Genomic DNA, 70,418 nt, shown 5'->3' with positions numbered 1-70,418 from the left:
CACTCTAATTAATTTAGTTGTTCAGGGAGAGGGGTGGAAATAAGGAAGATGGCACTGAAATAGTAAGAACAACATTAGTATGGGACACAGCCAGCCCTAACTTGCTGTTGGCTCTGCTCCTCACGCCGCTGGCATACGCAGAGCTGGTAATGAGGGAGGCCGATGGGCCCCGCGGCGCTGGGGTGCAGCCCCTCCTCACAGCAGCATAGGGAGCACAGCCCAGCTCCGGCCAGACCGGTCCCCCAAAAATATCTGTAGCATGGGGGAGAGCTGCACAAGGCCACCCCAAGGGATTATACCAGTATTTTGGGATTGGGGCCTGACCCACGTCGCGGTGCCGTCCTGCAGCGCCTGAAAGCCGGCGTGTGCCAAACCCGGGGACAGTCACAGTGGCCACATTCAGCCCAGGGTGAAGAAAACCCACAGAGCAAAGCTGGAAACCAGGTGCCTCTCCACAGCATTCAGTTCCTGGGGGGTGCAGCCCCCCACTTCGTGTAATGGCTGCTGGAAGAGAATTTTGGAAATAGGCCACTGCTGGGGAGAGCAATTCTGATGGCCCTGTGCTGGGAGATAAGAGAAGTAAGTGGCCGTGCTCCCACAAGCTTGAAGGCTCAAAGCAACAATCTGATTGTCTACCCCAACCTCCAGTTTAACAGAGGCTCTTGAATTTTAAGCAGCGGGTCTTTCACTACAGACAAGCGTTTTGGGTAGAAATGAAGCATCTCTTAGAAAAAGCTCAGGTCTTCACTGACTCCAAAGAAAGAAACAAAAGAACGCATCTTCAGGGCATGAAAGAATTTATGATAACACATACAAGAGAAAAATCCAAGTGACGACAGGGTAATAATTGAGGTTTTTACCTCCATTCGCAGGTCAAGGTGAACTCTCAGCCCTCTACTGTCTATGTCCTCACTACCAGCTGAAGGGGTTTTCCGTAGCCCTCCGCTTTAATGTGCGGTGGCTTTTTCACAGCCAGAGCCTAACAAATGGAAGTGCACCCAGTTTGTGGTGGGGAAGAGGAAGCAGGATGCTATGCCTCTCCATAACTAGACCCAACTGGGTTATTCCGGCACAAGACAGCGATGAACTTAAGTTAAAACGATACCAACCAGACTCGAATGCGATTAGACGAGTTCCCCTAGGGTTGCACATCCAATTAGTAGAGTACCTTTAATTACACTAGTGCAGTTTCAAATACATACGTGCTGAGAGGACCATCAGCACAGACCTGAAGTCTGTCTGGTGATCCATATCCATGAGGACTCCAGAGGTGTTACACAGGGGTTTGCATCACTAAGTGGTGGTCTGCTCCTCCACTGGGGGAGGAGCTCCTGGTGTGGCCCAGCCTGGCCTAGGAGCAGGGTCTCCAGTGCTCCTCAGGGTGTCAGCCCAGCTGCGAGCACCTCTGCGCGACGGCTTTTTCCCATCTTGCCCCTGCAGCCTCAGCACACAAGGGCTGGCAGCGGAAAGCCTTTGTGGGGAGATCTGCTTTGGGATGGATCACAAGGGATGGAGCTCAATAGCGAGAGCCCTTAATAACCTTCTCAAGGATCCCCTCTTTGCTGGGTGGCTGCGGTGGGAGCCTGGAGAAGCTTCCAGGCTGAGTCGGGGCCCTTACCTGAGCTGGGTAACCTAACCTCAAAGGGCTGCCTCTTACTTATCTTCAGCCAGCCGTAGGGCCAAGGCAGAGGAAAAACACAGAAACCGTTTTCACCTTTTTACCAGCAATTTTCTCTAATAAATGATTGCTGGAAAGCAATTAAGATCCAGGTGCTTCTGAAAGACAAGAGATTTTTTTCTACCCTTTTTGGCACATAGGGCTTTCCCTCTTGCAGTGACTGAACATACCCTGCTCCCAGGAACTGTGGAAGCTAAAGCATTGGAGTTGGGTTTGATAAGAAAACTCATTAAAATATTAACAGTGCAAACATTAAGAAATGCTAGAAACACCAGAGTATTTCTAGGTGTTCCTCAACCACCTCTGGGGAATTATGTGAGGTATAGGAATTCAAAATACTTTTCTACCTCTACTCTGGAGCATAACAACGCCCTCTAAGCAGCCAGGTGCAGCAGGTGGGAGCCAGAAGCGTGGTCCTTGCCTTCGAGGCTTAGTCGAAGTCCCCGTTGAAGCTTACAGTCAGGCTGCTCTGGATTGCAGCAGGCTGTGGGATCACATCTTGGTCCCCCAAATTTCCTATTTAAAACCCTGTCAAAGAGAGAAAGCAAAGCTGAAGGAGACTCTTCTTTGCCCGCTGAGGGCTGGTGCGTGTTGATAATCCAGGGACCCAATTTCAATGCAAAATCACGTCACCTTGCACCAGATCATGCCCTGAGATCAACGCTGATAGGAGCACAGAAGCATGTGCTTCATACATCTTCATATGCTCCTCCCCAAGTGTTTCTTTAAGTACCTTCAATGTCAGTAAGACGAGCAAAATTTGAGACCACAGGCTTAATGAGATTAACAATTATAATCATGCCCATCCATCACCACAAAGCAGGCTGCGATGCTGCTGAATTCGTTCTGCTTCAGGAACCCGGGAAATCAGAGCTGCACCTGATCAGCCAGACAAGGGCAGCTTGAGGCTTGCTGTGAAAGAGGAAGAGAGCGATTGCTCGGGCTGACTTCTTTATTCATTTTTTTTTATTAGCCTTCAGAGCCTCCCTAGGAATTATTAAAGCTTCTCCAGGGAGCGCAGCGCAGCAAAGGGAGCGTTTACTCATGGGCTGGTGCTTCACGCTGTGATAAACCCTCTCTGCGTGAATGTGCCGCAGCGGCTGTACAGGTTTCCTCCCTCGCATGGGCAGCGAGGCCTCTCCCTTAACCTGCTTTCTACCTCTTCAGCATTTGACCATCCTCATTATAGACTCGGGGAGCAGCCTTTTTTTTAACCCATAAACAGCTCTTTGCCACGCATCGGCGGATGGCAGCAAAGGCACAGCTTGTATGGTTGTTACAAACCACCCTGGTTGTCAGCCTGAGGTTCCCTGGGTTAAACGGAGCCTCCTGCTCCTCGGGGTTGGGTTATAAACTGGGATTTGTGAAATTGGGCAGGATTAGGGAATATCACAGAGCTGTAGCAATGGGGACCTTCACTGGGAGGTTTGGGGCTGAAAACTAGGCAGCGTCTGCGCACCTAAGGTACAAGCGTGTGTTCGGAGAGGCAGCTTGTGAACTGTCAAGCCACGGTTTTAAATTGGGAAAAGGTGTTCTAAAATATAGCAACAGCAAAAACAACAACAAAAACAACAAAAAAACAATCACAAACCAAAAAAAAAGCCCAAACCCTCAAAAAAGGTCCTTTAACATGCCAGAGCTGGGCCCCCAGATGCCTGCAGGGATGGAGATGTTGGAAATGGATACAGATGTTGAGGCCGTTTGGAGGGAGGACGGGACAGTTTGCTCCACCCGGCTGCCCTGCCTTTGCTGATGGCGGAGCCGCAGAGCCAAGAGATGCCGTTTCAGCCAGAGCTCATATTGCAACTGTTACAGAAATCCCATGTGCCAAAACAACATAACTCTGCCGGCGAACAGAAAAATGTAATTACTGGGTGAGCGTTAGCAGGGCTTCAGCTTTGACCCGTGAGAGCGAGAAACCTCCGCAGCTCCCTTGGAGAGTTTTGATATTACAAGGGTTATTTTTCCACTGTGAATAGCCTACACAGGGTAATTTCAGTGCTTGAACTCAGCTCGTAAATGGCACGTTAACATAGTGCCCCTTTGCACAAGATACCCCCACTTCTCACGCCGAGTTAAATGGGAGAGATAGACAGGTGTCATCGCAGGACTGCTAAGTTTCCGTCTTATTCATCAGCCTCATCCTGATAAATCAAAGCTCCCTCCCGCCCCCTTCAGTGTTTTTGAGCTCTGGCTCAAGCAGAAATTACCAGGTGAGATCGCTCGGCCCGTGTAACAGAGCACCCCAGCCCACACGGCTACAGAAGCCCTTGAATCATCTTTTAAAATGTGGGTTTTTTTAATGGGAAGCTGTTTTTCCATCCACCCAGGCTGTGACACTGAGGTGGTCAGCAGTGATCTAATGAAAAAGGTAAGGTTCGTGCCACCGGGCTTTCCCGTCCCCAAGGGTCTGTTTGTGGGGTGGAGCAGGAGAAAGGAGCCCTTTGGGCTTGGATGGCTTAGGGCAGGGGTGTCCCAGTAGCGGGGTGGGTGCAGCGCTGGGGACGGCACAGGCTCTGGGAGGGGAAGTTCTCTGCAGTGGAGCTCACAAACCACCTCGCTTGCCTCAGAAGTGAACTGAGAGGAGGGACTGTCAGACAATCAGAGCACAAAAACAGGGGTTGGTCCTTGGTACATTCAACTGACAGACCCGGTAACTCGGAGAGGAGGGTGTGACGGTGTTGGCTGCCGCCAGGAGTTCGGCACTCTTCCCTGCAGGGGCCAGAGAAGCCAGCTGTGCCCCCCAGGCCAAAGGGAAGCAGCCCCCGTGACCCTCAGGTCAGGCTGGTGTTTCTTCTGGCAGTTTATAGCAGTCCTATTTGTGGATTAAAATGCAACCGTCAAAGCTGCCTGTACAGGATTTACGACATGGCCTCAAAATACAAGAGAAAAGGAAAGCTGGACTCTCCTTTGATGTTTGCGAGTGTAAACTGCAGACCTGAGCTGAACACACTGTAAATAAGGACCATTAATCATCAGCTAAGCGGCATGCGGTTGCTGTTATTTATTATAACAACATAAATCATCAGGAGCTGCTATCGCATTAATTTGGATTTAGTATAGATTAGTATAGGAAAAAAAAAAAGAATATCCTTACCTATTTAAAAAATACGTTCCCTTACTTGCGAACATGTATGGTTGTGCTGGGTGTTTGTTCCTTATTTTCCTCCTGCCAGGAAGCGAGCCGGGAAAATACCGTGCGAGCTCTGGGGATGAGGGTGTGCAATGGGTCAGGCCAAGCTACAGCTGAGCACCATCTGTTCTGCCATCACGCGCTGACTCGGCCCTGAGGGAAAAAGCAAGACCAGGAGGTCTCCGACACGTTCTGAGGGGCAGCTCTTTGTGCCCCCCACACCCCCCCCCCAAGCCTGTCCTCCAGCCCCTGTGCAGGGTGTGGGGCTGGAGTTTCCCCGGTACTGCACTGCATCAACCTATGGCTGTTGTAACCGCTTGGTTTTCCATTTTTTTTAATTTTTTTTTTCATTTGCAGCTCAGCTCTAGCTTTTAAATTTAAAAAGCAGGAGGCATGGGTTTTGTGGAATGCTGAAGCCCTCTGCTCCTGCCTTTGGAAGCAAGGCTTAGCAGGGAAGGAGCATTTTAATTTAAATTAAGGGAGCAGTACCCACGCATCTCATATTCTCCAGAAATGCCAGCCGTACTCCTTGCTGCTGTATTTTTTTTTCCCCCGATTTGACTTTATTCGAGCTAAAAGGTGCAGCTGAGCTGCTCATACCCCAGAGCAAGACCAGCAGAGACACCAGTACCTGGTTTTTTGGGTGTGAAGCTCAAGCCAAGGGCCAGAGAGATGGCCCCATCCTTTCCCACAGAGTATACCTGAATTCAGTGGGGATGGAGCTTAACCCCTCAGAGACCCCCACCTTGGTGCTCAGGCACAGCATGCGTCCCTGAGCACTCGGGTATAGCCAGGGGGTCTACTCAACACCCCCAAAATGACTTGAATTCTGCAAAGTGAGGCTTGTTTGTGGTTAAAAAGTCATGGCAAATTTCAACACAAAAGAAGACCAGCACCCGCAGTCCTGGTAATCTGTTTTATCCTGATGAAACTGGAGGTGCTGAGCCCTGACCAGCCGTGTGGAGAGCCCTCACCGACCTCCTGGAGCACATGGCAGCCAAAAGGTAAATTTAAAAGCGAGGACTTCAAAAGGGCACTTGACTGTATGTCTTCAAAAGGAGACGTAGAAGGGGTAAGGGAATTAAATCCTGACAGAGGGACCTTGATGGAAAGGAAATGTTCTTGCTTTCTCCAAAATAAAACAACCCACAACACCCTAAAAAGCAATGTTTACAGCGGAGCATGTGCTGCCCTTGGCATTTTGCCCTCGGGATCGGGTGGACACAGAGACTCCAAACAGGTGCAGGGTCCCATTGTGGTGCATGTGTCAGCCCCATTGCGACTCTGGGGCTGTGGTCCACTGCCCCATCACCCCCTCGGCACAGCCAGGAAACCTCGTTAATGTCACCAGTGATGTCTTAGCTGGGGGTTCGTCGCGGTTAAGAAATGGGCCTTGGTATCTGGGAAACAAATCAGAAAAATTAGGGTTTGGTTTTTTAAAATTTAACTAAAAGGGGAAATAAAAAGGATTTTATGTTTTGGGGTGGCCCAAAGATTTCTCACAGGCTTGATACTGCAATGATACATTTAACAGCAGGCTAGTAAATCACAGGTAAAGAGAATGAATGTGATGGCTGCACCCACACCTTGGCTCCACCATGTCCAAACGCACAAACAATCGCCTTTAATTGCCTTCGTCGCTTTTAACCTGTGTTTTGTGTGTGCCAGATGAACAGTCATCGAACCAGGGAGAATTTCTCCAAGCCCTGAGCCAGAGCTGAGGCCTGCATTAATTAAAATTGGGTTAATTATAATAACTCTAGTACAACTGGGATAGTACAATAAGACTAATTAGAGCGGGGCTAATAATAAGAGGGTTCAAGCCACAGCAGCCACTGTGCAAAACTGGGACCCAAGTTCTTCAAAGGTTTCCCTGGATTTGTATCCCACTCAACTCAAGGGCAATCCAACATCTAAAAGCAGCTGCAAAGCTTTGACTGCATTTTCCCAAGCATCCAGGCTTGCGTCGCACGGACCATATGTCTGCCTCTGCCTGCTAGCAGATTGCACCAAATATTTTCCTTTTTTATCCTGGCTGAGCAAACAAACACCATCTGCAGGGCTCGTCGAGGGAAATCCTGGCCCCCTCTGCGCCAACGGGAAGGCAGCTACGCGTGTCCGTGGGGCCTGACATTTCTACCATCCATACCCGGAGACGAGAGCTTTTCTCGGCTCCTCATCTCTGCCCATCCGCCTGAGTCAGCACCTGGCATTTTGCAAACAGATTTAAAATTTAGAAATGCTGGGTCCAAAGGAGACTGCCTACCGATGACCCAGGCTTGTGGGGCTGCCTTGGGGTGCTGGTAGGTGGAAAAGGGCGAGGCGGCTTTTTTTTTGTTGTTGGCTCTATCCACACAGGTATTTCTTGGCTGTATCCTCACTGCCAGGGGCTTTGGGCATTTTCCCACCACGCTCAAATCCCTGGCCCAGCTCTGATGGAAATTTTTGGTCCTGCTTGAACTGCTTAGAGCCAGAGGGTGGCTCTGGGGGCTGATGGGTGGGTGGCTGATGGGGGACACAAATTATTCCCTGTTCAAACCTTTATTCCTTTGGAAGGTAAAAATCCTGGGGGGGACGCTGTTTGATATGGAGGGTCTGTGCCATTCATTCATGCACCCCAGAACTGGCGGGGAGCCCCAGGAGCAGGGAAGCATCAGCAGCCGCTGAAGCAAAGGTGTGCGCATGGTCCACAGCTACATCGCTGGGCGCGGGCCTTCCTCCCGCTTTGCTTTTCTCTGTTACTTGCCTTTCTGTTGGAAACTCCTCTTTTCCCTCCTCTGGATTAAACAGAACGGTAATCTCAATTTTGTAAAATCCCCCGCAGTTTTGACCCAGCCGGGGATTCACAGGAAGCTCTCGCCGAGCAAAGAGCCTGGCAGACGCAGGTGTAAATTACCTGTCACCTGGGCTGCTTTTCCGCTCACGCCTCTGCAGCACTGGGTCCAGAGCATGGGCTCTGACCAAATCTTTTGTACAAGTGCCCTTTGGATTTAGCAATTCGCAGGGCGAAAGCGGAACCGATGAACCACAGGCTTCTCCGCTGCTGCCTTTAATTAAAAATGCCATGTCTAACACCAGCAGATGTTCCTGCTATCGAGACTCGACTAATAATTAAATGCCGTGTAACGCAATGCTGACTGTGCTGCTTACTCTGAAAGCATAATACACTTTTTTATATTATTATTATTATTATTATTATTATTATTATTATTATTATTATTATTATTCCTTTTGGGGATCAAATCCCGCAATATTTGAGATCTTAAAACCTGCTAGTCTAATGGCCTTAACCAATTACTGCGACGAATGATCTCAGCAGCCCCATGTCTTTCAAGTCAGCGCCGCAGCCCACGATGCCTCTGAGACCATGGTGGGCTCGCGGGGCTTTGGGCGTGTGGCAAAATTGGCCCCAGAGGGGCTGCCCGAGGAGCAAACTAAGGCTGTTAAAGGCTTCGAATCAGGCGTTTGGGGAAAGAGGGAATTCGAAGCGTGAGGCACCTCCCCCTGCCGTTTTTTTCCACTCTTCTGCTTAAGTGGATCCATCCTGTCACTTGCTGTGGGTGCTTGGCACTTCGGAGCTGAGCACCCTTTTCCTGGCAGGGCGAAGTGGTTTCGGGATACGCCCAGTATTTGATTGGAAGGAGGGAGGAACCCTCTCCTCGAAGGTGCTTTGGCTCTTTTAACCCCTGGGAAAACAACTGACTTGAGAGACATGAGGGAACTGCCCCCCTCTGCACGCTCCTTGCTGTTATATGATGGATCATGTAATAATTGTATATTTTTTGAAAAGCAGCTGGAGAGCTTCACTAATGAATATAATATCAGGTACTGGTGTATTTACATAAAAGGGTCTTTACCAGATGGGTAATGCTTTGAAATGAAGCAGGAGGTAGATGAGGATTTTTTTACCTTCCTGGTCAGCCGGGAAGCCGAGTGCCATCCTTCAGCACAGGTTTTGCTCTGAAGTCCTGCGTTGTTTGAAAATCAAATTATCAGTTGAGAACGGCGAAGATGATCATTGCCTCGGTGGTGTACGGAGCGGCTGATTCATGCTTGTACCAAACGCCACTGTCGCACTCTATCACACCACTGCTGAAACCGTTTTACTGGGTTTCTGTCACGCAACAAATTTATTTTAAAGTGTGTGGGCCTTCCACTGCCTGGAATGGCTTTGCTTGTACTTTAAATACCGCATAAACCAAATTTAGGGATATATTTCTCGCGTCCCCCTGTTCTCTGCATCGTTTTTTTTTGCTTCTGACTGTCCAATTGGTTGCAGTAATTCACTGTAGAGGAAGACGTTTCTTAGATTTCCAAGAGCACCAACTCCTTAACCTTTATAAAATTAGGGAGAATGAATCACTTGTGACTTTTACATCTTTCTCAAACCCAAGTATTTGTTAGATGCGGGCTGCCCAGAGCAGTGCTTTGCCTCAGTTTAACTTAGTTGTAAATGTTTGTAAATTCGCACATAATGGCTCCACACAATGGAGACTCCACGCGGATTTATTGAGAGGGACACTAAACATATTTCAGCTGGAGGAAAGGAAGACGAGGTACTTATCTGTTTTATTGTCCTATACAGTATATATTGGCATCTCATATTTTGTGAACATAAATGCCAGGTTGACTCAAGAGATCTATGGATCAAGTGTTGTTCGTAACCGGCGCTGAATGCCTCAAATTGTGTTAAAGTTGCATCTTGGCAGCAAAGCCTTTTGCCATCTTCCAATAACCCTGACGCACTGGGAGATGCCAGGCGCTGTTTTTTTGGAGCACGGGACAAGCACACAATCGCCAAGTAAGAGATAGTCAGATGTTAAGGTTGCATCTGGCAACTGTTCACGTTTGAGGGACAAATTACTGTTTTAGCTTATTTTGAGAGTTTATCCTGGTTTTGGCAGTGTGATGGAGTAGGTCCCTGACCCAGCTCCATCCCCTGCAGCCCGAGGAAAGGAGCAAGGGTTCCCTGTCCAGCTGTGTCCCTCGCTGTCATCCCTCTCCTGTATCCAGATGTTTTGGCACCTGCACCCAGGACAGGAAGAGACACCATGGGACGGGCCAGTCCTCAACCTCACTGGGCCTGGGGACAAGCTCTCTTTTGGGCAGGACAGGACCCAGGGAACATCTCCCTGCCCCCTTCCTTCCCAAAGTTAGACAATGAGGGTGCTGGGTTCTGAAGCAGCTCACCACAGTCAGCTCCTGCCAGAAACACGCCTGAGCCTGCCTGCCACCCAGGAGCATCCGCCACCTATGCATGTCTCTTAACAAGGTGTGGTTCGCTTTGGGTTTTGTTTTATTTCCAGGCTCACCTCTGAGGCTGTTGTTTCTTTCCCCAGTACTGCTTCCCGCCACGGCAGAGGGCCTGCCAATCCCCACCACTGGGGATGACAGGTTGTTAGCAAAGGGGACACCGCTCCCTGTTATTAACACAGCGGGGGGCTTCCTGAGCACCAGAAAACAACAGGCTATTACAGAGATACAACCGCACTTTTCACAGCTGGATCCAAGCGCACAGATGCAGCTACTGTGCTGTCAATGACAACAAACAGCTCTCCTCCCTGTGCCGGTGAATCCGAGACATGTGTGGATGGGGTGTGTGGATGGGGACGCCTACATCCATCCCGCCCCCTCAGGGCGCAGGCCCCGATTCTGCAAGGACAGTCACCTGCAAAGGACAGGCTGTTGTTTAACCCTTCAGGCCCTCCACAGCTTCCTTTCTCATGGATAAAGATCAAGAGTTATTGTGAAGACAGAGAAAGCCAAGATGGTGTTTGCTGGGGTCAAGCAGGTTAGGAGATACGACAACGTTGGCTTAACCAAGGCTGAATATGCCGCTATTCAAATCACCGTGATGGTGTTTCACCCTGTGACACATCAGCTTGCCCCAGACGACAGCAGCAAATTTTCTTGGACCAATGGGGCTGAGAGATTTCACAATTTGCCATCTGGTGTGGTGCTGACCTCCTTGTACCTCTGGCTAATGTTAGTAGCAAAGATAAAGATTTAACCTTCCATAAATAAAGAAAAAAAATATATATAAAAATCCAAATTTAAAACATTCTCTGTGTCCAGGAGCTACAGAGGGAATGAACTACCGAAGCAGAGAAGTGTGAAACCTGAAAACTGAAGAAACTCCTTCTTGGAAGACAAGGATAACTTTCTTAGAAGTGATTTCAGCCCCAATTTAACACTTACCTGAGTAGAAGTCCTTCTCTCTAGATGAGGTAAGAGCTGTGGAAAACGCCCGTGTTGCCACCAGCACTCAAATTAGTCCCTCTTGTCCGGCTGCCATCGCTCAGCTGAATGGCACAGACATCTCGGTGCTTTTACTTCAGCCGGTGAGCGGGGACGAGGGGAAACCACCCACCTGCAGGAAGCAAACGGAGGGAGACATGGGATGAGAAATGCTGCCAAAATTTCAGACGAGCTGCTGGGACGCGACTCTGACGGCTGTTTTCTACGACTGTCGCCAACCAAATTTTGCGTCTCTGTGCCGCCATGTCCTTTTATGATGAAGTCCCCTCAAAGAAAAACTCGCTCGCTTTAATCATGTTTGCTCTGAGATTTATGGCTTGATGCTTATTCACCAGCGGAGCTTCTCGATGCGAAATGTCAGTAAGCCTGTTATAAATCGCTCCTGGCATTCCTGCTCTATCTTTTATTTGGCCAGGAGTATTTCTACCTGAAAGTGATAAATTCCTGCTATAACTGCTTTATGTGCTTCAGTAATTACACTGTACGGGGAAGGCGGGGGCTACATCTATGGAGGTACCACCTCAAAACCAGCAACCTGCGAAAAGTGGAAGATTGGGCTGAACCCTGAGGTGCTACTGGATGCACAAGCTGAGGAACAAACCACCCTTGAAACTCAATGTAACGGTGACTGGTGAAGTATCTCCGTCAGACTGAAGCTGATGAATGGGTGAAAGAGAGGGAAAAAAATTAGATTTTTAAAGTCGGGGGTGGAAAGGCATTGGCAGGGGGCGGGTGTTCTGCCTGAGCTAAGTGCTGGGCCTGGGGGGAGGAGGCCCTCAGCGCCTTGACACAGCGCCCACCTGCCCACTTCTGGCCTCATTTTGGTGGATGTTTGCACTGCCTTAGACATATTGATTATATATAGATATTGAAAAGATGTATGTAGATGCATAGGGTTTGAGTATTTGATCGATTTCATAGAATAGATTGGTCTGGAATCACCTAAAAGGTCATTGCCCTGCAATGGGCTGGGGTCTTCAAGTAGATCATGTTGCTCAAAGCCCCACCCAACCTCAACATTTCCAGGGATGGGGCATCTACCACCCTCTCTGGGAAACCTGTCCGGTGTTTCACCACCCTCAGTGCAAAAAATTTCTTCCTTAAATCTAGACTAAAACTACCCTCTTTAAAGCCATTACCCCTTGCCCTGTCACAACAGGCCCTGCTAAAAAGTTTGTCCCCATCTCTCCCGTAGGCCCCCTTTAAGTACTGGAAGGCTGCTATAAGGTCTCCCAGAGCCTTCTCTTCTCCAGGCTGAACAATCCCAGCTCTCTCAGCCTGTCTTCATAGGAGAGGTGCTCCAGCCCTCTCATCTTCATGGCCTTCCTCTGGACTCAATCCCTTCATCCCCCAGCCTCTATTAATACCAGGGGTTGCCCCAACCCACGTGTAGGACCTTGCACTTGGCCTTGTTGAACCTCATGAGGTTCATACGGGCCCACTCCTCCAGCCTGTCCAGGTCCCTCTGGATGGCATCCCATCCCTCAGGCACGTCAACCGCACCACTCAGCTTGGTGTTGTGGACAAACTTGCTGAGGGTGCACTCAATCCCACTGTCTATGTCATTGATGAAGATATTGAACTATACGGTCCCAATATGGACCCCTGAGGGACACCACTTGTCACCAATCTCCATCTAGACATTGAGCTGTTGGCCACTACCATCTGGATGCGACCATCCAGCCAGCTCCTCATCCACCAAGCAGTCCACCCATCAAATCCATATCTCTCCAATTTAGAGAGAAGCATGTTGTGGGGGACCGTGCCAGAGGCCTCACAGAAGTCCAGACAGACAACATCAGTAGCTCTTCCCTGTCCACTGATGTAGTCAGTCCATCATAGAAGGCCATGAGATGGTCAGGCAGGATCTGCCCTTGGTGAAGCTGTGATGGCTGACTTGAATCACCTCCCTGTGCCTTAGCATGGCTGCTAGGAGGATCTGTTCCATGATCTTCCCAGGCATAGAGATGAGACTGACAGGTTGGGAGTTCCCAGAGTCCTCCTTTTTAAAAATGGGTGCAACGTTTCCCTTTTTCCAGTCGCCGGGGTCTTCACCTGAGCACCACCCAGGCTTTCAACCTGCTCGTGGCTATTCTTCAGAGACGGCTCTTCACACTCTGTCCATTTCCTGATGTAGACGGCAACGCCTCCGCCCCTCCTTCCTCGCCTGTCCCTTCCTGGCAGCCTGTAGCCATGGATAGCCGATTGGAGAGCTGTTGAGTAACCTCAACCCTGTATTTCAGCCTGGCTGGCAGCCAGCCCGCCATTTCCCTCAGCCCGCCCCTCACGGCTGGCCCCGCCCCGCTCCCGAAGCGCGGGAAGCGCGGCGGCCGGACGGGGGCGAGGGCGGCTCCTGCGGGCGCGCGTGCGCGCTGGCGGGGGCGCAGCCTTCGGCGCCTGCGCAGTGGAGGCGGGCGGGGGATTCGGATCCGTACCGGCGGCGGGGAGCTATGCGGGAAGCGCTGCGCGGCCGCTCGGGCAACCGGCCGGCTCCGGGCGGCGAGTCCCTCGCCACCGCACGCTCCATGGCGCCGCCCGGCCCACCCTGGGCCCACACCCGCGTCGCGCTGGCGCGGCTGGAGAGGGCGCTGAGATGCTCCCGCTGGTAACGGACGCCTCCTCCCTCCCCCCCCCCCCCCCCACCTTCCGCCCCGGCTGCCGGCAGGCGAGCGGAGCCGCCGCTGGCACTCTGCCCGTAAGGCCGCCTGTGTTAAAAACTGCCGCGTTTCTCCTTGCTCTGCCCACAGCGCCGGCGTCCTGCGGGAGCCCGTGTCCCTGGGGCAGTGCGAGCACGTCTTCTGCCTGTAAGTAGCGCGGCGTGCCGGGCCTCCGCCGCCCCGCCACCCTTCCCGGGCCGCCGGCGCTTGTAGAGGCCGCCCCGGGGCCCCCGCCCTCCTCCTTGCTGCCGTGCTTTGGAGAAAGGGCCGGCGCCTCAGGGAGGGGGGCACCGCTGGAAAGCGGGAGCTGCCGTCCCGTCCCGCCCCCCCGCCCCCAGTAGGTCCGCCTCGCTGCTCCCGGGCGGGCGTGTGGCGCGCTAGAGCGAAGGCCCGGCTTTGCGAGTGCTGGGTTGGGCTTCAGGATGCGGGCACGGTATAAAGGGGAGCCCTCAGTCCGGTGTTGGTGTGTGTCCACTCCTGGTGGGGGAGGAGAAGAAAATAGCTTCCAGTTCTTGCTGTCATCCCCCAGCTCCTTCCTCTTCCTCCCTTCAAAACAAACAAAAAGAGCAGCCGGGCAAGATGCTTCGTGTTTCCAAGGGGGCTTTGCTCTGCTTGAGAGGATCAGATGCTGCTTATCATTGCTTTGGCCTTCTGCTGTGCTAATGGCTTTGCTCCTTCAGATCTGCCACTGTAGCTGTTCCTGTGTTTGTGGTCCATCCAAACACCTTGGGGTAGCACGAGTACCTCCATCTATAGTTTGTCAAATACTCTGAGTTAAGTCAGAAACATCCTGCTAACGAGGCAGGATGGTAGGAGGAGGTAGTTACTTGGTCTGTCTTAGGACAAGTCACTGCATCATTGGTACAGGCAGAGTCGGAACTGTTGTTGTCCCAGAGCCTCATTTAGGGAAGGTGGTGGAACCTTCTGGCTGTCCTGTATGTCACTGCTGTTCGTGGAATACAAATGCAGACACAGGGAGTTAAAAAGTCGCTCATTTATCTTAAAGGGTTTATGTGCACAGCACAGATATGAGCTATCTAGTAAAATCTTATGCTTGTTACAGTGGAGAGGATAGACACCTTCTAACCTTTGCTTGTTAGCCAGGCTAGATATTCAGCTTCACCTCTTAATACTGCAGTCACTATGTCAATCAAAGCGGAGGAAAATGCTCCCTCCCTCCCTCCTTCATGGCTGTGTATTTACTCCCTGTCTTCTTCTGCAGCTTTCTAATGGGAGATTAAAGTGTTGAAGGCCTGGAGAATAAAATACTAACAAAAGATTTCCTTGCTTTTTAAGAAGTAACTGTTTATGGGACAGATGCCCTAAGCATCTATGTTACCAGTACGGATGTATTAGAAGATGTACACGTGACTGACTTCTATCCAGATGTGTAGGTTCTTTCCCAGCTTTGACTATGAATAGCTTTATTCTGAATTGCGGAATTCTGCCATCTGAAGCAAATTTTTTATTACTTGTTCCATTTGTATTACCTGTCCGCACAGTACTTGGTAAAATAACCCTCAGAAACTTGTACAAGTTATTTATAAATATCATAGAATCATAGAATGGTTTGAGTTGGAAGGGACCTTAAAGATCATCTGGTTCCAACCCCCCTGCCATGGGCAGGGACACCTCCACTAGAGCAGGTTGCTCAAAGCCCCATCCAGCCTGCCTTGAACACTTCCAGGGATGGGGCATCCACAACTTCCCTGGGCAACCTGTTCCACCATCTCACAACCTCACAGTAAAGAATTTCTTCCTCATATCTAATCTAAATCTCCCCTCTTTCAGTTTAAAACCATTACCCCTCATCCTATGGCTCCCCTTCCTGATAAAGGGTCCCTCCTCATCTTTCCTATGGGCCCCTTTTAGGTACTAGATGGCTGCTATAAGGTCTCCCTGGAGCCTTCTCTTCTCTAGGCTGAATATGTTCATCTGTATCTTACAAAATGTGTTGGTTTTTTTTCTCAGGTGTAGTGTGGATTGCTGAAGGGTAGCATAAGGGTGGCTTAATAAACATAATTGTTTAGTTGTCAGGCATCTAATGCCTTGTGGTTTTATTTTGCATAACCGGAGTGTATTCTAGGTGGTAGATTTCAAACATGCACAGTTTGAAGTATGTTTTTTTTAAGAAAAATTTTCAAGACGTCAGAAGGTGATGCAGTTTGCATTGATGAGACTGGAAAAAATAGCAAATAAGAGTCTTAAGCATTCATTAGCAGCTATTTCTTATTCCAGAAAAAAGAGTTTATTTGCTATTTCTAAAGTTATTGTTGTACCTGATCTTTCTCCTTTGTGTGCCCAGACTTTTAGTCATTAATTTAACGTGTCCTTTGATAACTGAGTCTTGGATAGTGGCTATTTTTTAAAATAAAATTAGGAAATTTAGATTAATTTGTTTACAGGCAAATTTGGAAGGGCATGGATTGAATCTTCAGTATTCTGACACGAAGTGGTTCTGATCCATTGCTAAGACAGACGTTTATTAATATACCTGGGAAGAAGTGGGGTGAATGGCCGGAGCTGGCTTCTGATACATGAAGTGAAATATGTGAAACTAATGAACTGCAGTAATCAGGTCACACATAATGTAACTGGTTCTCTCTCAGCATGGTTTTTATTATGGGCAAGGATATTTATTAAGATCAGTTTCTGCAGTTTTGTCTGAGGAACTACAAAGTTAGTTATAGTTAATGGATAATGACTGTAAAAACCCAACAGCTACAAGTAATTAGGAAATGTCATGGTATAAACGTCGTTCTGCATTTCCTTTGCACTACCTTTTACAGATGCGGGAGACCTGAGGCCAACTTTCCTAGAGAACGAGACCTGGTGGTTCTTATCTTTGCTCCAAGTGATTCGTCAATGTCATCTAGAATATGTCAGAGCCAAGAATTGTACTTCAGTCTCCCGATCATAGCGGTGTCTCAACTGCGAGGTCCTTTACCTGCTCAGAGCAGGCTGTTTAAAGCCCAAAACACACCTAGCAGCAGTTTTTACGTACCAAATTTCCGGTCTTGGAATTAACCGAAGACATGATACTTGTGTGGTGTTTGAGGGAGAGATGCCAGTGCAGAGAGCCGATCTGAAAATAACTCTCCTCTTCAGGAAAGTGGTGGTAGTTATTCTTCTGGTATTGTTAACTGGTATGCTATTAGTTTTGGGGTGTATGACTGTCAGCTTCCAAGCTTACTACATGTTTAGAGTCTAGATGTATAGACTTCCATCTTTCTCTCCAGGTAGCAGTGCCTTGGTACTACTCTCACTGGACTAATCAAATGAATAAAAGATTTTAGGCTCATATGGGGAAAGCAGAAGTACTAAGAAGCTACAAGTGTTAAATGACCTTTCCTAAGTAAATCTGTTTCCCCACCTGCCTCGCCTTGATCATCACCTGACATAAATGCCCTGAAGGAGAAAAGTGATGGAATACTCTGAATACCTGCAGATCCTCATGGGGATTCTGACAGCAAAGCGTTCAGACAGGTGAAACTTTACAATATCAAGAAAATTTTAAGTAGGAAAAAGTGAAAATGATAGTTTACTATGGGCTGGCTTTCTCTCATGTTTAAAAATGGAGGCTGCAGAAGAATAGCCCTGTCTCTAGCTGAGGTATAATAGAATGTGGAGTTTTAACTGTTTGAGCCTAATTGTTATCTGGAGACAAACAGCAGCGGAGCTTTAGCGTACCTTCAAAATTTGGATCAGCTTGTGAGTTCCGTGGGTGTCACACGATACCATGTCTTTCATGTCCTGACAAGGCTCTGGACTTGGCTTGCTTAATTATGCCTTGTCACTTGCCACGATAAATATGTCCGCTCCTGCGTTTGTGACTAACTCATGTGGGCTTTACAATAGCGGTCTGTCAACGCTAAAATAAGAGTTTCTTGCTGAGCATTTGCCTGTGAAAAGGTTGATAGTGAGTACAGTAGGTAACCTATGCTGGATAATGGATTTTTACATTTTACTTTCAGATCTTGCGTGGGTGACTGTGTTGGCACAGAGTGCCCAGTGTGCCACATGCCAGCCTGGGTGCAAGATGCGCAGATAAACCGGCAACTAGATAACATGATTCAGCTTTGCAGCAAACTGCGGCATCTACTGGGTGTGGACACCTCAGGTAAGAGCAGACCTGGGTCTCCGAACTGGTGAATCCAGACCTCTCTGTTTCATTTCACGGGCTTTATAGACAATGAGCAGTGCAGCCCTGTTTAAGATTCTGAGAAGCTATTCTGAATCATGTTTGGAAAATTTGATTTGAAGAGAACTGTCTGCATGGATTGCTCCGTTCTTTGAATCTGTTTTACCAAGAAATCTGCATGAGCGGGTTAGTCCATAATTCATTAGAATCTGTCTTCCAAAATTAGATGAAAGTGTGATATAGTCCCAAGTCATGTGGCAGTTAGTAGCATGAATCAGGGGCACAAGTTGTCATGTTTTGTGCTTTTAGGGGAGCACGAATGTGTAATGTTAGGCAGTGTACACTGTAGAGGGCCCCTGTTAAAGGATGAATGCGTATATTCTCTTGCATCTTGTGTATTTGTGCGTGGAGGTATGTGTGCAGTCCCAGTAATTTTCAGTTTAGGGTTTTTTCCCACCAAAAAAATTACCCGTGTTCCTTGCCTAAAAGGGGAAAGGGGTAAGTCTTAATTAATTTATTTTCTGGTCCCTAACAATCAGAACAAGTTAGCTACAGTGGATTTTTTTCATTGCTGACTGTGGTAGAAGATTGCAAGATAGTACTCAGGGAATTCATCTCTTTATCAAATTTTAGGCTGATTGTCAAAGTAGGAAAAAATGCAGTGAAATGAGCGTAGGCGAGTGTATGTCTTTTCTGCAACCCAGAGAGGAGCATTTTATGTAATACTAAGTTTTAGAAAACATTAATTTAGCTGTCAGATATAGAGAAGGTAATTCTTCCTTCTTTGTTGCTTCCTAATATGTTTGTCTAAATTAAAGATTCTTTTTCTAAGTCTAATCCCAGCGGCATCTTCATGTTCATTAATGGGGTAGCCCTTTATTGACATCAAAAGACATTGAAGTGAGGAGGCTGGAAACTTGTGTCCAACTGTAAAGGAATACATTTTATATAGATCTAAAATCCTACGATGATTAAAACTTCTGGAGCACAGAAAATGTAGATGATGGCTTAAACAGGATTTCAGGGAAACATTTTAAGTGGTGAAGGCTTTTATAAACATGGTTGGAGAAGAATCTCTGAGAGGAGCTGTTTGTAATGCTATAAATAGTCTTTAAAATACAACATGCTAGTATTATTGATACTGTTTAGGCATTTTGGAGGGCTCTTACAGTTGGATTAAAGTTTCATACTGAGGTTAAGGGTAAAACCTCCTGAGTTGGTGAAAGTTCACTTTCAGGAATGGTTTGGATACATAAATGAATGAGCACATCTCTAACAACAGGCTTTACATGTTGTACTATGGCAAATCACAGGATGCTGTACCTTTAGAAATTTTGAGGCAAATCCTTTAGGATGTTTTGTCTGTCCAGTCTGTCACCTTCCATAGATGTATATCTTTAACTTCAGGTATACAAACTGAAATATGCTTGATTTTAGAGAATCGGGACCTCTCTTGTTAAGGAGTTGCTTTCATGGCACTGTACTTCTGCCACTTTCCCATCAACAGTATTTTCTTTTTTGTTAGAAGGTCAGAAATTGTATTTTGTGTTCTAGTAAAGGAAACAGACTGAAAAATCAATCTTTCTGTGGAGAAAAGGAAGAGGAGCAGTTGAAAAAGGAATCCTTCTGTATATTTGTTTTATATCTTTTGCATATTTGTTTTGTATACCTTGTTTTGAGACAGTCATGGCTTGTCTCAAGGCTTCTGTTTGAGATCTTTGTTAACACTGAAGTTTCTAATGCAAAATCACCATAGCACCCATTTTTTAATCTAGGACAGACTTAGTGAACACCGTTAAGTTATGTGTGTTGTCTTTAAAAACACAGAACTACTATGATTGAAGAGGGTAGGGTTAAGCTCACTTGTTGAATAATTCAAGTATAAAAAAATCCCTGTACCCCCAGGTTCTGCGGTGGATATTAGGGGAATATCACTTTGTATTCCACTGGGATAAGGGTCACTTTTTGCCAAACTATGTCTGTGTTCTTAGAAGCAACAGCAAGTAATTCAGGAAAGAATGCACAAAACGGCTGATGTGTTTCTTTAAAATCAAAAGGAAGCACAGCAAATGACACTACAGAATAGTACTGGGGTAACTAAAGGGGAATTGGCACACAACAGACCTGAAACTGGCCAGAAAACGCGACCTGTAGGTAGCAAATGCTGAGTTTCAAAACTAAACCACTTGTTAGAGATGTTGTATCTGCAGTCTGTGGCAAGGTGAGGAGAGCTGCCTGACCTTTTTCACTGCCTAGTGTTGTACCTTTACAAGGGTAATGGGAAGCTATCTGGATGGCAGGCTTCAAAGATGGGATGTCTGCACCTCAAAGTCTTTAGCTCTAATGTTGCAGAGTCCAAGACATCTTGAGAATTGGAATTGGTGGAGTGATAGGCCTCATAGGTGGGTAATTAGTAAGAACTTGTTGAATCATGGACATAGGGTATATAGTACACTAGAGATGAAGAAGGTTGCTTTACAGTAATGACTTTGAAAGTGAATTTCTAAATATTTCAGCAGATTTTTCTGTGTTATGTTCTTTAAAAAGAAGAGATTGTTGTGAATTTTCCCAACAACCACTTACAGATGATTTTACCTTGTTCTTTGGAGCATAATCTGCTTTACTCTAACACAGTGAAACAGAAAGTCGCCTTCCCCCCTTCTCATACAGATCTTGCAGGTGTTGGTCAAAGCTTCCTAAGCTCCTGTTGGTGCTGGTGGACAGTAGGAGAGATTAACTTTTGATTAGCCTTTATAGTGTCATAATTTAGTTTCACATTTACTGATGTGGAGGGAAGGACGTTGAACTCGTGTTGTAATAGATTACATTGCATTTCGTGTATGCTATAACATTTTTCATAATAGCTAAAGATGAGGTTTTGAATAGCTGGAATTTCTCCCTTTTTCCCCCCCTGTGTTGAATACTTAACTTGCAAAATAATCATTCTTCAGCGAAGGCACTAATGTTGCACAGATGGTACCAAAGCACTTCCCTTTGATTTTTAATAAGGGACTAGTTTGTCAAAGAGATTTCTCAACTTCTGTTCTGAAACCCATAATAGAGAATAATTTGAAAGGCACACAATGTGCATCATTATATTCCTTTGATGCAGATTAATGATAGCTAAACCACATTTTCTAATTGCTCTTTTTTTTTTTTTCTTGCTCTAGCCTGTTATTGCACTACAGCAGAACTTGGAGATGTAGCTCTCTAGTTGCAAATCACCGTGTATCTCCTAATATTTTTGTCTACTCTCAACCCTTTTAACGCTTAAGAAATTCAACTCTATTAAATACCAGCATTAAGAAACTTGTGCTTATAATGTGCAAATAAGTCTAATTTAGAAAGAATTCAGTTAATATATAGTGTGTGTGAATGTTACGTTTAATAGGTAATGGAGAGTAAATTTGCTGCATTTATTATAAGCTGATTCTAATACTGTTATTGTGGATAGTCTTTTCAGTATTGCAAATGCTTAAAATCTAGAATTAGTAAGGCATGCTTTATTAAATTTTGGGAGGATACTTCTTATGTATTAAAAAGACAAATCAATCATATCTAGTAATTTTTTCATTCCCCTTGAAACGCAAGCTCTGACTTCCAACTTGGAGACAGCAAAGAATTCGTTTGGATTGATTTTTCCATGAGCAATTTTCTCTGAAGGTAGTTTAACCTGAATGCTCTTAGCTACCAGGTATTGCCGTCTTTATATAAATTAACATTTACGTATTAAACCATAAGATCTTCCTTTCAGTTTCTTAGCGCTGTGTCTCTACTCTCTCCCTCTCACAGCTCTGGGTCCATCAAAGGATTAGAATTTCGGGGAGGGCAGATTGGCCGTTTGTCCTTATTACTTCTACTCCCTACCTTGTATGCTTTGGGAATGAAGAAAAGTAGTGGCAGAGTCTAAGAATAATGTTTTTTTGCAGATGCTATGCAGAACTGTTCAGGTGAAGTTGATGTTAGCTACAGAGTATTCTGAAGAACGGCTGAGATGTGACACACGCACCCTGGCAGAAATTGCAGTTCCTTCCCCAGTAGTCTCTGGAGGTGCCCTGGGTGCGCGTGGCTGGCCTCTCCATGTTGACAGATCTCTTCCGCAGTATGTGTGGCCTGTTAATCATGTCCAGCGAGCGCCTTCCTGTTCTAAAACATGCAACGTACTCTTTTACACCTGAAAGTAGTTGCATGTGAGCAAAAACAATCCTTGAAAAGTATTTACCTGGGATATTTTCAGCAGGTTTTTAATAACCTGACTAGTAAGTCCCTGCTGAGCAACCGGTAATGAACAGATCAGTTTACGAACCCTTGTGGTTGATTTTTTCACAAGCTTTCTTGCTGCCAGAAGTGGTATATACATAGCTTCCAGTGTAAATACTTAATTGTGTTATGCAGCTTTAGATCCTACTTCTGACGGACAGTGCCTTTGATTGAATTTGTCGCTTGGAATTCAGAGCCTTATTGTGCTCTACACATCAAAAAGAATTCTGGACATCGCAAAATTGTTGCACAAATTACTTTTGCAAGCTGATTTTACTCTTGCTTTTTACTTGGAGCTGACTGATAGTTCTAGCAAGGTAAATATTTTAGAAGGAAATCTGCTAGTTTTGTAAACAGTGAAGGCAAGACAAGTAAATAGTAACTGTGTTTTATGTTTTGCATCTGTTTGCAATCAAGCTCTTTTTTTTTTTTTTTTTTTAGATGTTATTTTCAGAATGAAACTGGATGCGGTATCTTTCTGAAGGCTAGCTAGTTATGAGATTTCAGTCTCCATTTCAGTCCTTTTTTTCCTGTTTGCACCCAGCTCAGCCCAACCGGAAAACCAAATAGCTTCAGCTCTGTACTTGATGATTATCTTTAGATACCTAAATGATCGATTAGCTAGCCTCAAGCTGTGTTCTTAAAGACACTTTCGGTATGCTGCTTTACATATCACTCTAGCTAAATCTCCTTAAATCAAGATTGAGGAAACATTTAACCTTGAAATATTGCTTTAAAAGAAAACTACAAATGTCTACTTTGATGTTGAATTACTAGCTATACGGTTCTGTTTTAAGTGAAATTTCAAACTTATTTTTTGTGGCTAAGGGATTGGGGCTAGTCTGCTATCTGTGACTTTATCACAGCTTGCTGTAGAAAACAGGCTATAGTTACTAACACCAAAAATAGCAGAGAAGGTTTGGAGAAGACAAAATATCTGTAGAAAGTTAATGCAGTGAAGTGAAAGTAATATATTGTTGCAGTGAGGTCTGTCTTTCACTTTTAATAATCAAGATTCGTATAGTTTATTTCAAGACTGTTTAAAAAAAAAAAGCCACTAATTTTGGTCTTGATTCTGTTTAAAAGCAGTAATAACAATACCCTACTTGCCTTCCTAGGCAAAATTAATACTGGTTTTGTGATTGATTGCTATAATTGCTACAAATCACCAGGACCTCTGTGAATGTCCCTGAGGTTGGAGGCAACAGAAAAAATGAGTTGTGCATTTACTTTGGAGGACTTGTCGAAGTAACCTAAAATAATTTAGATTTCCAAGAAGGAATCTGTAAAAATTCTGTTATGGATCTTTTGCACTGGAAGAGTTGTTGTCAAATAAAATTAGTGTCTAACTTAGAGGTCACTTTATGCTCCTTAATTTATTCTTAAACCATTGAGGACACCATTTATAGTCCTTGTTCTCAACCGTTATTTCATGCATTAGGAGTACAAGATATTCCTCTGTCATCTTGGTTATTGATTTGTAATATGCTGTATGATGTGACTTACAAAATTGCTCCACTGCATATTTTTAAAGAAATGTTTGAGGTCATCAAAATGTGTAGCTTCCTTGGAGTTATTTACTACCAAGGGGTAAAGGATCAAATGACAGGACACAATTACTTACAGATTTTCTATATATTCCTCTGATTCATCTGCTCTATCTGTGGAATCAGTCAAAATTTGTCAGGAACATTCAGCAGTTTTATAAGGATGTTATTTTTGCTTGCTTACAGTTATTCTTGTTCATCTTCAGATGAACTGTAATATCTTTTTAGGAAATTGTTTCTGTGCTTTTTTTTGTGTATGCACGGACTACTTTGTTAAACCTATTTCCAAGGAGAACTCGGTGAGAGAAGCAGAGAAGCAGCTTCCCTCTTCTCTGTAACCTGGTCAGAAGTCTTCTGTGCACGTGCTGTGCTGTGAACCCAGGTGCATGAGGAAATTTCTCTACCAGGGTGCTGACTTACCTAGTAGATAGCTTTAGCTCCACTGGAATCCCTGAGCTCCAGAGTGATGTGTTACCTTGCCAGTCGTTTTAAAGCCATTACGTGTGTCGCTTCAGAAGAAATGGAGGCACTCATAGGTTGTATTTAGTAACACTTCATCAGTTATTACAGTTGTTATTCTGGTCTTTTCTCTTTGCGATGTTCTACTGAGGAGTACTCTATAAATTATTTTTCCTCTTCCCTGCTGCACTTAGATTCAACAGAAGATATGTCCACACCAACAGACTCAGACTTTGGAAAAAAGAGTAAGAAGGAACAGATAAAAATGTGGTTCAGCCCAAGAAGTAGGAAGATTCGATGCGTCCTGAGCAAGAATCAGCCTGCGACTAAAAGCCAGGACCTTTGTCACGACGCATCTTCAATTTATGATTTCTTTCCTTCCCCTCCTCATGAAAAGCCCTCCAAGCCGACAGAAAAGCCACCACAGAGACAGAGTAAGAAGATGAAGAAGAAACGTCTAGCAGACGTTAACAAAGTGTGGAGCTTGAAGAAGCCTGAGCAGAAAGGAGAAGTTGAGGAGAAGACTCCTAAGGAAAAGTGTGTGACCATCTGCAGTCAACCGGTAGTCCTGTGCACTCCAGAGCCAAATTGCCTTGAAGAGACACTTCAGGAGTCTGTAAAGGAAGCGATCTCCAGCAAAAATACAGAAAATGTGGAAATATCACCACGGGTAAAATCCTCAGAGAAGAAAGGTAACAGTGAGGTTGTGTGTCCTGCGCAAGTCAGCAAGGCAAAACACTGTGCTACAGAGACATCACTGTCAACAGAAAATGAAACTACACCTTTAAAACGTGGAAGAGAGCAATCCCAACTTCCAGATACTTCACAGTCTAAAAGACCAAGAAGATCTGAGAGAGGCATTATTGGGAAGTCAGGCAAGCAAGCAGATTGCTTAGAGGAGTTACCTCAGAGTTGCTCCATCTCCCCAGCAACTGAACAGAAGACACCAGTTCAGACTTCTTCCTCTGTATCGAAACTCACTGACACCGTAATGAAGACAAGCAGCTCTGCAGTCTTTCAAGCAATAAATAGTCCTTCACTTTCAAAATCTCCCTCTACCCCATCTACTTCTAAGACTTGTAATCAAGTAGGAATGCCACACAGTCCTTCTGTGTTGAAGTCCCCCGGTGGTAACACAATTGCCAGAAGAAATTACAAAGGAGAGACTTTGCTCCATGTTGCTTCCATCAAGGTAGGACCATCATCTTCTAGTTCAACTTTAGAGAGGTTTAAAAAGACAATGTTGTATTAAGAATATCCTGGTAACCAGTTACTTCGATACATCCTATTTCTTGGGGCGGGGGGGAAATCTCGTCTCATGGTCTTTTTCTTCTAGTTTTATTTTGGAGTTTCCAACCTGATTCTCTGATTTCATAAAGAAATGACTATTGGAGTGATCAAAGATGGTTATACTTCAGAAATTCGATGTACTACAGTGTCAGTTATACCTATGAGTTCTAGGAAGTGACGAGCATTTCAGCCTTATGTGCCAGAAAGCTGTCTCTGTGATTTTTTTCATAGTGAGTTTAGCTAAGTATTTTGGATCTCACTGGGTGATCTTGATCAGTTTAACTTGATCTGGTAACTCATCCAGGACAAGATCTGAATTATCTACATGAAGATAACTCTATGCAATCTTAATTAAGGTTAACTATTTCGCCATCTTCGAGATTCTCCATCTGATGGAAGTGTTAGGTCAAGAGGAACAAAAATGCTGCACCCTGGGATTCCCATGCTGAGCCCTATGCTCTGAGTATGCTGTCCTCACAGATAGTGGAGAAGGGAGAATTAGGACAGTGTTGGGATGTTCCCAGTAGACTTCACTTTCACGAAAGATCAATGTTATTCTTGGAATGACAGTTGTCACTCATTTTGCTGTTATTATCTTGGCCAGTTCCTGCTGTGGTAGAACTTCATGGCTTTGCTCTTTGCAAGGGCTGTCCTTCCCTATTACTATGTAAAAGCTGCCTGCCGGTAGGGTAAGTTGAATGTTTCCAGTCAAACTCATCAGATGTGCTAATACAGCAACTGTCTTCTTGAGAGGTCATTACAAAGAATTTGTAGTCTGGCAATTTAAATGTACTTTGTGCTAAATCATAATACAGAAATACTGTGTGGTTAATGAACTGCTTATACTGGTAGAATTGATTCACCTGTAAGCATCCTGACATTTATTCAGCGCTCCTATTTGTTGAGACAAAGGCTGTTCTTGATAAATAACTATGTCCTTTTTCAAAGGCATTCGAATAAGCCACTCCTTCTGCATGAGATCTTTTTAAATGGAAGTGGCAGCTGAGCTGAGTTGAGTTCAAATACCTTGCTTGATGCCATTGATATGGAATTAGGGACGAGAAAATGAAACATTGTCCTCACAGGGCTCAAGAGCTTTACAGGGTAGATCTCTTGTTACTTCTTGTCGTAAGTCCTCTATATTCCTCTTTATTAAAGCACTGTTTACAAATTATCCTTCCATGATTTTCTGGGAATTTGTAAGGAATACTGTCATGACTGACTGGTTCTAAAATCTACCTTGACAAGTTTTCACACAGTTACGGTTTCCAGCAATATGTCTGATACTTCCTTGGAACACAACTATTTCATCTAAGAAAACGGGGGATCTCTGCTGCTTTTCATGAGACTTGGAGCAAACAGTGATATGCCAATAAGGTGGTTTTTTTTTTTTTTTTCCATTGCAAAGCATTTTGAAGATAAATGAGTAAAAATCAAACAGTTCGTGCTATAATCAAAACTTGTTTATTCTTTTTGTCTATCCAAGTTCAGTGGTGTAGCTGACGCTGCTTGTTGGCATTGATACAGCCCTCTGAGAAAGGGATAGGGCTGTTTCAGTGGGCTGAAAAGCTGACCTCCAGCTGTAGCGTAGGTGGTGAAGTAGGCATACTCATGAATGCTTTTTTCAGTCTTGTGTGTGAATTCATTTTGATGTTGTCTTTTAATGTTTATAATTATTGAGCTAAAATGGGAAATTGCTTCTGTTCCTCGTTAGTTCTGCTGTGGTTTTAATCCGTCAATTCTATTTGCATTGAGGTGCTCATTAGTAAAGGCTTGTTTAACTAGGTAGGGCTTCAGGGTGATTCCAAAGTTACAACTGTCTTTTAAATGTAATTTAAATAAGGCAGTCTTTTAGTTATGGTCGTAGCTTGCTTGCATGTATCTTTGTTTCCAGCAACTAAACATCCAATGCAACTGTGAGAAAGCTGTTTTGCTGTCTCTGAACCTCAGTTCCTCATCTGTAGAAGGAGGTTATATAGATTATCTCCTTTCATGGGTAGTGTTCTTTAAGCAAGATTTAACAAGAACAATCATGAGTATATTATGGCAATCCCAAGAAGTTACTGCATCCCCTGGTAGCCAGTAAATGTAGGCACACTTCCTAGCCCATGTCAAAGTGGATTATAGAACCATAGAATCATCTAGGTTGGAAGGGACCTTCAAGATCATCTAGTCCAACCATCAACCTAACTCTGACAAAAAAAAAAAACATCGTTAAACCATGTCCCCCAGCACCATGTCAACCCGTCTTTTGAACACCTCCAGGGATGATGGTGCCTCAACCACTTCCCTGGGCAGCTCATTCCAATGCTTGATAACCCTTTCTGTGTAAAAATTCTTCCTAATATCCAACCTGAACCTCCCCTGGCACAACTTGAGGCCATTTCCTCTAGTCCTGTCGCCTGTGACTTGGGAGAAGAGACCGACCCCCCCTTCTCTACACCCTCCTTTCAGGTAGTTGTAGAGAGCAATAAGGTCCCCCCTCAGCCTCCTTTTCTCTAGGCAGAACAACCTCAGCTCCCTCAGCCTCTCCTCACAAGACTTGTTCTCCAGACCCCTCACCAGCTTCGTTGCCCTTCTCTGGTCCCGCTCCAGCACCTCAATGTCTTTTTTGTGGGAAGGAGCCCAAAACTGGACACAGCCCTCGAGGTGGGGCCTCACCAGTGCCGGGTACAGGGGGACGATCGCCTCTCGAGTCCTACTTACCACGCTGTTCCTGATACAGGCCAAGATACTGTTGGCCTCCTTGGCCACCTGGGCACACTGCTGGCTCATGTTCAGCCCACAGTCGACCAACACCCCCAGGTCCTTTTCTGCCAGGCAGCTCTCCAGCCACTCTGCCCCAAGCCTGTAGCACTGCATGGGGTTGTTGTGACCCAAGTGCAGGACCCAGCACTTGGCCTTGTTGAACCTCATCCCGTTGGTCTCAGCCCATTGATCCAGCCTGTCCAGATCCCTCTGCAAAGCCTTTCTACCCTCCAGCAGGTCGATACTCCCACCCAACTTGGTGTCGTCTGCCAACTTACTGAGGGTAACTGAGAGTGGTTAAGAGTTGGAAAGGATCTTAAAGATCATTGAGTTCCAACCCCCCTGCCATGGGCAGGGACACCTCCCACTAGAGCAGGTTGCTCAAAGCCCCGTCCAGCCTGGCCTCAAACACTTCCAGGGAAGGGGAATCCACAACTTCCCTGGGCAACCTGTTCCAGTGTCTCACCACCCTCACAGTAAAGAATTTCTTCCTAATATCTAATCTGAATCTCCCCTCTTTTAGTTTAAAACTGTTACCTCTCGTCCTGTCGCTCCACTCTCTGATAAGAGTCCCTCCCCATCTTTCCTATGGGCCCCTTTAAGTACTGAAAGGCTGCTATAGGTTCTCCCTGGAGTCTTCTCCAGGCTGAACAATCCCAACTCTCTCAGCCTGTCTTCATAGCAGAGGTGCTCCAGTCTTCTCATTATCTTCGTGGCACTCTGCTGGACTCACTCCAACAGGTCCAAGTCCTCCTTTTGTTGGGGGCCCCAGACGTGGATGCAGTACTCCATGGTGGGGGGTGTCTCACCAGAGCAGAGTAGAGGGGCAGAATCGCCTCCCTCCACATGCTGGCCACTGTTCTTTTAATACAACCTAGGATGCAGTTGGCTTTCTGGGCTGTGAGTGCACGTTTGTTGGTTCATCTCCAGTTTTTCATCCACCGGTACCTGCAAATCCTGCTCCTCAGGGCTGTTCTCAATCCATTCTCCGCCCAGCCTGTATTTGTGCTTGGGATTGCTGTGACCCACACGCAGGTTCCTGTGCTTGGACTTGTATTTCATGAGGTTTGCGTAGGCCCACTTCTCCAGCCTGTCCAGGTCCCTCTGGATGGCATCCCTTCCCTCCAGTGTGTCGACTGCACCACGCAGCTTGGTGTCGTCAGCAAATTTGCTGGGGGTGCACTTAATCCCACTGTCCGTGTTGCCAACACTGACACACCTGTAAAAAGATGTTATACAGTACTGGTCCCAGTTACCGACCCCTGAGGAACACCACTCGTCACTGTTTTCCACTTGGACATCAAGTCATTGACCGCACCTTTTTGACTGTGGCCATCCAGCCAATTTCTTATCCATCCATCAAATCCACATCTCTCCAATTTAGAGACAAGGGTGTCATATGCCATTACATGGTTTCCATGAGGATCTACTCCATGGCCTTGCTGGCCACAGAGGTGAGACTGGCCTGTAGTTCCCTGGGTCTTCCTTTTTCCCCTTTTTTAAAATGGGATTTATTTTTCCCCTTTTCCAGTCAGCAGAACTTCAATGGACTACCATGACTCAAATGGGATGGATAATGGCTTGACAACTTCATTCGCCAGTTCCCTTGGGACTTGCGGATGTATGTCATCAGGTCCCATGGGCTTGTGCACCTCAGGTTCCTTAGATGGTCTTGAACCTGGTCGTCTCCTACAGTGGGTGGTTCCTCATTCTCCCAGGCCTTTTCTTTGCCTTCTGTGACTTGTCTGGTGTAGCTAGAGCCCTTGCTGGTGAAGACCAAGGCACAAAGAAGTTGCTGAGTACTTCAGCCTTGTCCATGTCCAGGTGACCAGGTCTCCCATTTCCTTCCAGAGGGCCCATATTTTCACTAGTCTTCCTTTTATTACTGACACACCTGTAAAAAGATTTCTTGTTGCCCTTGACATCCCTGGACAGATTTAATTCTATCTGGGCTTTAGCTTTCCTAACCTGATCCCTGGCTGCTTGGACAATTGCTCTGTATTCTTCCTAGGCTACCTGTCCTTGCTTCCACCCACTGCAAGCTACCTTTTTCTGTTTGAGGTTGTCCAGGATCTCCTTGCTCATCCATGCAGGCCTCCTGGTGTTTTTGCCTGACTTCCTCCTTGTTGGAATGCATCGCTCCTGAGCTTGGAGGAGGTGGTCCTTGAATATTAACCATATTTCTTGGGCCCCTCTTTCCTTCAGGACTTTATCCCATGATACTGTGCCAAGCAGATCCCTGAAGAGGCCGAAGTCTGCTCTCCTGAAGTCCAGGGTAGTGAGCTTACTGTGCTTCCTCCTTGCTCCCCTGAGGATCTTGAACTCCACTGTCTCATTAAGTTGCTCAAGCCAGTATGAAGGGAGGAGTTGGTCTTTCTGAAGAACTATTGGTCACGGGGTTTGCTAACATTCTACTTCGTGAAGTAGTGAGTGAGAAATAGTAGTGATTTAATTGCCGTGAATCTGCTGGGGATGCGTGGCAATTGCAAGAAAACATTTTTTTTTGCATGCAAGTGTCTTTCATATAACTAGATCACTCTCCTAAGTTGTAGGAACCCTGCTATGGAACTGATAAATGTGTTTTCTCAAAGAAACTGGTCTTGAAATACTAGGCATTACACTGTATGTATATTCTCATTGCGTTGTTGGTTTTTTTTGTTTTTTTTTTTTCCAAATAGTCTTGTCATTTTTTCTGTTTCTGGAAGAAGTATTTCTCTTTCAGTTTTGTTTTATAGGTGATTTTTTTTCTTGTTCTTTCCACAGCTAGTTATGTTTTTCCATGTGTGTAATGGGATACAGACTTGTAGCTGCCACCTTCCCCCCAAAGTGAAATAAAGTCTAATTCTCTGGGACTTCATTAATTATAAAAATAAATCTATATTATTTGCATTAGCTGTTAGGGTCCGATACCCTGAATTTAATTAAAGCTAATTGAGTTATCCCTTTTTTCTTACTTAAAAGAGATAATAAACAACATTATCAGGCATTAAAATTAAGTTCATTGTGCTGTTTCAAATGATTCTGAGGGATTGTCTCTATTTGCTACTACTAGTTATTAACTTACTGAAATCAAAATGGTTCCCCAGAAAGGTTCTAGTGCGGATGAACTTAATGTTGAGTTAAACTAATAATTTAAAATAAATTGGACTCTTCCCGTAGCGAACGCCAGTCATGTTTACCTTCCTCCGTAGTCATTAAAGGTAAAACTTCCAATTAGTTAAAATACAAAAAGTGACCTATTGCACTCCTAATATTCTAAACTGGTGGGAAATTGCCCAATCAATGGGACTTCCACATAGGAGGTTTTTTTACAGTAAAACAACTGTACAACAAGTTGTTCACAGGACTAGATCTTATATGGCACTTAAAAATGCAGCACAGTACTACTTAACCAGTTAGTACATAGTCTTAAATCTATTAGGGAGAGTTAAAAAAAAATAACTCATAGTTTCTTGGTAGAGTATTTCAGGTCTCGGTTGTGCCTCTGTTTCTTCTGCATTGAGCAGGGAGATGATGGGGCTGTTCACAGCATGACATCGCTGCCACTGTGGATTCCAGGAAGAGGCACAGCAAACTGCAACGCAACAGGGTGACAGGCGACCGTGGCAACGGCCGCACTGTTACAGAGGTGTGGATGGGAGGTAGCTGGGAGAAGGTTTTTATTTTTATGCTTCAACTTAAAAGCAATTAGAGAGTTGTCCCCGTTCTGAGGAAAGAAGGAATTGCCTTTATGCAGAGCATCTACTTAGTCTGAAGAAGGAGAGAAGGAGCATTGGGACCAGTTTTGGTTACCTCCTGTTCCAGGGACCTTCTAGTTTTGACTGTTGACCAGGAGGACCTTCATAAAGGCTTCCCATGGCTAGCCTGCTGTGCTGGACTCTTCATATTCATTATACTTAACACTGTAATAACTACTAAATAATTCCTTCTGAGCCTGTGAGACTGTTCTTCCTTTTTATTGCTTTGTTAACAGTTATTGACACATTAGAAAGGAGAATGAAGGAAGATTTTTGTGGTTTTTGTGGACGTGTGATGGCCAACATCAGAATGCCTTTTAGATCTTTTTCCAGGTGTCTGACCTAGTCAGCTGTGCAGTTCCTCGCTTTTGGTACCAGATGGGTCTGTATCATGGTTAAGTGTTGGGTGACGCGTGTACATGGAAGGAATATCTCCCCTCCTGCCTTTCCTCTTGAGCCTTTAGGGACAAGCGGGGAGTTGTCCTGCTGCGCAGTCGGACACTCGCAGCTTCCCTTGAGCAAAAGGCAGTGGATGGACAGCATCGTTTCTGCCAGCTGCTTCACACTGAATGAATGCATCTGTTGGTCCAAGGTCTCTTTGTCCAGCCCTCATGATTTTGCATGGCGGTGACTTAGCTGTGTGTATAATATCTGTTTCACTGGAGAAATGAGGTCTGCTGGCAGAAACTGGCGGGATGACTCACCTGCAGGTGTAACACCTGGGACTCCTTTGAAATTGTAGTTTGACGTTGACTCTAATGTTAAAACCAAGTGATACGGGAATGTTAAGCAGCCTCCTGATTGTGAGTAGTATCCAGCAGGTAGCTTAAGACATATATGAAGCAGTGTAATGGTTTCAAATGCAGAACTTAAAAAGTATGAAAATTGGCCATGAGTCAAAGCAATCCGTCTTCCCAAGTGCTGATTTGAAAGCTTGGAAACAAATTGCCATTTCTTTTACAATAATGGTTGGTTGTTACTCCCCTTGTTTCTGAGGTGGGTTAAACTTCTTGAAGGTTTTCTTTTTGTTAAAGGTTAAGCAGAGCTCTTTGCGTGCTTGTTAGTTAATAAATGGTCTGCTGGGTAAGGAATTAATTTGGAGAAATTTGAGGTGAGAAACCCGCTGGTTCCTGGAAAGAATTGGTTGGAGCATTTACAATTACTATAAGCAATCTGTAATTCATATTTTCCCTGGTGTAACTTAAACAAGCAAATGTATTTGGGTTTGAAAATGGGGGTTTTGTGCTTTTATTTGACCTAAAATTGAAGTCACTTAGTTACCTTTGCAAATAAAGGGAAAAACGTTTGGTTGAAGTGGTACAGGTTTTCAGCTTCATCTTCATGTACCGCCTAATTCTTTTGATCTCTTTCTTTTGAACTGGTCGAATACGTTTTCATTAACTTAATAATTTAAATATATCTTTTGAGTGGAAAATATCTGTAGTTAATGGAAATAGGTAGTAAAGGGTAAAATGGAGCTCCCCTCCCTATAAAATAGGGCTGAAAGGAGACTTACAGTTCTCCTTAACCATCTGCCTGCGTTAAAATCGTGATACAATTCACCTGAAAAAAAAAAAACCCCACCAAAAAAAAAAAAGCAAAACCTTGTCTAAGCCAAGTGAGGATAGTTTTTTGGGCTTATGCCATCTGTGTCTGCAGGAACTAAATTCTCATTGGGAGGGAAGTGTTTGTTAGCAGTGTAAATACCCTTCCCTGTGTAAGCTAATGCTGTCTTTTAGATCTGCCGACAGATGGCCCCAATGCCTTTCTTGCTTCCATGGTTTTCAGAGCTCCCTTAAGCTGTAGCAGAGGAAGAGCAAACCCATTGCATTATTGCGTTGTCACTATACATAAGCTTTGTTATGAGCTTAAAATGTCCTTTGCTTTGTTTCTTCCAAACAGATAATTTTAAATTCTGCAATAGTTTCTGCCTCTTCAGAAGCTGGTTGTAATCCTTCATTGGTAATGAGATTTAAAAATAAACACTTCCCTGTGAATTGTTAATGTTAGCTTGTGTTTGTCCTGTTCCCTGCTTCTGAACAAGCAGTATCTCCAAATACGTTTCCACTCTGCTGGTGCTACAGACTGGTAGGACAAGCTGTGAGGGCCCCTCGTCTTATCACCCGGTATGGTTATATCTCCATATTTCAGACTGGTAATTTTATGCTAGCTTTGCTAGATTAAGTAAACTCAAGGGGCTAAATGTACAAAGTCTGTTTCAGTACTAGTCAAAGCACAACTTGATGAAGCATGTTTGAATTAGTAATGTCAAAGCAATAGGTGGGTATAGGTGTAGTCTCTTCTGCTTTCTTTCTTGTGGAGGAAAGACAAGATATAGATATTTGTGGCTGAGGTTTGCCCCTACCAGGTGCTTAGCCTTTCATATTTAGAGTTGAGCAAAACATTCATCAACTTTTAAATGTGTGAGTAATTCCATCAACTCTGATAGAACTGGTCAATATGTTAACTGCACTTTTTTAACTTTTGGATCACTCTCAGATGATGGTGGTGTTCTTGCAAGAGGGACCCTAACGCGTGTCTGCTAAGGCTCTGCTTCTTGAAATTTGGTCGTTCTCTTTTTTTTTTTTTTTTAACTAAATATTTACAATATAGAGTACCCGACTAAAGAGCCTCTGAGGGGACAAAAGGCATGTTCTCCTAGCTATGAACAATTTTGTTAATGCATCTCTTGTCATCCCGACTGACGGCACCCATCCAGTCATTGCACAGTACAACTGGCATGACAGCTTCCCCTCCCTTTCTGTCACTCTCACTGCTAGGTGTTGGTTGTGGGGAGCGGGTTCCATTTACAGCTGAGGTGATGACAATATTTTTCTTCTGCAAACAGCAAAATACCAATTTTCTAATTTTGACTTAAACCTGGATTTCATTCTGTGAATGTTGTCGATATTGGTGTCCATACCAGCAACATTTCCGTTGATAAAACTGCAATAATCTTTTACAAATCAACGGTCATGTAACTCTTCTGAAAAGCTGTGACACTACCTAATGCCTACACAAATTATTAACTGTGCTTACTGCTTTAAAGGAATACTCTTGAAATGTCAAACCCTTGCTGTACATGTTTGCAAACTTAACTTTTAATGATAAGCTCAGATCTCACTCTATAGATAATTGTGTCTTCTCTCTGTAAAAAAAGATCTAGTGCTGAGCGCTGTCTTAGCTGCCTCTGAATAACTCTTCAGATTTGATGCATGTCTGTTACTTTGCAACCGTAAAGTATTCTAACAGCAGCATATTCCTTAATTGCTTTGAAAGGTAATGCTTTGCTGGGACATCTAGGATGTTAATATAACACGTGGAATTTCTCTGATGTGCTAATTTGCTTGACTGTTGTAAAGCCTTTTTTTTTTTTTTTGGTGAATTTTGAGTTTACGTTTGTTGCTTTTGCTGGGTTTGTTTCTGCTGATCAGCCTGTCTTAATTTTTACGAAATTTTTACAAAAGTATAAGGATTAAAGTTATTTTGTTTTTATGAAGGAACACTTTGTAATAATAATAATTAAAAAAAAAGGATCGAGTTTATTTTTGTTGCATTTGCTTAATGTTCTCTCACTTTTTCTAAGGCATGCTGTGGAGTAACAGGAATTCCTTGACGTGTCACTACTTGAGGGCACAGAACTTTCTGTATGCCAGGGATTAAACTTCTCTTCCCCCCCCTCCGCCTCCAGATCCTAGTATCTATATATCGCAAGTTTGGGCAAGGGTTAGAGCTAGATTTGTATATTTGTTTGTATATTAGTCTCTTCGTTGGGTATCACAATACCCTGGTCTAGGGAAAGTGCCAGCGGTGGTTTTGACGTGCTTGGTTGCATGGGGGATATCCTAAGGAAAAAACCAACAAAACAAAACAAACAAAAAAACCAAAACCCCGATGAATAAAATTGGGACATTGATGGTAAGCCATGCAGAAACTCGAGGCCTATTATGCTCGCTTAGCCTTTGAAAAGTATCCATTATTTAGGTAGTTTTGGTCATTAGATGACATTTGGCAGTCTCCTTCCCTGTTACCCTGTCAGTTGAGAAATGGTGCGTAACTGCTCCTGATCTGTAATATTGCAGGTAAATCGTTGCTTTGGCCTGATGCTGAGAGGTGTGGGACAGCCTGGCCACGTGAGTTGTCTACCTGCAGCTGTGGAGGGCTCCTGGTATTGCAGTGAAAATTTTGGAATAGTATTCACAGTGCCTCATCCAGTAGGGCAAACCTTTGCAATTGCAGCTCTGTAGTACAAATGCCAGAAGCAGGAACTGGCTGAAATGGCACAAAGTGAGTTTTACGTGCTGGGGGTCCGTACAGTGCTGTTGAAAAGAGAAATCAAGAGTAGGTTTGGTTTTAGTCTCTTTGGGTTACTTTTTCCACCTGCTTTAGGACGATCTGCACTGCAGAGATTTCCTTGCCTCAGCTTCTGCAGGAGTCCTCTCCTTGTCTATTTATAGCTGCATCTGTATATGTTCCAATCTTATTACCAGCTTGCTCTCTTTTATTTGCCTTTGAAGAGTGTCAAAATCTCTGATTCACAAGTTCTGGCCAGTTGCTTTTTTCACCTTGTCTCTACTCAGCTTCTTTCCTCTTCCCATAATCTCTGCATCAGTCTTCACCCTTTTCCACACACATTTCCTTGCTTATAATAAAAACTGAATATAGTGTACTTCCAAAAAGCAAATGAAAACTATTTTGGTAGAACAACTGTCAGAGAAAGTGTCAGTGGGATTCAACATGAGTAGTAATTGCAGTGTTAAATAAAGCTCTTTCCTTTTTCCTTTTGACTTGTGGGGAAAACAATTTATAGAAGCTTGTCAGGCTTATTAATCTCTTTCACCTATACATGTTCCTAGCCAGTTATTTAGATTAGTTTGAAAAAAAATCCAGTCTGAAGGACAAGGCATTTCTGAATAAATGTTCCTGATTTTAATCCCTGCAGTTGACTCTAGTGGACAGATTTCAATCAGCAAATACTTGCCTGTTTATTCTGAGTTAAATCTTATGTGCATTGTTTTTATGTAAAAATATGTATTTGTGTAAAATGTGTAGGTGCTTCTAAATGAACAGTAATGATAAACTGTGGTCTCCAAACCAGTTGAGTTTTTGTTATCTTGACAATATCTAAATGGAAGACTTGTATCATTACATTTTTATTGCAGCTAAATTTATAAATCTGCATCTCTTAAATTTTTGTTGTCTTTGCGTATCTTCTTCATTATTTTTTAATAACTATGTTGTTTTCCTATGTAGGGTGACTTAGCAGCTGTTGAAGAGCTGCTGAAAAATGGGGCAGATCCGAATGTCAAAGATAATGCTGGCTGGACACCACTGGTGAGTGTTGAAGACTTTTTTTTTCTGTCATTCGTCTTCTGATCAGATTTTACTTCATCCCTCCTTCACTCTCCTATATTTTAGTTCCTTTTACATGCATTTGGGTGAATGCAATTGAAGAAGTGATAAATAAATTCAAAAGAATTTATTAGCAACTACTGACCTGCCCAAATCCAACTCTCCTTTGCTGAGGTAGGGCATGGTAAGAAATCTATCAGCCTGTGCTTCTGAAAATGCAGAAAATATAACCGTGATAACTAGATAATGATCAGTTGCAGACAATATGCATATTTTATGGGTTCTTAATGTCCTCAGTGATTTTTTTTTTTTTTTACCATTTTGGAAATATATCAAGTAGTTGAATGAAAAAATTGCTCATCTGAATTATAGAAAATAAACAAAAGGTTCTTTTCAACCATGACTTCTTCCTCTCCTGAAGAATACTCTTGACAGAGTCTGTAATCTGGGAGGCTTTGTTCCCTGTAGTCTAATTTGCACACAGTTGGCCTTTGTTCAGTTCTTTGTGCTTTTTATTAGTTCCAAGGTTAATTCATGTCAGGAATGTAATGCAGTACCCTTGCATAGTCTTCCCCAGCCATCTACTGAGAGGTGTTTGAAAATGAATGTGCTAACTGGTGTGAGAGAGGTCCTTCCTCTCTGAATTCCGTTTAACTTGAGTTTTCTCTCTTTACTACTTATGGATTTACCCGACTAGCACGAAGCATGTAACCACGGGCACAAAGAAGTGGTGGAGCTGTTGCTACAATACAAGGCGTTAGTGAATACTACGGGGTATCAGAATGACTCGCCACTTCATGACGCTGCCAAGAATGGGCATGTGAGCATTGTTGAGCTGCTGCTTTTGCATGGTGCCTCCCGTGATGCAGTGTAAGTAGGTGTGGGGTGCTATTTTAACTGTGGCATTAGCTACAGCTCCAACTTCCAGGGTGTATGTTAAGTAAATATGAAGCAAAGCTGGTAATAAATGTGATTTATTTGAAGTGAGGAGGTGGGTGTTAAGTATATGCTCTGCTGTACTTGCATTCCCATTTTCCAGGTAGGTCTTTCCTTTCTGTTTTGCTTTGTCCTAAGCTTTTCTGAGGGTATCTGAGTCATAGATAGCTGGAGTATTGGAGACTGTACTAGGAAAACAACAAAATATGCTTACCCGTTTCTTACACTTTTCTGCTGGCATCTTGTTATAGCTACTGTCAGATCTAAGATGCTGAGCTGGATGAGTTTTGACCTGCTACAGCTGGTTTTTGTCTCTTTAATTTTACTATACTACTTGCTAGCATAAGGTGTTTCTGTCCAGTCTCTTCTACCTTCACGAATGGCATAGACACAGGCTGAGATTTGGGAAGTGTTTTTTATTTTTTCCATTTGGGATCAAAGCACTTGATACACTTTTTAATTTAAAAAAAAAAAAAAAAGAAAAAAGAAAAAGGCTTAGAAATGTTTTCAGTTGAATCTTCTATTTGTGTAGAGGAGGTGCTAAAATACCTATTAGTCTATGAATAACCCTGCAAGCTATTATTTCAGACACTAAATGTGGCTTTAGGTGTTGTGGTATTGTGCCGCTGCCTGTGTGTATAAAATTTGAGTCCAAAGCATGTTGTCGATGGGGGTGTGTGTGTGTATATAGTAACACAATAGGATGAAGTCTTGCATGATGCATAAAGAAGCATAAACAAGTTCAGCTTAATCACTTCAGCTCTCGGTATTCACTCTTGAAGCTTATAGAATTAAGTTGCTCTGTGGAAAAGCCATAGAGTTTTCAAAAACAATCCTAATCTTGAATATATTGGATGCAAAAAACAGCAAAACATCCCACAGAACTTCAGCGTGAAAAAGTAAAACAAGGATCGTTTCTTTGTGTTCACTTTGTTCTTGAACAACAAAGACTAGCATGTTACACCTTGAAAAGCTGACGGCTTCAGAAACTAATTTTCAAGCCACTTGAATATTGGGAACTCGCTGTGTGACACTTACCACTTGTCTATCTGGTATTTGAAAGCATAGCACAGGCAACAGCTTTGATGGAAGGTTTTGACGGGAATTAGGTACTGGAAGATTTGCACAGCAGAGACTCCAATGCCAATAGTGGGCTCTTCAGGTGTCTCAATAGCCTTAGTCTCTGCCGCATGCGTGAGCAAACATGGCTTCCTATTGAAAGAGAAACTTTTTAATCATGGAATAAAAGGTGTATGTGACCCTTAAGCTCTGGCTTAGCTTTTTCACTGAATACAGGTAATGTTCAGTTGTCTATTAAAACCATGTGACATCAGTATGTCACAACTCTGCGAGTAGCTACCTCTTGCAGTATCTCTGAGTACGAAAAACGGGTTCTAACCCACTTCTAAGTATGCGCTGTCCTTGACTTAATCTCTAGGGTACTTGGAATCCCTAGTGTGTGATGTTAATAAATATACATAATTATTTTTTCTTTTAAATTAAAATCTCTTTGGGAATAAATTTAGCTGCCTTGAATCTTTGTTTCATTTGGCAAAAGGAACTACAGGTGCTTTGGCAAAAATCCAGTCCTGTACCCACCTCCCCTTCGGAAAAAATCAGGCTTTCAAATCTTCTGTAGGCTCTCTTATCTTTGGCTGAAGTGCTACTGTGCGTGTTACTATTGCATTGATGATGGAAAAAGTTGGGATTTCCCCACGCCCCCCCATTTTTACAGAGAGCATTAGAGACATAGAGAAAGGGATGTACAGGCAAAGTGTTTAGACTTGAATAGTAAGACTTTACTGACCTTTTCTAAACACTACCAAGAAACAACAGAAACAAGGAACTGTATGTCTGAGACTTCTGAGAATCCGTCTTGTGCCTCCCTCCCTTCCTGTGCCCTACTGGCTTCCAGTAATGAATTGTGCTGTGATCTTTCCCTGGATCACAATTTTTACAAATCTTACAGGTTTTTTTCTGTCACTGCTTCTGATAGTGGTAGTCCTAATTAAACAGTGATTAGATTTGTCTAGGTAAGTGGACTTGAACCTTCTTTAATGTAGAAGGTTTAAATGTTTCTTTCTAGTGGCTGCAGGTGCCCTTATAATGAAGTCACATCTGACAAGAAGCTTGCTTTTCTTCAGCGACATTTTTCCTAGATCCCCAAGACCTTCAGACCACAGTTTTAAAAACGAGGTGAGAACAGGGTGATCACTTAAGATGGTGCAATTAAAGTTCTTTTCAGTATGACTAGTTGTAATTGGCCTCTTTGTACTTAATGCAGGATCTGCTCACCTTCATTTCATTATTACTCTAAAATCTTTAAAGTAGAAATTGAGCAGTGATGAGTAGAACTTGCATCTCTTCTCAAAAGTTTATTTTCTTGAGGAATATACCTAAGGAGTGCCTTAACTTTAGAGGTGTGCAGTGTTAGAGCTAAGACCTTACCAAGCCAATTTTGCCAAACTGGTTAATTTGTCTGATTTGAATTTGCATTTTTTTCTGTGTATGGAACTCTTTCTAGACCTTTTGTGGGCTCTTCAGGCTCTCAGTGAACTAACTTTCAGCTCAGGAGAAGGCCTTCTTTATCCTAGTATATTAAAGTGATTCTTCATTACCCCACAGGGATGGGGGGGAAAGTTTGATTAGTTCACTCTGGTTTCTTAAAGTCTTTTCCTTTAGCTAAGCTAAGTAAAACGTGAACATGATAAATGGATTCAAATGTGACTTGGGACACTATGAAATATATAGCATGAAACCCCACAAAAGTGACTGATGTCTTGCTGCTGTTTTGACCATAGAATTAACTCAGTTTTGTGTCTTAATGTCCCTTGTGTGTTGGAGAGTTAATCTACTGGAATAAAAACAGAGCCTGTGTTGAATAGCCTGCTTAGAGCAGTAGTTTTGAAATTTAGTGTGGTACTCAGCTGTGCAAGATTAAATACTTCTTTAAAGATGTGCAGTATTTACTGACTGTAGGCCCAAAGGTAGGTAAGATCCACTGGTCTGTAGAGGGATGTAAGATATATCTGGGACCAAACTGAGGTCTAAGGGACCTCAATTCATGAGGCACACAAATATTAGCATAACCTTAGCCATCAGAGAGCTGAGACTTTGCAATTTCAAATTTAGACTGTCAAGTTCACAGACCTATCAGTTACATCTCATTCCAAGTGTCTTTCAGGCTAGTTCTTTCTTCTTGCATGTTAATACATAGTGCATTAAGGAGTAACTCTGTGTAATATGAAGCAGCTACATATCTTTTGGACCAAAAGAATACAGATGAGAGCTACCTCTTTTGCCAGGAAGCAATCCTGGGATTTCAGTATCCCTTGGCAAAAAATTTTTTTTTGAAATCTGTAAGATTTAATACTTGTGGCACTTCATTTGCCATTTTAAGTTTTCACTGGCTGGGAAAGATACAAACTACAAATGAAAAATATTATATGGACCAGTGGACCTATTAATTGTCCTGCTGGTCTAGTTAATTTTTTTAGTTAATCTCCTACACATAGCTAATTTATATTTTTATAGCTTTTTTCATGCTCTCGCTCTCTTGAATTCTGTCTTTTTTTTTTCCTTGCTTCACAGCAAGTCAAGTGACTTGAAAAATTAGATCTGTGCATTTGCAATTTCACAGTGTTTCCTAAATGCTTTCACTCAAATGGGCTATCTTGCCAGTTCTTCATGCACAATAAGTTCAGCATTAGTAAAAATTGTTGTGTTGCCCTATTTCTTTAGGTGTTAGTTGTCTTTGCTCAGTTGTGAGTCTGATTCTGAACAAACCTGTGTGAATGCTTAGGGATAGACCGTGGGCTTCAATTTGAATAGCGTAGGGGCAAAACCTATTATAACCTGCAGTTAATTCCAGGAGCCATTAGACCCATGACACTGACATAATTTTGTCTGCTTTGTCTAAGTCAAGATAGTGCAGGGCTTTGCTGTGCAAGTGCAAGACAGTATGCTTAACTTCCTGCTGACAGCAGGTTAATTAAAACCCTGTCCCTGTTTGGGTATCTAAGACGGTCTTTCTGGCTCCACAGATTAATTTTTTTTCCTTCTGTCAGGTTCAAAAAAGTTTTCTGCTTACCGCAATCTCGGAATACAAGCGCTGAGCGGAGAGCCAGATTTCCATATGGGAATGAGTGGTTACGGTACTGCACTGGGACCTGGTGGTGGGGCTTCCATTCAATACTGAACTCTTTTTTCACAGAATCAGGGAATTGTCAGAGTTGGAAGGGAGCTCTAGAGATCGTCTAGTCCAACTACCTTGCTAAAGCAGGGTTGCCCAGAGCACATCACTCAGGACTGCATCCAGGAGGGTCTTGAAGATCTCCAGAGAAGGGGACTCCCATGACCTCCCTGGGCAGCCTGTTCCAGGGCTCTGGCACCCTCACCAGAAAGAAGTTCTTTCTCATATTTGAATGGAACTTTCCATGTTCCAGCTTGTGCCCGTTGCCCCTCGTCCTGTCACTGGGAACCACTGAAAAGAGTCCAGCTCCATCCTCCTTCAACCCACCCTTTAGGTACTTGTAAACATAGATAAGGTCTCCCCTCAGCCTTCTCTTCTCCAGGCTAAAGAGTCCCAGCTCTCTCAGGCTTTCCTCTTAAGGGAGGTGCTCCAATCCCTTAATCATCTTAGTTGCCCTTCGCTGGACTCTCTCCAGTAGTTCCCTGTCTCTCTTGAACTGGGGAGCCCAGAACTGGACGCAGTATTCCAGTTGTGACCTCACCAGTGCAGAGTAGAGGGGGAGAATGACCTCCCTGGACCTACTGGCCACACTCTTCCCTACGCAGCCCAGGATCCCATTGGCCCTCTTGGCCACAAGGGCACATTGCTGGCTTTTTGTGGGGCTGGGGTAAAACTTGGTTTATACTCAGCTGTGGAAGAGAAAATAACTTCTGGTGTCAAAATGGAGCAGCCTAAAACTCCTGATTACAAAGTATTATATAGTCATTGTTTGCTTGTATCAAAAGCTGTGAAAATTTGGGGCTTCTGAAGAATTGACGAGGGTGTGTCTCCCTCTGGTTGCTTGTTTCCTGACAGTTTACTGAAACATTTAGAAGGTAACTGTTAAGTTTCTTTTTGACTACAGCAGTAACCTCTGTTGTCTTCGTACCTAAGGCTTCAGCAATGTTGCACCATAAACTGAATCCAATTTCTAAAGCTTTTCATAAGAAGCTCTTTGATCTGTCAGTCCTTAGGATACCATTTGTCATCTCCTGTAAAGTCATACTCAGCAGATTACATCAAGTTTCTCTTCATTGGACTCACCTTTGTTCTCGGCATAGGCGTCCTGCCCTTTGATTGGAATTTGTTCCAGCTGTAAGAACCCTCTATTGACTATTCAGTACCTTGATGACTGACTAATAGGAGACTGCTTGCATCAAAGGATACATCTGACTCTTGAAGATTTAAAACAACTTGCAAAAAGCCCACTTGCATTCTGGTAGGAAGAAGTATGTCTGAGAGACCTTGTATTCTAGCTGAAGCACCAGAGACACAATTGTGTCTTCCTTCTGAGTGTGAAACTTGTCTTGTTAAGCCTTCACATGCGCTGGACCCTTTCTCAACAAACCCAGACCTGTAGTAGGAGCACACAAACAGAGGTATTGATATTTCTAAAAATGCTGTGTTTGTGTGTTAGGGTGAACCTAATGCGCATGTCTCGCTTAATTTTGCTTTGCAAACTGAATCGAAAATCAATTTTTACTCTGAAACAAGGTGGACGATTTTGCTTGCTCAGTGTGGCTGAGTAAAGACAGATTTGAGCATGCATTTTTGCCAAAAGCTTCTGTTTCCCATTCTTGTGCCTTACTGGTGTTCTTGTGGCTGCATAGATCTGGTCCTTGATGCTAGTCACAGGGTGAAAAATAATATATATTCCTAATATATTAAAAGCAGTTTCTTCAGTAACTGCACTGCTAACTGTATCAACCCAACAAAGACTGGGCAAGGTCTCTTTCTGATCATGAGTACTTACTGTTTGGATGGTTAGTGGGTGCGTAACTAAAAAGAACAAATCCAATTTTCATCCTTTTTCTTTGGAAAGGATGTGTAAATTACAGCAATACCATACTTGAAATTTGTTGTTAGGATGTGTTTCTTGTCTCAGTTTTTATTTTGTAAATCGTCTTCTGTTTCGGCTATTTTTTTTTCTCCCTTTCCTTAAGCTCAACAAGCTGCTTTGTTGCAAACATTCAAAAGTCTTAAACCCATCCCTTGGCCTGGTGTTTCTTTTTTCAGACCTCAGCTCCCAGGTTTGTCACATTTTACTTTAACTATGCCAGCCTTAACATCCTATGAATAGCCATTAATTCTTTAGTGCTGCATAATGACAGGACAGCATTTTGTAATAACACCGGTAAGAGGCAACTGAAATGATCTTAAAAATGCAGAAAAAAAAATTTAAGTGACTACAGAGGGAGTAGCTGGAGCTCTTATTTGTACAGTTTGATTGGCAAAAAATGTTCTATATTTCACTGTGATGACCTATATGTTTATCTATGGTAAACATTCATGAGCCTTTTTCCAACAGTCAAGGATCTTACTGTGACTTGCACGGGGAGACATTCCCAAACCTCTGCTACTGACAGACAGTGATTTCCTCCCCCTGCTTAGTTCACAGGAAAAGGTCAGCCAGCTAGTCTAAAGGTGATTTTAGTGTATGTGCTAATATTTCTTCCCCCCTCACCCTCCCCCGGGATGTGTTGTTCAAAGGAACTCTGTCCTGCAGCAGTCTGAGTCAAATATGGCCCTTATTTAAAGAAAGGGCAAGAGCTACCCTGATGATGCATGACAAAGCAGGAACAGCACGACAATATTTAATGGGCTGCAACTCCCAGGACTGGGCTGAGATTTAACCAATTATCTTTTAGTCTGCAGAATTTGTATTATGCTTAGCTCTTCGCTCATTAGTAACACAGAAGAGCTTGGGGTTGGTAGTATTGTAAAATTAGCGATTGTAAAAATACCATCCCAGAATCTTCTGTGTGGGATTTTTGTGGATTGTTGTTTTCCCAAGAGGCTCTGTTAGTGAGCAGTGCTCAGAGTCAGGAGCATAGAAGGGTGCTAAGGTCAGATGCATCTTTCAGCCTTACACTGGCCGAAGCCCCCCAGTTAAGTTGAAGTGAAGATTTGGTGATGGGAGCTTCTCTTTGGGCTGGATTGGGTTATGGCCTCATGTGGAATTCCCTATAAAGCTTCCTAGATTCCTACTCTGCACAGCAACGTGTGGTGAAGTAAGAGACAGTACTTCAGAGATGCAGTGGTTTTTTGACCTCTTTAAATGTTTCATTGCTTGATGACTAAGCTTGCTGGATTTCAGATACGGAGTCAGGGCTTTGTTCTCGGTGACAAGCTTCCCCTTCATAACGAGCTCTTGTTATGCCTTTTGAGAGCCAGAGCTCCATGAGGTGGGGAGAAGAGGATCAGCTGGAATAGCCATTATTTCCACAAAGGGCAAAGCAAGCAAAATATTTCCGAAGAGTGCTGGGAGAGGATCGCGTTCGTTAACAGCAATTATACCTGTTCGGCGGTTTCAAGCTTTCCTCCACTTGCTACCGTCCTGCAGCTGCAAAGTTGTGTGAAGAAGAGATAGAAGCCATGGCTGTGCTTGATGTTGTGTTTATAGCAAATCCTATCTGTCTGGGTAATGCTGAAAGAATGGGGGAGGAAATGGGTCTTGAAGCATGTCTAATCACTATGAGGTGCCACGTAGGATGAATAGCGTTCAACAAAATTGGCAAAACAACTAAAATTTGAATGAATTGGCTGTAACGTGTGCTGTAGAACAGCACGCTGAGGGAAAATGAGATGCATACTCAAATTTTGGAAGCGCGAGGGAGTCGCAGTTCCCAAGTAGGAAGCAGATAGCTTTTCCCATAAAAGCATAACCACATCAAGCTCCGGTGTTTAATACACTCTTGTTAAGTGTCCAGTCTTCTGACATGGCTTTTATGGCAAATGGGTAAGCCAAAAATACTTTTTTTTTTTTCTTGGTTATATGACTGCAATCAAAGATTAAAGCTGAAATTTTCTAGCTCCTGTGAATGATAACAAAATTATCTTGAAACAGTTTAGCAAGGACTGTGGTTTATTTAACTGAGCATACTGCTCTGAACATCTCTTACTCTTCAGCTGAATGCAGCAGCTTGTAATTCGGTATCCATCTGTCTTAAATGCAATTCTTACTTGAAGCTTTGTGGTTTTTAGCTGAAATTACATATTAATAAGAAAGTGGGAGGGAAAGCTACCCAGCTAACGTGCCCAGTTAGTTAAGGATAAAGTCACATTTTATTTACTTAAAACCATCATGTGCTTGTTTTGCCAGTAATATATTTGGTCTGCGGCCTGTGGACTATGCGGAAAGTGAAAAGATGAAGTCTGTGCTAATGTTACCAGTGAAGAATGAGTCATTTTCATTTAGCCAGCCCTGTGAGGTAAGTGTGTGCCGTTTTTTGTTTTGGTTTGCTTTTTAAAAAAACGTAATTTTATCTTGTAAGTATTGAAGGCTTGGACCTAAGTAAAGAACATCACCTGCCTTTACAGGGAGATTTTAAATAGGCTGGGATACTAACTTGGACAATATTTCTAGAACATATGTGGGATGCTTACAGGCTATGATATTCTGTGTTATCATAGCTTTATCTGGGAAAACAAAGGACATTTCTTGTAATGTGGCTTTATTATAGGAGAATGAACAATATGTTATTCCTGAAGTATTGTTGATTGAACACGCTGTTGTTTTCTGCATATTTAAATTTGTTCTGTTTGCTGGACTGGCTGAAAGCAGTCTTTACTCCAGGTGCTTTTTGTGTGCCTTCAAAAGGCTGTTCCAGTATTGTCCTTTGTCCAACAATGAAGATACCGGCTCAGCAGTTGAAAGCAGCTTTTCGAAGGTTATTTTGGGGGTTTTGTTTTTGTTTTTTCCCCCTTTCTGCCAAATACTTCTCAGGATTTGTGACCAAAATCAGGTTACTCAGACTTTGTGCTTCCTGATGAATGATGGTTAAACTCACCTGACCGTTACAAGTAGTCCTATTCTACTCCAGGGTATACAGCCTGTTGTGATCCAGTGGGTAATAAGATACCCACTGGCCAAAAGTAAACTGTTGGAGCTAAATCAGCAATGATATGACTGTTCCTCCCACTTGTAACAGATGTAAGATGCAGCTCTTCCGTCGCAAACAGAACGCTCAACATTTGCGTTTGCTTTGGGATGAGTGTATGCCAGTGGATGGTTACCAGCTCATATGGATGACTTGATCCAAAGCTTTAGGGTAACTGGGTCTCAAAGGTGTGTCTGTACTAGGGAATCTGGGAGTACTTCCAAAGACCCAGGAGCTGACGTATCACATCTTTGTCAGCATAAAACTTTAGCAAGCAGCTCCTCTTACTTTGCATTAGTACTATCTGCATAACAAAACTTAAGCATTTATTACTTACAGAGCAACGTATTAGGGACATTTTTAGTAGAAGGAAATGCAGGTGTTTAATTATGTAGGTTACTCAACATATTGGTAGCGAATCTGTTGGTAATACTTCACTAAAAGTAGGAGGCTTTACTACTTGCTTGGGAAATTTTTCTCTCCTTCGAGTCAGCAAGGCTGTTTACACAATGTTCGACCAGCTGAATGTGTGCACACCAGTGTCTTAAAAAAAAAAAAGCAAGGAAGAAAAAACCTGATGCATAAGCTGTTATGGTACCTTGCATAAGCTGAATGAAGACCTCTAATATCTAGCTTTCTTTCCTCTAGAGCTGTTTTGTTATATAGAGATTTATTTATGGACCGTGTCCACTAAGCTTGCCATGAATTGTTTTTCAAAATGCTTATTCTTTATTAGACACATCTGTCAAACAAGTTAGTTGCTTTCTTTATGTTCCCAAACATTCAGCTTACTGTAGGATTTTATGTTCATGCAGGCTCTGAGCCCGAGCCAGCAAAGAGATGGACCTCTTGTTATACTGGGGAGTAATCTGAGTTCACAGCAACAGAAATTGCTGATCAAACTGGCAACAGTTCTGAAGGCTCAAAGGTGTACTGAATTTAACAGCAAAGGTACGCAGTCTTGTTGAAATGTCTCTGTCCAGATATAAGTAACTGCAGTTCTGCACTTCCTCCTTTAAGATACTGGCTGCAAGAGCTTTTTGTCATACTTAATAAGTGCACTTTCTGAAATCCTTGGAATTATAGCAGTAGTAGAACAATGGTGTCTTGCGTTGCGTGTAAACTCATAAAGCCTGCCTGGTTACTGAGGCAGGAGACTTCTGGAGGAGCCACAGTTTGACAGTATATTGTCTGTTATTTAAAACCTGTAAGTTCTCCTTAAAGACTTCTTCTCTTTATACTTTTACCAACTTTTACCAACTTTGACCAAGGTCTCTGCTCATATGAGACATCCTGTAAGGCTTTTATGTTGCAGAAGGGAGTCTTAGGCAGATGGTGCCTTTAGAAAGAGCATGTCACTGACTAAAAGTTGACAATTTTTTTCTCATGTGCTACCTTCCTTCAAATTTTGTTCTTGATTCAGAGGATGGAGCCAAATTATGTGGTGCTTTTTTTTTTCCTGTTGTTGTTCCCTTTTGAGGGGGGTAACATTGTCTTAATCCCTCCTATTAGTTTTTCTTTGGAGTGCTTCTGCTTGTGAAAGAAGTGCTAAGGTAGTTTTACCCTACTGTCTTTCACACCCTGATTAATACTTCAGAATTCTGAGTTGAGTTCTGTTAGCTTTGTGTTAAAGTAGTGAGATTCTATAGTAAGATTCCTGTCAGAGTTAAATATAACTTTAAAAGGATTGGAAAAATGTACTATCCTATAAACCAGAACCTCCTCTGAAGTTTTAAGTGTTAGCTTAGAACTATAAAAACAGGTTTTCCCTTTTTCATAGCAAGTATATGTCGGAAACCACAAAACTTCTAATAGTGCTTCCATTTACTCGTATCCTAGTCTCAAAAATTGTATACTTGTGCTGGAAAGAGTGGTTCATAGATTATTATAGTCTGTTTATTCTTTAAATGGTGATTGATTGCTTTTTAGCCAGGCATGGCTCTGTTTTTCATGTGCCTTTACTTCTACTGATGTAATCTTTCTCCTAGTAACTCATCTTGTTATCCCTGATGCTCCAATGCCAAGAACTGTCAAATGTATGATGGCTGTTCTGACTGGATGTTGGGTCCTCAAGTTTGAATGTAAGTACAAAATATATGGGATTCTTCAAGCTTTGTAACCAGAAATTGGAGATGGAATTCCAGAGAAAATTTTCAACAACTGCCCTGGTTATCAGTACTATCAACATAAAGTTGTGAGGGTTTTGTTTTTTAATCTCCTGAATGACAAGAGATTTAATTAAATACAACTACTCCTTCCTTGGCAAATGTGTGCATTTCATTATTAGAAGTATTGGGTAGGTCATACCCCAAGCGTCAGTAGGGAGTGAATTTGTACATGGCTACACTAAGAGGGATTTGGAAGGTGATAGAAAATATCCTGGGAGAGGAGGAAGGAATTTGTTAAATTCTTGGATTTCTTATAAGCAGCTTCCATTGAAATTGATACGAAACTTTTGCTTGCTTAGGGTATGTGACCAAGGCCTGTAGGAAGGCAAGGTGTTGCTTATTTGCTTTTATTTTTATTGCTGAGACCTGTTGAAAGTTACAGCTTCTAACCAAAGTTATACTGTCAGCTGATCATAACCCCCGTTCGTACTTTCCACTAAAGTTCTCTCTTTGTTGAAAGCATTGTCAGCCTGTATGCAATCACAGGCTCAGGCAGGTTAAATGTATAATATAACTTTCAATACTCATTTCTGTACCCACTAGCCCGGCAGACTGGAGTGCTCTTCAACTAAAATAGTAATTTCCAGGGAAAGATGACTTGCATAGCATGCAAGTCCTCTTGGCATGCAAGTGGTTTTGATGTCATCTTTCATGCAGTCTGTAATTAGTTTTTACCGTCTGTGCTTTTTCTATACAGCTGTTCTTTGGACTTACACCCCAAATTCTGGTTTTTATTTATTCATTCTAATGTGTTTCTTAGTATCCGCTTTCATTGCAGTTGTAAAACCCATCTTCTTCCCCTTGACCTTTATGGCTAAGTCCTTTTAGCTAATAAGTACACTACAAATGAGTTAATTATCCGTGGAAAACTCACAGACAAATTTCATTCCAGTTTTCTACTGTGTGACTAAACATCAGAATATAAGGATTCTTTAAATTTTCCAGTAACTAATGTTTATAAAGCACTGCTTAAAGCTTCAAAAGATGCGTAGTAATTTTTCAAATAAGGCACATCATCGGACGCTTTAAACATCGGACTTTTTTTCACAGTGTTCCGTTGGCTTCCAGCTAGTCAATAGACTTGTTTCCATGCTTTTTTTTGAAGGGTCTGTTGAATTGGTGTCCCCTCAGAAATGTTTTCTGCAACACCTACGGTGGCTTCTGTTTGTGGCCTTATGAGCATTTGCAAAAGGAAAACAGTGTCCCCTCTCTGTGCTGTGATTCGTACAAATAGGAGTAGCTTCTTGTTGAATATGTAACATGGAGAAATACTGTTTCTGCTTATGCAAGCAGATGGATTTAATAACCTCCAGACCCTTTGTTGATAAGGACTAGGGAGATGGTTTCCTGTTTGGAGGTAGGGATGCAGCAGGAAACTCAGAAGGCCTAGAGGCGATGTTTGGGTTGTGTAATTGGAAAGGGTGTGTGCAGGTGCTCTGAAACAATATCCTGAAGACTGAATTATCCTTTTTCTGTGGTGAATCGCTTTGCAGGTTCTTGGCTTCGCTCAGTTCAGGAGGTCTGCTTACCTTCTATCATATGTGCTAGGGTGGTTTTCCTCTACTTCATTTTATCATCTTGCTAATCGGATGCTTAGAAAGCTAATGTTGCCAGTAAAGGTATGTAGCTTTCTGTAGCTGAGTGGTAGGGAGATTTAATTAGCGAGACCTGAGTTTAAATCTTTGTGGAAGAATTTTCATAAATATAAGGGATTGGAAAAAGTAAAATAAATAAAATAGTGTGGGGGTTATTCAGGGAGTATTTTTGTGGGTTTTTTTTTGTTTGCAGCTGAGTTTTATTTTATGTTGTTAGTACTGATTAGTACAATCCTGACTGTTAATGCTCCCAGCTTAGTAAGCAACATACTACTTAAAAGCGAGTGATTCTCCTCCCTAGTGGGAAATGTTAGTAATAACTCATGGGGTCTGATGCAGCTAAGTGCCTATAATTAACAACACCACTCCATCTGTTCCCACCAGTCTGTTATTAGTCTTCTTCAGAGTCATTACAAGTTAAAGATTGTTATAACAAATAATGGGACTCCTGCTGATGGAACATTTGTCTAGGAAAAAAAGAGGTCTTTGCTTTTCCATAATTTCTCTATTTATTGTGGCTTTTTTGACTTGTATTTGGATAAGTTTCCTTAAATGTTATGCAAGTAAACTTCCAAATGTATGTGCATATTCTGACTTACTTCTATCAAAGCCACTGCAAATAAATTGAAGGAATTGCTTATAGTTCAGTGTTCCAAACTGTTCACTTGGAAGTAAATTCATGTTCAAAAACTTTACTGAAAAATTTGAGAAAACAAAGCTTGATGTAGCACTTAATAAAATGCTGACTATGCATAAGTGAGCATTTGAATTTTTTTTACTACAAGGTAAGCTGCATTTGACTGTTATTTCTAAAGTTATATTTATAGCCTACACTTAATTATACCAGTTTTTTAAAAAAACATTGCACGCTTGCAAAAAACAGTATTTCATTTGAGAGTGCATTTCTTACGTTAACTCTTCCATTACAGCAGGCTTTCAGGCTGTGTTTTTCTAATAAAAAACAATTTTCTTCTCTTATGTCTATACATGTGTCTATACACACAGATACAGCATCCATTAGTATCAGTAGAGAGGTAATGTGGAATTTTCCAGCAGTTTGAGCTAAATGTAGGGCCTCAGAGTATTAGAGAGCCAAGACTTAAATATGTATCTTCAGTTTTTGGGTTCCCTTTTGTCTTCAGGTAGAAGATTAGGATGAAAGGATGTTATCACTGTAAGGTGATATTATTAGATCTTCACAGAAGAAAAATTTCACCTTACCAGTTGCAGTTCCTTATTTTCTATATATAATACACTGTCAGCAATATATCCACTTTCAAAGCAGCACAGAATTCAATTGAGACACTGTTGTCACTGTGCTCCTTGCCCTTGGCCATATCTTTCATTGGTTTCATTATTTTATTGCCTTCATTATTTCTGGGACAGTAATAGGGCACAAAGCATATCGTTATCCTTCTGCGAGCAGGCTGAGACAAAGATTCAAGTATCACTGTGTTTTCTCTGTGCTTTTCGTAGAGCATAGAGTAGTGTAATTAAACCCAGAAATCTTTAATAGCTCTTCAGCTTGTTTTTTTCTTAAACTGATTGTCGTCTGTTAAAGGAGGGAATGAAAAATGATCTCGGAAACGACATGCATTGAAACAAGCTTGTGTCAGTCTTTGCAGCAAAGTATCTGGCAGAATTCTGAGCATCTGATTGCTTATTCCTTCATTTGTTTTGCTTACCTGGAGCAGCAGCAATGATTCAGCTCTGATCATTTAAAGGAATGCAAAAAAACCCCCTGCTTTTCCTGTAAAAAAAGCCCTGTCCTTTTCCAGGACTCAGAACAACTGGGAGTTGACTGGAACAGCTAGAGGATTGCATGACTGACATTTCAAGGAGAAAAATGCTTTCTGAATTTCTTGGAACAATATGCCCATCCTCGTTTAGGCTGTTAGACAAGGAAAGTGCAAAGCTGTTTGAGCTGACTGCTTCTCAAGCTTGGACTGTCTCTCTTCCATGCATAAACATCTTTTAGATAACAGGCTGATACTCAGCAAAGCCCACCCTCCTTAAAACAGCTCAAAACTTTTGATCACTGGAGTTTCACGCTTGTTTTCCAGTTGGAGACTTACTTCAACTGCCCCCCTCTACAAAAGGCAGCTCTGTGGGAGGTGATAGAAATACCGAAGGTGCCTGCGCATGTTCTTGTTGTATTGGGTGTACAACATGGGGGGTTTCACATCAACAGGGTCTGAACCTCTGCGCTCCAACAAGCATCTGCACCTTCTGGAAACGAGGAGAGAAACAGCTTCAAAGTTGGTGCAAGTTTAGACTGAAGCTGCTGGGGTTTGCAGAGGAGGAAATGGGGGTGAAGATGTCTTCAATCTGGTGTTTGCCTTTGCAGAACGGGGAAGTGAGCTGGTTTGAAATAAGGTCTAGAAGAAAAGGAAATCATGCTTGCCCTGCTCTCCCTGCTCTGCGTTACCTGGATGTTCAGTTTATCATATTTTGAGATTCCTTTTGTTTCGATTCAGTTTTGGTTTGAAGGAAACCTTACACTAAGGAAGCCCATTCTGAGGCAAAGGATGGGGAATATCACTACTTTCATTTAAAAGCATGTAAGAGGTTCCGGAGCAAGGATGAGCATTTCCAGTAGAATTTAACCTGCCCTCTGCACCTTAGGAATTGCTACCTCCAGTCTAGAAAACAGCTGTGGTAAATGCTGGTTTCTTAAAGGAGATAGGACACTTAGAGGTTTAAGTGAAGTAAAGATTTTCATATTACATGCTGCTAACTTCTGGCAATTGATGTTTAAGGACTTTCTAAGCATCTGCTCCATCATATTTAATGAATATCACCTGGATTAACTTATTAATTACCGTTCTTAAGCAGATTCATTTTAGTCTCTGCAGCATCTTGTGCCATTTCCATGTGTTGGAAAAATAGACTGGTCTTGTTTCACGAAGTGAGATCTCTACCTTGCTCCACGAAGTCTGTGATTCTAAAGTTACTTTATAAGCATATAAGAGACAGTATAAAAATTCTCTGTGCTGTAGGCAGAGACCAGTAATGCTGTTGATGAAAGCAAATTGAAGCTAGCCATGCCAAATCCCCCTAAGGCTTTCTCTCAGTCCAGATTCCCTCCTTTTCTAGGAAAATAGTCTCATCAAGCTTTACTCAATCTGCGTCTAAGTCTTAAAACCTAGCACAGAGTAAGCTGAGGAAGTTTCAGTTGCAATCTCTACTAGATCTTGAACGCGTAGTATCTTATCTTCTTTGTTGCTGTCGTGTATTTCTAAATTACTTTTAGCTGTTCTAAGAGATTTGTGGGACTAACCCCTGCTCTTTGCTTTATTAATGCAAATCCAGCAAAACTCCAGTAAGGCTAATTGCGTTACTGAGAGCTACCCCTGGGTATCTGTGGGTGATTACAACTTGTTCTTGGCAACCTGTTCTTTTTGTACTTCATCCTGTTTAAATTGGTTTTGCTGATGCAGTTAGTTTCATTATAAACCAATAAGACTTACATGAATAAGGATTATAGGGCTCTGATCTTAAATTTTGCAAATAATGATTTCTTTATTTCCAGTACTAATAGCTACAGTTGTATCAAGGGTCAATTAACGATACCATTAGAGTGGGAACCCTTTTAACCTGCTTGCTCCTTATATATTGGAAGGTGAGAAGGCAGGGGCAGCTGTTCAGTGAAGTAATCAGGATCAGTATAAGTAGTGATGCTTTACTGATCTTGATAATGAGGGGAAAAAAGTGAGCAGTATTCTCTTTGCCAAATGAGGTGGCATCAAGCTAAAATGCGGTTGTATTAAGTGAAAAATCTTTTCTGCAATATTTTCTAGGGACCTTAATACAGGCTCGGGTTTTGCTAGAAATTGGTGCAAATGATCTTGTTTATATTTACAAATTGCAGGTATGAGATCACCCGTTGAAGAGGCTTTTAAACTTCTAATGTTCTGTATTTCTAGGGAGGAACCTTGCATGACCCCTCTGCACATGTCATCTTGCCCCAGTGTGATCTTCTGCCAGGCAAGCTTTGAGCATGTGCACACTTGAACTGGGCATTGCAAAACATCTCTGGTCCATGTGAAATGGAAATATGCCAATTGCCTTGGTACAAGTCTTACCCTTTTGTGGGTAACTGATCCAAGGACTGCTGGGATTAAACTAGAGGGCTATTAAAGCGTAGTTGCAATAATCACCCTCTTCTCTTTAGGGAAGAGAACACGTTGTGTGGCGATGAAGCCACAACATGTAGTCCAGGAGGGATCAAAGGAGACTTCAGGGCTTTGGAACAGTTGGTAAGGGAATCCGGAGCACAGGTTATTTTTTCCTCTCCTCTCAGTTGCAGACAGTGACACTGGAAGAAACAGACAAGTCCAGTCTGTTAATACGTGGCTCCGTGGTTGGTGTCACTGCCACAATCTTGGGTTTTTCGATACTGACCTACACGGCACCACGCTTGCTGGTGTCAGATGGCGTTCACCTTTGAGAAAGGGGAAGAGGGTCTTGGTTCACGAGCTAGCAGGACTCGTTGACAGAGCTTTAAACTAGGATTAAGGGAGGAGGGGGGCAATATCAGGCTTGCCTGTGACAAGCTGTGGGACAAGAGGCAACAGTTAGAGGGACAGGGTGCTAGTGAGGGCCTGCAACCTGTTGCGCTGAAACGTGCTGGCTGCACTGCAACACACTTGAAGTCTTATGGAGATGAACCAGGGGCTCCTGAGGTAATAGGAGCCAAGAGTGATACACCAGTGAAATAACCCAAAGGAATTAAGGGATTTTCCTCTTGCCATTACTGAAACCCGGTGAGACAAGTCCCATGACTGGAGTGCAGCTATCGATGGCTACCAGGCAGTTCAGAAGGGACAGGGGAGGAAGGAGGGGCAGAGGCGTTGCCCTCTACATCAAGAAGTGGATAAAGTGTGAAGAGCTGTCTGAAGAATAGCCATGAGCAGGTAGAAAGCCTATGGGTAAGAAGAAGAGACCAAGGCAACAAAGGGAACTTTGTGGTTGGGGTCTACTACAGGCTGTCCAATCAAGGGGAGCCTATTGATGAACCTTCTTACTCCAGCTACAGGAGGCATAGCTCTCACAGGCTCTCGTCCTGCTGGGGGACTTCAACCCCCTGACATCTACTGGGAAAGTAGCACAGTGAGCTGTAGGCTGTCCAGGAGACTTCTGGAGTGCATCGAAGATAAATTCTTAAGCCATGTGATAGCCTCAGCAGAGGGGATGCGATACTGGATCTGATAGTCACCAATGCAAGCGAGCCACTCAGTGATGTCAAGATGGGAGGCAGCCTGGGCTGCAGTGGTCTTGGACTGGTGGGTTTTGTAATCCTGAGGGATACGAGTCAAGCAAAAAGTAAAGTCAGGACCCTGAATTTTAGGAAAGCAAACTTCCAGCTGTTCAAGGAGTTAATAGGACGCCCTGGAAAAGTGCCCTCAGGGACAAGGGAGCAGAACAGAGCTGGTAGATCTTTAAGGATGCTTTCCTCAGAGCAGAAGAGCTCTTGATCCCCAGGTGTAGGAAATCAGGAAAGCAAGGCAAGGGACTGTCATGGCTGAGTCAAGACCTGCTGGTCAAACTAAAGGGCAAGAAAGAGATGCACAGGAAGTGGAAGCAGGGACAGGTATCTTGGGAAGAGTATGGGGATGCTACCCGGTTGTGTAGGGATGGGGTCAGGAAGGGCAAGATGCAGACGGAGCTGAACTTGGCAATAGAACGCCAAGAGTAATAAGGGCTTCTACAGGTATGTCATCCAGAAAAGGAAGATAAAAGAATGTGTACCCTCCTTGCTGAGGAAAACGGGCAAATTGGAAAAAAATTGGATGAAAAAGCTGAGGTACTCAACAGCTTTTTTGCCTCGGTCTTCACTGGCAACCTCTCTCCCCACACCTCTCAAGTGGCTGGACCATAAAGCAGGGACTGGGGGAGAAAAGTCCCTCCCACAGTAAGAAAAGACCGGGTCTGTGCCCACCTGAGGAACCTGAACATAAAGAAGTCTATGGGGCCTGATGAGATGCATCCCTGTGGGAATTGGCTGATACAGTTGCCAAACAACTCTCCATGATACCTGAAAAGTCATGGCAGTCAGGTGAAGTCCCCAGTGACTGGAAAAAGGGAAACATTGCACCCAAAATAGGTGCAAAAGAAAGGAGGATGCTGGGAACTCCCGACCTGTCAGTCTCATCTCTATGCCTGGGAAGATCATGGAACAGATCCTCCTAGCAGCCATGCTAAGGCACATGGAGGACAGGGAAGTGATTCGAGACACCAGCACAGCTTCACCGAGGGCAAATCCTGTCTGACCATCTCATGGCCTTCTATGATGGACTGACTACATCAGTGGACAAGAGAAGAGCTACTGATGTTGTCTGTCTGGACTTCTGTGAGGCCTCTGGCACGGTCCCCCACAACATGCTTCTCTCTAAATTGGAGAGATATGGATTTGATGGGTGGACTGCTTGGTGGATGAGGAGCTGGCTGGATGGTCGCATCCAGATGGTAGTGGCCAACAGCTCAATGTCTAGATGGAGATTGGTGACAAGTGGTGTCCCTCAGGGGTCCATATTGGGACCGTATAGTTCAATATCTTCATCAATGACATAGACAGTGGGATTGAGTGCACCCTCAGCAAGTTTGTCCACAACACCAAGCTGAGTGGTGCGGTTGACGTGCCTGAGGGATGGGATGCCATCCAGAGGGACCTGGACAGGCTGGAGGAGTGGGCCCGTATGAACCTCATGAGGTTCAACAAGGTCAAGTGCAAGGTCCTACACGTGGGTTGGGGCAACCCCTGGTATTAATACAGGCTGGGGGATGAAGGGATTGAGTCCAGAGGAAGGCCATGAAGATGAGAAGGCTGGAGCACCTCTCCTATGAAGACAGGCTGAGAGAGTTGGGATTGTTCAGCCTGGAGAAGAGAAGGCTCTGTGGAGACCTTATAGCAGCCTTCCAGTACTTAAAGGGGGCCTACGGGAGAGATGGGGACAAACTTTTTAGCAGGGCCTGTTGTGACAGGGCAAGGGGTAATGGCTTTAAAGAGGGTAGTTTTAGTCTAGATTTAAGGAAGAAATTTTTTGCACTGAGGGTGGTGAAACACCGGACAGGTTTCCCAGAGAGGGTGGTAGATGCCCCATCCCTGGAAACGTTGAGGTTGGGTGGAGCTTTGAGCAACATGATCTACTTGAAAATATCCCTGATCATTGTGGGGGAGATTGGACTCGATGGCCTTTTAAAGTCCCTTCCAACCCAAACTATTCTATGTTAAATGACTAAACTTGATCAACCTCAAACCTAGAAGGTCCACAGCTCTTAATGGCAATAGCATCATGGAATAAATCGAGATTGGCTGAGATCCTGAGTGAGTTAAGGGGTCTTTTTTTGCAACAGAACAGAGCAGATTTTCAGTCAGGCTTGCCTGCAAAGAATCCACAAGCTGCAAATGTGGGAAGGAAAACAATGTAACTCTGATCTGTACCTGCTCTGATAATGACATGTGTCTTCTCAGAAGCAAGTTTGCTTTTGCCTTGGTTTCCAGAAAGCTTTAAGGATGTCCTTGTGCTTTCAAGATTGTTGGTCCTGTTCTGATACCTTTTTTTTGCGTAAGTAATTAAGACGACCATCTCAATTTCAGAAGGGAGATGGCATATTACTGATGGTTACCTGATCACTTTTTAATTAGGATAATAGCAATTCTTTTTTTCAGTCCATTCATTTGACCAGTGTTCTTTGCATCAGGTGCTGACTGGTGGCTTTTCAATACAATGCCGAGCAAATGAGAGTCTGTAATCTCTGGAGTTCTGGGAATCAATTTAATATGGCTCCTGTTCGAAGCCAAAGGGCACTGTGCCTCCGACTCCAATAGGAGTGCTGTAAGGTCAACAGAGCTACTGGAATTTTCTCTATAAAAGCAGTGGAGTGATACATGTTTGAATACAGTATAGGATTTTATTTCCTTTTATATGTCCTCAGGATGACGCTCAGTTTGATATAGAGATTATTAAAAGAGAACTGTCGGGTTATCCAGCTGCTTACACGTTAGCAGCTTTAAAATTAATAATATTAAAGAAAAAGACCTGGGCTTTACTAAGTGGACTCAGCACTCATTTTTCACAGAAAATAACATCCTTAGCTGTAAAAAAAAAAAGTTTTAAAAAAATGGAAGTGCCTACAGTAGGCTCTAATCTTCTGTTTGTATCCCTACTCTTCAGCGTGAAATGGAAGCACAAGGTGATGCTGTGGTGATTGTACCATCTCTTTGGAAAAACGACAAAGCTTGTATGTGCCTGGTGCTTTCAAATGACATCATAACACGAACAAAGCTGATTATGCTGTCTTTGAGAACCTCACTCAGACTATTAGGACATACTGGTCTCTATTGTCTAAATTATTTTAGCTTCCTTCTTCTAGTTAGGAAAACTTGCCCTGTAGATAGCTGTTCCTTGACTTACAACCTTAGGGTTGTAAGCACCTTCCTCAAACGTTGGTTGCTACCTGCATCAGTTTTCTGAAAATACAGCTAGACCTGATTCTGGTGACACATGACAGGTTCAGATTGGACATCAGGAAAAATTTTTACATGGAAAGGGTTATTTAGCATTGGAATGGGCTGCCCAGGGAAGTGGTTGAGGCATCACCCCTGGAGGTATTTAGAAGACGGGTTGACATAGTGCTCAGTAACATGGTTTAGTGATGGGTTGTTGTTTTTTGTTTTGTTTTGTTTCTTTATCAGAGTTAGGTTGATGGTTGGACTAGATGGTCTTAAAGGTCCCTTCCAACCTAGGCGATTCTATGAGTCTATGACATGCTGTTTGCCTCCTTTCCTTGTGCCTAAGACTCTCCTTTCGCTGTTACCCTCTCTGTGTCCTCTTGTCTCTTTCCAAGTGATGCTCTTCCTATGGATTAGTTGTGCTGTTGATGCTAAGATTGCCGTGAAGCATGTCAAAGCCTGAAGGACCACCTTTTCTAAGCTTGGGGGTTCCAATGACTTTCTTCCCACTTTTGCTACCTGCACATAGACAAAAGCATTAGACGAGGCTGCTTGAAATGTCCCTGAGCACAATGGTTCCAAAAAGCACTTGTTCTTATCTATCAAATATGACAAGTCCCATGAGTCAGAGCAAGTTCTGCTTCTACATCTGGCATGAAAAAATATGTTCAGGAGTTGAAAATTCATTACTTGAGAAACACCTGGGCACTGAGAACTTACATTCCTGCCTTTTTATTCTACCTGGAATACATAGCTTTTGTGCCACAAATCTGTTACGACACGGATCTGTTCTGAATCTAGCTGGTTGAGAAAAGTTAAAATTAATGAGAATGCTGATCGTGCAGGCACTGGCTAGACTAATGGTCTGTTTGCATATTTCCAGTTTTTCAAGGAAACATGTTTATCTTGTGGTTCTTATAGATACAGTGAAAACAGGGCACATGTAGATGAGTGTCTCTTCTTGCTCTCGTAGAGGATCATCATTACAAGTTCCTCAGAGGACTTGGCAGCGTAAAATGGACATACCTATGCATGCAAAACAGACATAGCCTATTTTGTGTTTTCTGCTAAAACAAACATTCCACTAACATTAGTCATTTTCTTTTTCTTCCCCCCCACCCCGAGAAGTAAGAGTACAAGAAGAAGTCATAGTCTTTTGTATTCATTCAGTCTTTTATTACTTCCACGTCAAATTTCCTGCGTTTACTGATGCTGGCACTTGGATGCTCAATTTGTGACGTACTCATTGTATGAAAACCTCAGCTCTGTGATGAAAGTCCTTGAAATTGAGCTTTTGATGGTAGATTGAAATAAAACACGCCCTTGATGAAGGAACAGTTCTGTTCTTGATTTTAGATTTTAAGGAAAACTAGGGTTTTCCTTTACTGTAAGTGGCCCCCATTAACATCTGTATTTTCTTGGAAGGAAAGAATAGCCATGTAAGTTAGGCAAATTGACACAGGAAGTCTTGTTGCGTTGTGATGATAAAAATAATAAAAATGAAACAACTTTTAGATTTACTTTTGAGTCATGAGTACTTTGAAAATAAGTTATCAATATTCATTGCTGTTATCAATAATGAATGTGTAGGTTGCTTTTCCAGAAGGCACATAACTAGGTTGCCGTTCTGGTTTTGTACGAGTTCATGTTCATTTTCATTGAAGGAATGAACAAATGCAAATAATCAACCTGGTACTTGCACATGGAGGAAGATGCATGTTGACATAGTATTCAGCCAGTTCTAGTTTTCTGTATAGGTTTATCTTTTTGATGTAAGCATATTGGAAGACTTCTGGTAACTAAAATATGAATTCCCATTGCATTTTGTGAGTTTGTATGAGTTTGTGGTAGATTGCAAACAGTTGGCTTTCAAGATCTGTCGAGATTAGACATTCCTATCTATTGACTGCCGTGATACCCAAGTACCTTTGTCAGTGATACTTCACAAGATTATGGTCTTGTGCTTTCTTCTTTTTTAGGATCAACACCCTACATTTTACCTCTTATTTTGGTTAGTGTGTTGTTTGGGTTTTGGTTTGTGTTTTGTTTTGTTTTTTAAATACTGTGGGTTTCATAGACTGTAGAAGTAAGTTGCCTGAGTCAGAAACACACTGCAAGGAGTGAGGTACTACTTTAAAGGTTACAACCTTGACAGCATTCTAAATCCTCATGGAACAGTTTTCAAAATCAACTTTGCAAACTTTCTTTTTTGGGTAATTTTTATTAACGAGTACAATGTATGTGCAGGTAAAATGTTCCATCCTTGAATGGGTGACCACAGCAATTTCTCTTTCCGAAGTGAGGTCAGGTAGTATGTTTAACTGATGTTAGCGATACGTTAGCATCAGCGCATTCTGTATTGGGGGAAAAAAAATAACTAGCCTTAAAACAAGGTAAAACCACGTTGACTCTAAAGGACAGTCTCATTATGCAGCAGTGGTAACAAAAATGAATGCCACTGTTAAACCCTAGCATAAATCTCCAGTTTGTGCTGATCTTGGAGACCTTGAAATCCTATCCGATTTGTTATTTGAGGCCATAGCTGTTCAGAATCAGCTTTGTGTTTGCTTTGTAATTGCTCTTTATCAGGCAATTGCTTCCATTTCGTAACTGCAGAGTTGGTTCTAAATGCTGGGTTTAAGCTTCCAAATGATCAGCAATTTGACATTTGACATTAAGTGGTTCACCTTTAGTGGGTAAGAGGAAAAGCTACTAATTCCTGGTGTTTACAGCACTGATAGTGTGATACTGCTTCTCTCTGTCTAACTTGCATCTTCAACCGCTGTTGTAAATTTTTTCAAGTTTAAAAGCAAACTTCTAAAGCACACAAGCTTTGATGCTATGTTTTGAGCTGTGGGTAATCCTTTTGTTTTAGTGCAAGGCGTTAGTCCCTAAAATGACATGCAAGCCTCTGTTAAAACATGGGATCTCTAATCTTTGCCTTCTTTACTGTGATTTTTGTAGGGGTGCAAGCCTGTCTACAAACTGCAGTACGAGAACAAGAAGAGAAATATGAAATCCAAGGTGGCCCACAAAGAGGCCGGCTCAACAGAGAACAGCTGGTGGGTTTTATTGCTTGAGACAGATTATCTTAATGACCTTTGGTTCATGCATTTTTGCCCTTTGCCACATGCGCAGGTGCAGTGGATGTAAAATTTTAATGTGGTCTTGTACAGAAATTTGATTATGCGCAAGGTGATCGAAAGAACTGGGAACACCCATAAAGCTGTCATTTTTCTCTATTAGTGGATAAGTTGCTTTAACCTTGTCAGAGGGAGTGCTGAACTACATTCATGGAAGAAGTTGTATGGGACAGGAAGTGATGCTGGTTTGGTCTTCTCTGCTCAGCTTTAGAACCTAGTTGAAATTACCTGAAAGTTGAAAGAAAAATGATTTTATTACTTCTTGTTTCCATATAGAGGCACTTTTATATTTAACTGGATTAATTTCTGGTTACTTTCTGGACTACGCTGGAGAAGTTCATTAAAAGTATTATAGCAGTAGCTGTAAATATTCCTAGCTCGTAGTTAAGCCCTGTTGTGCTGGAAAATATTTAAACATAAGCAAGAATTTACCACGTAAGCAACTTTTCTTGGTTGCACACTTATACTGAGAACCTTAAATGTGGAGTTACTGTTCCAGCTTCCAGTGTTCGTTATTTTAAATTGTATTTTTTTGTAGGCACAGATTCTTCCTTTCCACTTTTTTTTTTCCTGTGTGCTCAGTCACAAAGTCCTGTATTTATACTTTTCTTTTTCCTTCCACTTAGCTGCCGAAGTTGTTTGATGGATGCTACTTCTATTTTTTGGGATCTTTCAGTCATCACCAGAAGAGTGATCTTGTGGAGTTGGTCAAAGCAGCAGGAGGACAAATTCTGGTTAGGCAGCCAAAACCAGACAGTGATGTGACGCAAACAGTCAACACGGTGGCTTACCATGCAGAATCTACTTCTGACCAAAGGTTTTGCACTCAGTATGTAATCTATGATGTGTCTTCTAAATTCAAGCCAGAGAAAATTCGTCAAGGCAAAGTCTGGATGGCCCCCTCCAGCTGGCTTGTAGACTGTGCGATGTCATTTCAGCTCCTGCCTGTAAAATGAACATCGGTGTCTCATGAGCAAGGTTTTAAAATGTGGTGAATCTTGAGCAGTTGGAACACTCTGGTAAACGCTGGTCTGAAGATATGATTTATGTTTTGCACTTAGGAATACAGGAGAGCTTTGACCATTTAAATGAGTTACTAAGATCAATGATATGGTGGAATAAATGAACTTATAATGGAGGAGAGAGATAAATATACTGCATTGAAAAATGTCCCTTAGGTTATTTAGTATGCTTTATTATTTGCATTTAACTTAACTGTAATAATCACTGACATTTTGTAACTAAAATTGTGCAAAACAAAACCTTTTGAATTCTTGATGTAAACCAGCCCTTTCTGGGGGGATGGAGCATGACCCCATTTCTTCTGTGTTTAATATCCATTGACAAGGATCTATTGTATGTGTCAAGATCTCCCAGCCAGGCCAGAATTTGTGTTTTTTTTTAAAAAAGGACTCTCTGGATTTAAACATAGTCATTTGCCTGTATAGACATCTGTCAGATAACATGTGGTGTTTCTTATAACTTTTTACAGCTGAATTTTGCAGGAAATTCTTGGCATGGGATAAGCCTTGTAGAAATTAGAGTAGAACTAATGGTCTGAATTCATTTGAGAGTAGTCAATTTTGAAAATACTATCTTTAAAAGTCTCAGTCTAAAATTATTATTTGCAGCAAGAGTAATGCTTTATTCACTTCTGTCTTTTCATGCTTGTAAATGTGTGACTCAAATTTGATTCTATTTTCTGAAGGTTTTTAAGCATCAGGATCCGTATTAAATTATAATATTATTTCTGTAAGTATGGATGGTTGCTATCATGGTTACTTCAACAAAAAAAAATATTAATGATCTCAAAAGAATTATGCCTCACTTTGCACAATTGTACTTAATTTTAGCTGGCTACATTGGAGCTATATCTGATTCTTTCAAATTTGTTACGATACTTCTTATAATTAATCATAACTTATTGCCAGAATCTTACTTCCTCACTCTGTGTTCTTTTGTAATGTGTTGCATCTTTTGTGTTGCCTTAGTTTGTGAATTCCTAATTTTAAAATGGTGTCTCATAATAATATACAGTGAGAATGATGGTTGTGGGATAAAACAAAGTTTCTAGTGTTTGCTTTTGTATTGCTTGTAATAATAAAACTTTTGGTGCTGGTAAGTTTGGGGTATCTTATTGCATGAGCTTAGCTACAGAATGTGTGTGTGTGTGTATATATATATCCATATGTATCTCAACAGTAAATGGAAATGTAAGTACTTTTTTGTGAACTTGATAGAGCTGTGAAGATAGCATAACCATTTGCGAGAGCAGCTCTGCAGTGCAAGAGAGTCGTTTTCTGTAACCATTGCCACTGGAGATCCTACGCCAATTTTCAACATGCTCTGTGGAACTCTATAGCTAGAACTATACACTTCAGGTATAACAGGTATAGTTTTCAATGGCAACTATTAGACTTCGGTAGCTGGAGTCTCTTGATCTATCACTTAAGCTAGACTGAATCATTGCTCTTCACTAAATGCAGTTCTCGAGTACTTGCACGTCTGTGTGAGCGAGCAAAAATGCAAGGCTCATTAATAAATGGAACAATCCATGGGATGAATGTGTTTTGGGTTTTTGTGCAGATAAACGCTGGCAGCAAATAACGTACTGAGTCGATACTGCGTGGACTTGGTCATTTATTTTAACAATTGTAGCACATTTTCACTTGGCATTTCATAGCACATCAATATACCTAATGCGGTATTCTTTGCAGAAGTAGCAGTGAATCTCTGCAAAATTCTTAAGAATGGAGCTTTTCTGCTGTATACCAGCAAGAAATTTGGCCCATCAGTAGTCAGTTCTATGTCCTAGAGGCAGCGGATACATAGATTTTTATTTTTTTTTAAGAGCCATTGCTCCTTGGCAGCTTAAAGGAAATTCTGTTAGAAAATTGCCATCAATTTCTTAATTATTTCTTTTTTAAGCTACACTCTGAACTCTTCATAAGGTCTTGTTCCTTTGAATCAAAGTCATGTTTTTAAAGCAGAGTTACTATCAAATCACATTAAGAATCCCTCTGTATCATGCTGAGGAGTGATCCTTCCTTACTTCTCATTGGAGTGTACTCAAGACTAACTCTGGTCCATCTCCTTCAGGTCTCCAGGATTTCAGAGTCTGAGTGTGATCAACTTATGCAGGCTTTGATGCCAGAATGGCAGCAGGTGTCCCAACACTACTCAAGCAATAGGTAAGTACCCAAAAGCTAGAGGTCTGTGACACGCAGACCCTGCTTAATTCAGTCTTGCTAATCATTAAAAGCAGAGGGATAGCACTTGATAAAACATGGCTTAAAGTCTTATAGTAAGGATAAATCAAGTCTCTTAATCCATTGGATGGATTTTGGCTCATGAAAGCAAGGTTATAAAATTATGAGGCCTGTGGTAAAGGGTGTGTAGGGATCGTTTCTCACTGTCTCTTCCAGTCCAGAAGTGAGGAAGCTGGTAGGAGGCAGGCTCAAAATAGAAGAGGTATTTCATGCATCGTGAGTAGACCTGTGGCATTGACAGCCACAGCCAATTTTGGGTGCCGTATATTTTGGCACAGTCTGAAGCAGGGAGTAGTTGAGTTCATCAAAGAAAATCTGTTGAACGTTAGTAAAGAACCTTAGCTATAACATGAATTTATTATATTAGTATTCTCTTGCTAAAATGCATATGCTTCCTGTGCATTGACGATTGGGGCGCTTGAAGAGGTAAAAGTCCAAGACATCCCATCTGGATTATAGATGTTTTTATTATTCTTGTATTTATACCTCAGAAATGCTGTGAATCTCAGGCTAATGATTGTCAGGCAACTTCCCTTGAAATCTATCCATTTATCTCATTATGAATTAGTTCATCTGGGACACCTGGTAACACTTTCAGTAGCGATGTCTGGAGTTCAGGCTGTGGTCTAAGAGAGAATATATGAATCCTGGCCAGTTTGATTGCTTTGCTTTTTTTTTTGTTTGTTTATTTGTTTGTTTTGTTTTGTGTGGGGTTTAGGGTTTGGGGTTTTTTGTGTGTTTTATTGAAGTGAAAGATACTCAAGAGTATGGAGGTTGCTTCCTTGCATCACTGTCCTGGGTGGGTCCTGGGGAATATAGTCATAGAATAGCTCATATTTTTGGCTGTTTTTACCTCTGTTTGGTTACTTGTTTTCAAAGATCTCAGGTTTTTCTTATCCCTAAAATATCAGTAGTTCTTTTTGGACTTTGTTCCTCCGGCTATAAACTGAGTTCTCTGTTGCTGGACATTGAGGATCCATTTGTTATTTTGAGAAACTCAGAATTGACTTTCTGAGGTGGAAGGAAGCAGCCCAAAAAGAGAACTTATCAGAGCAACTCAGGAGAGCTAGACTTTGCGTTATTTCTGCAAGGGTTTTAAGGAAACAACAGGCAAAGGAGTAATACCAAACAGTGGGGAGTACTTGTGGTCTCGAAGTAGAATTGGCCTGTCTGGGAGGTGCTCGGGGTCTGTTGTCTCGCAGTCCTCTTCCTAATGAATAACAAGTGTGGGAGGGTCCCAAAGCCTTGTGTCTCTCCAGTAACAAAGATGTCAGCAAGTGCTTGACCCAACTGGCTTCTACGCAGCCTTTGTTGGGCTTGAAGCCCCTCTCTTCTGCTCTATCATAAGCGTCTGAGCTGGACTTGGACCTGACTAGCTGTGAGTTATCTGTGATCAGCCTGGGCAAGGCTCGCAGAAGGAGCAAGAGCGCTTGAAGAGAAATAATTCAAGGAAGGGAATCATAGAATGGTTCAGGTTGTAAGGGACCTTAAAGATCATCTGGTTCCAACCCCCCTGCCATGGGCAGGGACACCTCCACAAGACCAGGTTGCTCACAGCCCCATCCAGCCTGGCCTTGAACACCTCCAGGGATGGGGCATCCACAACTTCCCTGGGCAACCTGTTCCAGTGCTTCACCACCCTCACAGTAAAGAATTTCTTCCTAATATCTAATCTAAATCTCCCCTCTTTCAGTTTAAAACCATTACCCCTCATCCTGTTGCTCTCCTCCCTGATAAAGAGTCCCTCCCCATCTCTCCTGTAGCCCCCCTTCAGGTACTGGAAGGCTGCTATGAGGTCTCCCCAGAGTCTTCTCTTCTCCATGCTGAACAACCCCAACTCTCTCAGCCTGTAATAATTCTAGGCAGAAAATTGAAGCTGGTTGTATTCCCTGCCCAGTTCCATTGAACTTAATCTGGAGCAGTTGTTTTATGCTGCAGTCTTCCAGCAGATCAGCACTGGCTAATGAAACACTTGCAAATAATTCTGCTCAGGACAAAGATGTCTGTATGGAAGTCACAGACTGTTGTAAAATTACACATTGATGCGTATTATTTGGAGAAAATATGTACATGTAGGGATTGTCTGGTACCCCTGCCTCTGCTTTCTGCTCTGCTTCCGATTCATGTGGGCTGGCTTACCTGTCAGGGTGGTAGAGGGAAGGGGAAAAAATCAGTTTATAGCTGCCAGCGCTGCAGTACCCATAGAGCTTCTGGGCAGGAACGTCTGTTCTGGCCTGTCTTTTGGATCGGCTGAACTGCCAGCAAAGTTTGGATAGCGGCATCTTGGAATCTTGTTGAGGACAGGTCTATCAAACATTGAAGACCAAAGCTTTTCTTTTTTCCTCCTTAAGCTATTTTGTACTTCAGTGCTGGAGGATCGCCTGTTTTTGCTCTTGGAAATGGGGTGAATTTGATGTTAGATTGTTATCAATCAGTTTGGCCCCCGTGTCTTTTTTCTGATTTTCTCCCATACTTTGCAAGAAAAAACAGTTCAATGGAAAGGTTTGTCTCTTTCTCTCTGACACAAAAGCAGACCATGTTGTGTTGCAAAAGCCAACACAGTAGACTTAAATATCAATTTAAAAACTTCAGAAAGGGGTTTTTGGACAGCCAGATATTGTTGGCTAGGAAATGGACAGTAGTGTCTCAGATGGAACAAATGAAGATTCATCTGTTTTTAATAGCAGTGCAGCATGTTCTATCTCTTCAGACTTGTTTGATTTAAATTAACAGTAGTTTAATCAGTGTTAAATTGCCCTTAAAAGCAGTAGAACATTTTGTATGTAATCAGATGGGGGAAGGGGAGGAAGGTTCCCACCTTTCTCTTTCTTTTTTTTTTTTCTTTTTTTTCTTCCCCCCCCCATGAAGAAGATGCATTTTCTGTGCTTCAATTTAATTCCTGGCAGGAGGTCTGGGCTGATGAAGTAACAGAGAAACATCAGCTCCTGCTGCGGGTTTGAGACACTGGTGTCATTCACCGAGCGGGGATGCTGAGGCAGTGACAGGCAATGGGGATGGCTGGTTTCGTTATGCAGTAGGGGTTCGCGGTGTCTCGCTCCGGTGGATGTTGGAAGCGTTGTGCACCGCCGCTGGGAGAAGCGAGCTGTGCAGTGCCACGGTTAGCTGCGTTACGATGTCTGCCCTGGATGTCCAAGTGTGTTTAAGAAGCAGAGAGGTTTCTTCCCTGATGGGCACAGCTGTAAACCATAGCAGCCCTTTCTCAGGTCTGAGTTTACTATTTTTTTTTTTTTTTCCTATAGTTTGTCTATTTGGTTGCAGCAGGCGTGCTGAAGAGCAACGCTGTGCCATGACGAGCGCCGCTCAAGCACACACAGTGCCTACCCTCACAAGCCCCTAAGCTAAAGAGGTGCACAGTGAGAAAGGAGTTAAAAATATATATATCAAAAACAGGATGTGCAGTGACAGCTAAGTTGGATGACTTGCTCAGCTTGCTGAACTGATAAAAGCTTGCTTATTTCTTCATTTAGTGGGGGGCTGGGTTAGTTCTCTGCTAGTTTAGCAAAATGTACTAATTCTCAGAAAAGTCAAGAAAGCTTTTGGCGGGAGGAGCAGGTGTGAGACTGCTTCTTTTGGCAGCGATCAGCTGGGGCTCAGTTGCAATACGAAGGCCTCTGAAGTGAGGTTTTCCAGCTCCCCTACCCACTTGTGCACCCCACATTCCCCTGAGGGGGATCCCTGTCTCCCTGCGGGGTTTGTAGTGGGTGGTAGTGGCAGCCAGACCAGGGAAATGATTCTCTTCAGCTCTGCTGGAAGGATCAGCTTTGAACAGCTGGGAAGCCCAGATCAGCTATAGTTTGGGTCCAGCTGAAATTTAACTTTTTTTCTGCATCATAAAAGATCTGGGGTCTTTTAATTGAATTAAATATTAATATGGATAATGCAATCAATGCCGTATTGATTGCGTTAGCCACAATAATGTTTAATTCAATAAGTCTGCAGTGCTGGATCTTTTTCTTCCCCTGTATTTATTTTATGCTGTGTAGCAGTGTAGTGCTGGGTGACACTCTGGGTTGAACTCCTTCATATGCCTTCAGGTGGGTTGTATAAAGTCAGGGTCACCTGCATGGCTGATGTGACCCGGATTCAAAGCAGCTGCTCTTAGTGGCATGCATATTTTTTTAAAGCTCCTCCCCCCTCCCAAACAATTGCTGTTAATGTAAACATTGCCCATGACCTCCATGGGCTTTGCTTCTGGAACCTGGGCCCAATGCAGTGCTTCATTCCCGCTCTCAGCAGTTGAGTCCCAGCAGCTGCATGTGTCAAAATGGGAAGATTTTCTACCCTAAGCTCTCTAACGTGCTTCTGAAGAGGTGCCAAGTTCTGGTTTAAAACTCGGCCAAGCCTGAATGACTTTATTTGTGGTGCTTGTAGGCTGAAGGTTTTTATTAAATTAAAATTCACGGTTTTGTTTAGCTGAAAAATTGGAGGCAGATGTTCTCCCCAGCTCGATCCACTCGCAG

General features: G+C 42.9%; 1 protein-coding gene across 1 annotated transcript; it reads left to right on the top strand.

Moving 5' to 3' along the window:
* Positions 1-13,481: 13,481 nt before the first annotated feature.
* On the top strand, positions 13,482-64,788 carry BARD1 (BRCA1 associated RING domain 1). The gene is made up of 11 exons (XM_074145323.1): positions 13,482-13,674; positions 13,817-13,873; positions 17,701-17,846; positions 24,328-25,325; positions 37,162-37,242; positions 37,958-38,130; positions 46,530-46,638; positions 48,123-48,258; positions 49,296-49,388; positions 62,490-62,587; positions 63,295-64,788. The coding sequence occupies exons 1-11, from the start codon at positions 13,520-13,522 to the stop codon at positions 63,622-63,624; spliced, it is 2,376 nt and encodes a 791-aa protein (XP_074001424.1). The 5' UTR covers positions 13,482-13,519; the 3' UTR covers positions 63,625-64,788.
* Positions 64,789-70,418: the final 5,630 nt, after the last annotated feature.

This window comes from Numenius arquata, chromosome 3, assembly GCF_964106895.1.
Source record: "Numenius arquata chromosome 3, bNumArq3.hap1.1, whole genome shotgun sequence".
NCBI lineage: Eukaryota > Metazoa > Chordata > Aves > Charadriiformes > Scolopacidae > Numenius > Numenius arquata.
This window is presented reverse-complemented; position numbering and strand designations above follow the sequence as displayed.

Bases quoted from the DNA above. Each gene is read 5' to 3' on its own strand.
- BARD1 (XM_074145323.1), top strand. From the start codon at position 13,520: ATGCGGGAAGCGCTGCGCGGCCGCTCGGGCAACCGGCCGGCTCCGGGC. The intron at 13,675-13,816 runs GTAACGGACGCC...CTCTGCCCACAG, and splicing joins GCGCTGAGATGCTCCCGCTG to CGCCGGCGTCCTGCGGGAGC. The intron at 49,389-62,489 runs GTAAGTACAAAA...TGATTTTTGTAG, and splicing joins TTGGGTCCTCAAGTTTGAAT to GGGTGCAAGCCTGTCTACAA.